General features: G+C 37.3%; 3 protein-coding genes across 5 annotated transcripts; 2 read left to right on the top strand and 1 right to left on the bottom strand.

Annotated features, from left to right (window-relative positions):
- Nucleotides 1-20,602: 20,602 nt before the first annotated feature.
- LOC121244657 (5'-3' exonuclease) lies at nucleotides 20,603-45,182 on the bottom strand. Of its 3 annotated transcripts, none has more exons than XR_005936468.1 (7): nucleotides 44,644-45,182; nucleotides 43,301-43,471; nucleotides 32,874-33,108; nucleotides 28,097-28,319; nucleotides 27,773-27,928; nucleotides 21,008-21,169; nucleotides 20,603-20,874 (listed from the first exon to the last, which is right to left on the bottom strand). XR_005936468.1 is itself a non-coding variant. In XM_041142821.1 (6 exons), exons 1-5 carry the CDS (start codon nucleotides 45,016-45,018, stop codon nucleotides 27,799-27,801), a joined length of 1,134 nt encoding a protein of 377 aa, XP_040998755.1. In that variant the 5' UTR covers nucleotides 45,019-45,182; the 3' UTR covers nucleotides 20,603-20,874; nucleotides 27,773-27,798. The 3 variants fall into 3 exon arrangements, 1 of the variants encoding a protein (XP_040998755.1); XR_005936469.1 differs by having other exon boundaries at nucleotides 21,008-21,078; XM_041142821.1 differs by lacking the exon at nucleotides 21,008-21,169.
- Nucleotides 45,183-48,054: 2,872 nt separating this feature from the next.
- Nucleotides 48,055-59,582, top strand: LOC121244083 (dihydrolipoyllysine-residue acetyltransferase component 5 of pyruvate dehydrogenase complex, chloroplastic). The gene is made up of 6 exons (XM_041142125.1): nucleotides 48,055-49,106; nucleotides 49,836-50,027; nucleotides 50,129-50,216; nucleotides 58,888-58,958; nucleotides 59,113-59,196; nucleotides 59,281-59,582. The coding sequence occupies exons 1-6, from the start codon at nucleotides 48,225-48,227 to the stop codon at nucleotides 59,383-59,385; spliced, it is 1,422 nt and encodes a 473-aa protein (XP_040998059.1). The 5' UTR covers nucleotides 48,055-48,224; the 3' UTR covers nucleotides 59,386-59,582.
- Nucleotides 59,583-67,902: 8,320 nt separating this feature from the next.
- On the top strand, nucleotides 67,903-68,469 carry LOC121244204. The gene has a single exon (XM_041142226.1). It carries the CDS (start codon nucleotides 67,903-67,905, stop codon nucleotides 68,467-68,469), a length of 567 nt encoding a protein of 188 aa, XP_040998160.1.
- Nucleotides 68,470-72,089: the final 3,620 nt, after the last annotated feature.

Here is a 72,089-nt window from a genome sequence, read left to right as displayed (position 1 = left end):
CGGATTGCAACCTTGAAACCAGAGCATCAATGGCTGGTTAGGAAGAACTAGTCACAAGTATATCATCGACATAAATGAGTATGAATATTTCAACTTGGCTGGTGCAAAAAATAAACAACGGCTCAAGCGAGAGAACCTTGCATGCGAGCCTTGTTTGAGCCCATAGAGAGCTTTATGTAACTTACAGACATAATGAGGAAATTGCGGATGAACAAACCTTGGGATTGAGCCATGTACACTAACTCATGAAGATCACCATGCAAAAATGCCTTCTGGACATCAATCTGTCGAACAGACCATTCACGAGTAACTGCAAAAGAAAGAAGAATTTGGATTGTTTGTGGCTTGATGACAGGTTATACGTTTCAGTGAAGTCAAGGCTAGGTTCTTAATGATATCCCTTTGCCACAAGTATACCCTTAAGGCGTTCAATGGTTCCATCTGCATGCCGTTTGAGCTGAAAAACCCATTTAGACCCAACAAAATTCATGGATGGAACAGGAGGCATGAGTGACCATGCGCGATTCTGTAAAAGGGCGTCAAACTCTGTATTCATAGCTTGCCACCATGCAGGGTCCTTGGTAGCTACCGTGGAGGAAGTGTGTTCAATAGTGGAGGGAGCTACAAGAGTAGCCATGGTACCAGGAGGGTATGGGATGGTGCCATCTGTGTACTTTTAAGGCTTGGTGATATTAGCCCAAAGTCGAGTGCACATTACGTGACGGGAAATGGGCAGAGGAGTATACACTTGTAGTGTAGATGCAAGAGGCATAACGAGCTCATGAGGAAGTTGGTGAACTGGATTTTCTAGAGTTGCAAAGGTCAAGTCTTGATTTTGTGAGGAAGGCGGTGACGTGGCTACAATGGATGGGCTGGGCACATGGGTTGGAGCTGCTGGAACGTATACCTGCAAAAAAGAAGGAAGTAAAGTTGTTTTTGGAGGATTGTAAGATATGGTCGGTGAGCTGGATAGATCATCACAAAAAGGAAATCTGTCTTCATCAAATTGAACGTCTCTGGAGATAACGATGCGTCCAATGGGGCAATGCAAGCATTTATAACCCTTATGAGAAGAAGTATAACCCTTGGACTGATAATCCTTCTTGTGTTTATTATTGGGTCTCAAATTTGGCCCAACCAAAAATTTTGAAAAATTTGTAATTGGGCCTTGTATGGAAATGATATTGAATGGGTGATTGATTTTTAAGGATGAGAGAAGGGAGATGGTTTATGAGAAAACATGCAGTTTGGAAAGCATCAACCCAATAAGAGTTAGGAACGCCTACATGAGCCACGAGAGAGCCCAATTTCGACCAAGTGTCGATGTTTTCTTTCAAATGATCCATTTTGTTCGTGGGTGTAAGGACATGTTAGCCAATGTGCAATACCAACGGAATGGAGATAGGTGGTATTCTCCTCCCCAATCAATTTGGAGCATTTTGATTTGAGACCTAAATTTTCATTCAACAAGAACTTGAAATTTATAGAAAACATGATCAACATCAGATTTTCAAACTAGAGGATGGAACCAAGTAATATCGAAAACCTTGAACTGAATTCATAAAAAAAAAAAAATTACATAATATCGAAAACCTTTAACTGAAGGAACAGGGGAAGGACCCAAAACATTTGAGAAAATTAAATCTAGAACATTAGATAAACGAGATGGCAAAAGATAAAATGGCAACTTATGACTTTTGGCTTGTTGACAAGAGTCACAAATAGAAGGCACCTTATTTGTAGATGTTGGAAGTTGATAGAAGAACAAGACGTGCTTGACCAAAGGGAGGGAGGGATGACCAAGTCTACAATGACAGGTGTCAAGCAATGCTCGTTCTCCAAGAATGGCAGTCTTTGAGGGTGAAGAGGAACGTGGTGAAAAATGGTAAAGATCATCCTTAATCGACCCGTGGAGGAGGATGTTTCTCGTATTGAGATCCTTGACACCAAAAAAAAAAAAATCATGATGAAACTCAAAAAATACAGTATCATCCCGAGTGAATTTACTGACAAAAAGTAAATTCTTTTGAATAGAGGGAACATACAGAAGTTGCTTTAAAAAGAGAGATTTAGAAGGAGAGTTAAATTTAGAGACACCAATATGTAGGATAGGTAAACCCATTGCCCACTCGAATTTGATCAGAATCGATATAATCATCGGCACGAAGGCTCAAACTATTAAGATCAGATGTAAGATGATGGATAGTAGCCGTGTCAAGATACCAAGTTTGCTCAAGAGGAGACTGGGTAGGTAGAAAAGCTTGATAATTATTTGATTGCTTTCCTTGGAATGCATGATCAAAGCGATGATAGCATTTTAAAGCAGTGTGTCCAAAATGGTGGCACACTTGATAGGTGGGTCATGATCCATTGGAGGAAGAGAAGTGACCTCGGCCACGCCCTTTTCCACATGAGCAGAAGTTTTGCTTAGGAAAATTGCGAATGGAAGAGCCCAATTGGTCTGGACCTTGGGTAGAGTGTATGAGTTTTTCCTTTTGACATTGTGTTGACAAAAGCTGCAGTGATATCAAGAGTGTTGTTTTGTTGTTCCAAGCGGAGTTCATATGTCAGGAGATGACCATACACTTGTTGAAGTGACATAGGATCAAGTCGAGTGGTAAGGGATGTGATGAGTGGATCGTATTTAGGATTGAGACCCGCAAGGATGTAACTAACTAATTCAGTGTCAGTTAAGGGCTGACCAATGGCAGAAAGGGTATCACTAAAGGACTTCATTTGTTTGAAATTGAGCAATTGAGAGGCTGCCTTTTTTGGTAGAGGCAAGATTGAGTCTAAGGTGCATGATTTTTGCATTGGATTGGATAGAAAATGATTGTTCCAAGGATTGCCACACTTCATGAGAGGTGTGGAGACCAACTACTTAAGCAAGAACCTCTTTTGAGAGAGAGGAGTTGATTGTAGAAAGCAAAAGTTGATCCTACTGATACCAGTGAATATATTCTGGGTTTGGGATAGGGGCTGAGTTGGAGGTATCGAAAGAACTGAAAATGAGTGTGTAGGGGTGGCATTTTGGAACCATCAATGAAACCAAGGAGATGTTGTCCTTTGAGATATGGGAGGAATTGAGCCCGCCACAACAAGTAATTATCAGGTGTGAGCTTTAGTGTAATGAGATGATTGATGTTTCTTAAGTGGAATGGTAGATAAAATCAGAGTGGTTGGCATGGTTTGAGTACTAGAAGAGGATGAAGTGGCCATCAAGGAAAAAAAAGGACTTTTGTTGTGGGGCTCTCTAATATCATTGAAAGGTATTATAAAAGAATTTTTTTCATTGATTTTTCATAGTGTACATGGTAGTATATATATACACAAAAGGAAATAAAAGTAAATCCCATAATATGTGGGATGTTTGACTTTGTACAATATAGAAAGGAAAGAATACAAAAGCTGTCAACATTTATGGAGGCCATTTCCGAGCTATCACATTACAGCTTGTGGAAGTCTTGCTGTAATGTCTGTTGGAGTAATCAGTCTTGCCGTGATGTGTGATACAGTGATCTAAAGGAGATACGTTAACACCTACTAACGAGCACTCTTAGCGGAATAAGCAAATGCAAATGTGAATTAGCAACTGTGAATTTGACAACTGTGAATCTGGGTCTTTAGAGCTAATAGTGAGCACTCTCGATAGAATGGGCAAATGCAAAAAAAAAAAAAAAAAAAAGACAAATAGCTAATAGAAGATAAAAACAAGCTAACAGTGAGTTTTTGCTACAGTATATGCAAAATCAAAGTCATATTTGCTTTAAACTATAGATGAAGCAAATTTTTTATTTTTTATTCCTTTTGGGAAGACTCTTTCTCTTCTCTCGATATTTTCTCACAAAGCTGCCATCAGTGTCTTTCCCTCTAAATTTTTTCAGTCTTTGCTTCTTCTTTTTTCGTCCAGTCTCTTTCTCTCTTCTCTCATATTTTCTCACAAAACTGCTTCTTATTTCTCGAGAGAACATCATCGATTCACCACTGCGCTACCAACAATGGCTTCGCCAAGTCATAGTGATGCCACCTTACCACCCTCAATTTCTCTCTCTCTCTCTCTCTCTCTCTCTCTCTCTCTCTCTTTCTGATCTTGCATGCTCTCTTCCTCTCCCAATTCAAGCAGGTATTTCTTCTTCCTCAACACAAGCATTTCTCTCCCACATCTTATCTCTCTCCCAAAATTTTTGTGCTTTAACTCTCCCTCATTTTGTTGATTAATTTATCAGTTTTTATATGGAGGGAAGTTTGGGACTGAGGATTTTGGAGCTTACCATCTGTGAAGATCATTTTAAGATCTATGGGGGGTTTTCCAAGGTTTGTGTTTGCATCTGTGTTCCTTGTTTGGTGTTACAAAATTTAGGGCTTACGAATTGGTTGAGTTCAGTCGGATTTAGGTTTTTTTTTTTCTAATTTTTGGGGTTGATTTAGTTCTATGTGTGTGTTGATTTGCACATCGTACGGGTGGCACAGAGTTGTAGGAAGTGCAATCACTACAATTAGGAATTTATTGAAATTGGGATATTAATTTTTTCCCCGTTATGGTTGGTGCCAAACTGAAATATATTAGCAGGATCTTTTCTATGCAATATTTATGCTCTGTTTTTGTTTAGAGCAGTGTGGAGTTGTTTCTTGCAGTTAGGTTTTCTCTTGCCTAGCGTAGGTGTATTAAATATATTTCATATTACTTTGACATTCATTTTTTATTAAATATCTTGCCTAGCATAGGCTTTCTTAGAGTTTTTTAGAGCAGTGTGGAGTTGTTTTCATTGTCAGATACTCTAGCATTCATTTTTTATTAAATATCTCACATATGACTGTTGTGATCGCTATGTGAATGAGTTTCATGCCAGATAAGGGGAATGAGATTGAGACGATTTAACCCAAAAGCTTGTTGTATCAAGGTTTTGAGCTGAGATGGTATCCAATTGTTGTAGCAAGTCTGAGACTCCAGCAAAAACTCTTAAGCTTTCAGCCCTCACACTTTGAATTTTAAGCTGTCAACCCTCACACTTTGAATCTTAAGCTTCAGCCCTCAAACTTGCTACTTGTCCTTTGGCAGCATCCTAGAATCTCATTGACATGCTTTTGTACTTCTTGATTATATTAGATGTGGGTAGCACATACAATATTAGATATGATATATTGGATTGAACCTAGACTGTGACCAGTTATACTTTATGATTATTTTTTGAGGAGGGGAGATGTTATTCCATTTGATGACCATTAGCAAAGTATATACTTCTTTTATAATGAGTCATGAAATTCCTTTCATGTATGGCTTAAGAGTCTATCCTTGATCTCCTTTACCAGCTAAGGATGTTTAGTATTGTAAGCCAATTTTGTTAATTATATTAACAAAGGGTTCAAGCTCTCTCTTTGTGATATATTTTGTCATGAGGTGATTAATTACAAGTTTTGTGGTTTTATTTTCTAGCCAACCATACAAGCTTTTTTATGGACAAAAGATTATATATATGTGGCTATAAACAAATTAATAGTTAGAAAACTATTAAAGTCTCTCTCATTTAGTTTATCTTGAAAGTAAAAGAGATTGATTTTTTTTTTTTAATCTTATTAAAGGCTGCATACTTTCTGCGACAAACTCTATACCATGTTTGATTAGCTGACATAATTTGCATATGTTGTTGAAGGGGTTCTCCTCACTTCATGGCTTCATGATGAAATCTGGTAATTTTGTATACATGTTGAGGATGATTAAGTTGCTTCATTCTCATACTTTTTGCTATTGGCACCATTTATGGATGACAGTGGTTTTACAGGTACTACTCAAAACACTCAAACTGGTTGGCCGACATTGTTGAACTTCTTTGATAACTATGTTTTATGCTATTGTTATGTGTTGTTGGAAGTGCAGATTTATGCAGATGTTTTTTGTAACTTAGTATGTAGATGTAAAATTTATATGGATGTAACTTAGTAATTTACGTGGATGTGATTTTGTTGTGCTGATGTTGTTGTAATTTTGTAACTTAGTATGTGGATGTAACTTCTTGTCGGAAGTGCAAATTTATATGGATGTTGTGCGTAACTTGTGACGCCCCGACTCCCACGTACAAAAAAAAGAGAATTGTGATGTCAGGATGATGACAATACGGGTCACGCATCCCAACGAAATGTGCTCAAGTGTGTGCGACATGCAAAAGTGAACAATAAAAATCGCAGCGGATAATATAAATAAGTCATCTAAATACCAGAAGTTTAAATACAAATATTCAAAACAAATTACCTTTAAAGAGTTATACAGTCATCCCAAATATATTACAAAGGCAATATATAAATTGATAAAAACGAAACTCGATAAACAGGAGCAATCCCAGATCACTCCACCAACGGAGCCAAGCTAAGGCTAGTCATCCTCATCTGCATCAAAATCTGTGATACCATAAAATGATACCACAGATAAGTATAAACCAAACAACTCTCGAGATAAAAACATATTAATATAACCAACATGCATTCATACGACAAAATCCACTTAGCCATAAAACACCATTTTTTCCCAAAAATCATTATTTCCAACACACGCCAAAATCTCATTTTGGCTCAAAAACATAGTCTGTCATTTTTCCAGAAAATGATTCACACAAAACAAATCATTTATCAGACATTGTAAGTGGGAATCGCAGGCTGGATTCTACCACCGTCCCTGCTTACCACCATCCCTACCGCGTGCACCGTAGGCGGGAATCACAAGCGGGACACAACCACAATCCATGCTTACCACCATCTCTACCGCGTGCACCGTAGACGGGAATCACAGGCGAGACTCTACCACCATCCCTACAATTCCTTTCCACACAATGAATATTTATCACACACAATGAATACTTATCAGAGCACTGTAGGCGGGAATCACAGGAGGGACTATACCACCATCCCTATCGCGTGCACCGTAGGCGGGAATCACAGGCGGGACACAACCACCATCCTTGCTTACCACCATCCCTACCGCGTGCACCGTAGGCGGGAATCGCAGGCGGGACTCTACCACCATCCCTGCTTACCACCATCCCTACAGTCTCATTTCCTTTTTTCTCAAACCAATCAATCTAGTCGTTTCAAATACACTCAAAATCATTTTACATGAAAATCCAATTTTCAAATAAACACATGAACATGTATGCAATCATGTGAAAACCCAATTTTCATTTACAAACATGAACATGCATGCAAATATGCCATATACATGAAACAACACCACAACAACCAACAATGCAAACCAATCATATACTAACTCCGTCTATAATTCATCCGACCCCTGAACTCCTCGGACTCAGTCCGGCATGTCCAACCAGATCACAATAATGTGTTAGTGCAAAAATACATTTAAATCATGAAAGTTCTTTGGAAAAATACTTACAGCGCTATATTATAATTTTTGAAGGATCATAGAGGTGCAAGAGACAGCAACACAACAACAGAACAGTGCCAAATGCACTGTGGCCGTGGGTCTCAAAAACTCACTTTTGAAAGGAGACAAACCAAGACCCGAAATTGATAAGGTAGGGCTTAGAGAGGTCGGTGAAGCTAATGGTGGTGGTGGTTTGCCGTGGGTGGCGGCGCAAAGGGTGGTTGAAGACCAAAAATATCCAAATCGGAAATGGGGTTGGATGTGCTTCATCAGTGACGGATCGGAGCTGGGGTTGGGTCCATTGGGTTGCTAGGAGGTCAAGGATGAAGTGGTGAAGAGATGGTGGCCGGTGGTGGCGCGATGGTGGCTCGCGAACGAAGAGAACGCCGTGGCCTTGGACGGTTCGTGGAGGCTAACAGCGGCGCGATAGTAGCTGAGACTGGAGGGAGGTGGTCGCCGGCCGGTGGGGAGCGAATGGGCTGGGCAGTGAGGGCCACGGCGGCACGGCAGCGGTGGGCTGGGAGAGGGACAAAAACGCACGGGGAGAGAGAGGGAGAGTGGTGTCGGGCGGAAGAAGGCAGAGAAAGAAAGAAAAAAGAAAGAAAGGAAAAGAAGAAAAAGGAAAGAGAAAAATAGAAGGAAAGAAATGAGATACAGTCCTCACATCTTGGGTCACAGAAAATGATCCAACGAAAATGATTTTAAAACAACAAGTTAAATAAAATAATTTAAACGTAATAATACGATGAAAATAAAATAATTAAATCCCACAATTAATTAATTTAAAATAAAGAACAATTTAAATGTATCACAATAATAAATATTAAGAAAACATATCAAATTTAATTTTTGCAAATTTTAAAAATCATAAAATAAACCCACTAAAAATCCACCAATTTTAAAATAAGAGAATAAATTTTTGAATAAATAAAAATAATCCTTTAGTAAAAATACACTAAAATACGGGGTGTTACAACTTAGTATGTTGTTGTAATGGTAGACTTCTTTGGACTACTTTTTATAACTTAGTATGATGCAGATTAATGTCATACCGATTGTTGTTGTGTCTATTTGTTTGGGCTATCTTTTTGTAACTTAGAATTTTACATGATTTAAACATTTGTGGTTATTAGCATAAATGACCATTGAAAATATAGTTTTTAAATAATAATTTAATTAGAATGTGAATTTTTTTTTTTTTTGACAAGATAGAATGTGATTATTAAGTAACATATATTAAGTAGAAATATAAAAGATGAAAAAATTAAATTAAATAAAAAAATTTTAAAAAATAATAAATTAATAATATTTTATTATTATAAAGAGAGTAAATAGATAATTCAATATTGAAATTGGATGTGAATGAAATAACTAAAGGCAAACTGAAGTGACATTAGCCAAAAACTGAGTTTGGCTTTGGCTATTCCAATTAAAGGGCTCTTAGGAGTCCTTATCTAAGAAGAGTCTTGCTACTCATCATCCTCACATATCACACACCACATTTTTTTTTTATTCTTCTTGAACTTATTGAATTATTCTACTCATTATCCATATATCACATATTTGGTAAGAGAAAAAAATAAAAAAAAATTAAAAAACTATGGTATGTGGTGTGTGAGGATGATGAATAACATTTTTCATCCGAGAAAAAGAAGATAAGGGTGTGTTCATTATTTCGAGAGTCTAGGAGTTGAATTAATGGTACTGTGCTCGATTTCAAGTTGCTGGTTACATTAGGTTATGGAATGACTAGTTTGTCCTTAGTGTGTCATGTTTCTTATCGATAAATGTTAATCATAAATATTTTCATTCGCAATTATACACGGTAATATATCACATTTTAATATCTTATTTATCAACCACATAGATTAATACCTACATTAAATATAAAACATCACTCTATGTGATTGGGGATGATAAGGATCAAGATAAGCAATAGTATTACTTTTTTTTGTTTCCTATTTTTGCATTTCAGTTTTCAATTTTAGATTAATGTCTCCTGAGATCTTACAAAAATAAATTTATAAAACGATGTAATTTGATACAATGTGTTGGATCTACTTTACAATAAAATGTATTTTACAATCAGACGTACCATATCAAGATATGTCAGTTTACAACTTTGCTTGTGTAAGATCTTTATATAGACAAGCATTTCTCATTTTTCATTTATAGATCAAGTTTTATTCCAACTTCTTTCACAAACATATAAAACTCTTAGAAATATCTCACTTAAAAACTCTTTTGCTTCTCCAATAAAAATAACATAAAAAATACATAACTTAAAAAAAGAAAAAAATAATAAGGCATTCCATATTTATTCAAGTACGCCGAGTCAAATGTTAAGGCATTCTTAGAATACTTGTATGCTGCCCTACTTCGTGCGATAAATCTAAAATATATTAATCAATTAGTTTTCTTCATCTAAATCCATTACCGAATAGAAACCATCATTCATCTTCCGCATTCAATCAAATTAACTTTGTAGTGCCTCAGCCAATGTTTTAAATTCTATTTTGATAATCATTCCAGTTTAAGTATTAGAACGAAATATTTCAGTATTAATGCATTTCGGTGTACCGTTTAGGGATTAATTATATATTATACATAAATATGTATATGTATATATAAACAAACAACCAATAGAATAAATACATATACATGTAACTGTGTATCATGTCTATATATATATATATATATATATATATATATATATATATATAGAAGAATTGAAGATCTATAAAATGAGCTGAGACACAAACCTAAAGAAAAAAATAATAAAAGAATAGATAAATTATTAAAAATAATGATATTTAAAAAAAATGTGGGACATACAAAAAAACTAAAATTATATGAATAAATTTTATATTCTAGAAATAATTAAATACCATCTAAATTTAAAATTTACAAAAATGTCATTCACGCACAAAAAAACTAAAAACAATACAAAACGGAATAGGGCCCAGAATGCCAATTCTGCCTGGAATTTGACCGAAATGGCCGTAAACGGACCGGAACGGCCAGAACTTGGAACAAAATGGAACGAGGAGATATAGTGTACCGGATACTACACTGGAACAAAAAATTCTGGTCGGAACGGGATGAAATTTAAAACTATGGCCTCAGCTCCCCCTTTACCAAGCCATAGGTGTTTGTTCTTGTCAATAAAATATCTGCAGTCTTTCTCCATAGATAGAAGATTTTCATACCAAGCCATGTTCAACCATCGGAACATTAAAATTCTTGTTCATACGTATTTCAACCATGTCATTAGCTTCTAGCTTTTCCCCAACAATTTCATCCACCTCTCTGCATCATCTAAGAAATCTTGATTTTCATATATTTAAAGGATAATTATGGGTAAGTTTAGTTGTTGTGACACATCATTTTAGGACTAAGTAAAACTTTAAAAATCCAACTTCGAATCCAGCTCCACTCCGACTCCGCTCTAACTCCGACAAAATGGAGTCAAAGTCGTATTTCTTTTTAATTTTTCAGGCAGAGTTGAAGATGTCGTTAGAACGACTTTAACTCCGACTTGATCCGACTATGACTTTATCCTCCGACTCCAACTCCGACTTTGCTCTCTGACTCTGACTCTGAATCCAACTTCGATATTGTACATATGTTATAAAAATATGTATTTACCTATATATTTAGCATATATACTAGTATAGTTATATAGTTATATAACTAAAGCTTATATAGTTAAATTCAATAATATATTAGTATGAGCTAATTATTATAAAAAAAATATATTTATATTATAATATAAATAGACTAATGATAGTTTAGTATATGTAAACATCGTAGTATTATTACCAGATATAATGAAGTATATGACTAAGTTAGACACTAGTATTTAGATAAGTCTAGTATAATAAGTTAATAATACATATACTAATTTACCAAAGTATAATAACATGTAATTAGACACTAGAAAGTCTAGTATATAATTAAGTTAGAAATAAGTTAGACATTAGTATAATAACATGTAATTAGACACTATACTATAATAATATGTAATTAGACACTAAAATCAATATTTAATACTATAGTATGAACATGTAATTAGATACTATAGTATAAATCTAATATAAAAGTAAATTAGATTTTAGTATAGAAGTAAATTAGCATTGAATGATTTAGTTTTAGTTTTTATTTTTCTTTTTGAAAATTTGATATTTGAAATCCCACAAAAAGTTCTTTTTTAAATGAGCAAACTATAAAGCTAAAAAAAGAAAACCAAAACTGAAAGTCCAAATCCGACTCCGCTCCGACAAGTTGGAGTTGGAGTCAAATTGGAATCTACACTAATCGGAGTCAAAGTCGGAGTTCAGATTTGAACTCTGACTAAGTCGGTGCTCACCCCTACATTATTTCCCATCAATCAGCCTAGCATTAATCTTGGCCTTTAAATCCATTTTGATGTTGGATGTGGCCTAGAAACATTACTCCCACTACTCCTAGTTTTACCTAAATGAGCACAAGCAAGTGTGATGTTTTGTGCACTTTTATCCACATCACGTTTACATCTTTGATGTAAACATAAAATCCATTCTACTTACCATAATGTTTATAGTAAACATATAATTCATCCACGATAGCAAAGGTTGTTAAGAATTTGAGTTTTCGATAATATTGGCATTTTAAACCTTCTCAGCCACATCACTATCCCAACCATCCACCTCTAACTCAACTTCAACATTAGTATCATCCTTTTCATTATTATCCTCAATTGCAAGTTCATTGATATGATGTGCATCCTAGCTCAAATTAACCCTTTTACTTTTAGCAACATCATGCAAAAGTTGGGCATTAATATATTATTTTTAATCCTATACAATTTGGTAAGTAAAAAATAAAGGAGTGCATGAATTATTTATAAGTACTTATTATTCATGAATTTTATGTAAGGTGGTTGATGGTAGGGACAAATGAAGGAATCGGGTGAGGTTAAGATGCCATGTAATTGTATTGGCAATGTTGTATTTTGGATAGAAGTATTTAAGGATAAATGGGTTATATGGTTTATATTATGTGTGGTTTCTGCATGTGTCATAATTTGGAGATATGTATGTGTTATTAGGAGGCATATGGATTGAATAAATGTATTCATAAAAGTTGGATAATTTTGAAGTTAAGGTTACAATTTCAAATATATGTATTGGTTTATTGTATGTTGAGTAAATAAATGAATTGTATTGTGTTGCGTATGGATAAAGCTTGACAAGCCATGTTTATGTATTAGTTTGTTGTATATTGAGGTTAAGTGGTAGATGGATTGAGTATATATATATATGTATTGATCGTCTAATGTTGGACAAATTTTGTGAAGTAATGTAGGAGTTGTCTTTATGCATAAAGGCTCAATGTTTAAGTATCAAAGTTTGTTTAGAATTGTACATTTATAGTTGATTTTGCATTGTTATGTAATTAAGTGTAAAGAATTGAATGAAGGTCGGAAGAATGTGTGAAGTGTGGAAGTATTGGGCTAATTATGTATGTATGAAAAAAGGATTCTATGCATTGAAGTTGGATTGAAATGTTTAGTAGATTGGATTATAGAGTCATCGAATTGATGTATGGAAGCTTACTTTGATAAGTAAGAATGAAAAATAAAGTGTGATTAAATGATGTAAGTGAAGCGTGTCACCATGAAGTTAGATGTAGCAAGTTGTAAAGTGTGATCTCAATGGGTCATAATGTAACACCCCTTTCCTTAGGCTAGGGATGTCACATATTTTTGTAAATGAAGTCACAAGAGATTGTATAATTATTTATTTCATAAAAAGAATTATTAAATAAATCATGTCTTGAATAAAAACATAATCAAAGTTTCCAAGAAAGTTCAATTGGTAAAATTGTTGTCATAATATAAAATTAAACTAAGATGTCTAAGACTAAATTTCATCAGATTGCTTCATCAGGCCTACTTGTCAATCACACGGGTAGTCAAAAACATAAAATTAAATTAAAATGAATCAAAAAATAGTAAGAAATCTACCATAACATAAATATAGTAAACATTAAATTTTTCATAAAAATTTGTATGCTAGAAAGAATGAAAATTTTAACTATTAAAAAATTATGCATATGACATACATGCAAGATGAAAACACACCTTAACCTATTCAAAAAACTATTCAAAACTTTTGAAAATTCTTTTATCTTTTCTTAACTTATCTTGATGTGCCAATACACCTTAACTTCATGTGCAAGGTTATGCACCGGTTCCACATTTTGAGATTACAAGGGAAACTGCTAATTGTATCATAACATATTATGGTGGACCACATTTAGGTATGTGGCTTGCGCATCTATCCATAACTGCATTGGTACCATGAATCTTTATGGTGATCTTATTAATTTTACTCAATATCTTATACTCATCATATAAAGGATAACATTACATATATTATGCGACGTGAGATGCATGTATGCATAGTGACATTTAAAACTATAACACCCCCTTCTCGTAGGCTATGTGTGTCACGTACTTTTCATAAAATAAACCCGGCAAGAGATCTCATATTTCATAAATGAAATTAAAAATTTATTTTGTAAAAAAAGGTCTGATAAAATGTCTTCTAAAAACATTAAATGAATAAACTGAATAAATTCATGTCATAAAAGCAAATTTTATTTTAGAAAGTCTGAAACTAAAATTAACTGCTCCTTCTAATCCTAGCATGCCTGCTCATATTCATCATCCTCACCTGGGTGGTTAAAAACATGAAAACAAACTAAAATGAGTCGAAGACTCAACAAGAAATCCATCACAAGGTAAACATATTAAACATAAGATTTTCATAAAAGTTTTCATGCTGAGAGTTTAAATTCATAAATGTTCATACTGATGCTTATGCTATGCACGACTGATTTAACTGAATTAACTAACTGACCTGACTGATTTATCTGATTTAACTGATTTATCTGACTGGCCAACACACTTAACCCTATGTGCCAGGTTGTGCACCGACTCCACGTCCCGCGGCCACAAGGGGAGCCGCTGATAGTATTCTAGCATATTATGGTAGACCACGCTTGAGCCCGTGGCTTGCACATCCACCCTGAAACTGAACTGCATTGGTACTATGCATCTGAATGGCCATCTGATTAATTGATCTGATTTTATCTTGCACTTGAACTTAAGATAGCTTACGTGTCTTATACACATGAGATGCATGACATAATACATACATAATTATAATTTCTGAATTTGAACATGATGCAGAATGATATGATCGTATGTTATGCTGGATGACATGTTTGCATATGACATGAGTGGTTCATAAATAATGGCTGTCAATGAACTAGCTTGAATAATATTTATATATAAGCTGAACTGTGATAATCCTACTTTATGATCAAATTACTTACCTAGATGTGCTTCTTCTTGAATATCACTTCGTAACTCGACACCTATACGGAATAATAACTATCACTAAATCTATTTGGGAAACAATATTTACTAATATCCTATTAAATTAAATTCACAATCTAAAAGATAGTCAAATAAATTTTTTGTTTAACACCATAATCAATAAATCTTAGTATTTAAATTACTTAAATACTAATAACATATTATAATTTAGTAGAATACTTGAGCTATTTTAAAATAAATCATAAAAATCGCAATTCTTAAAATAAATTTATTTTCCCATACTTAACATAATTATTTAATCTTATAAGAAATCTAACAATTATAATTTACATATTCTTAACATATTTCTTAATTTTTCTATTTAAAGTATAACATAAAAAATCTTGAAAATCTAATTAAATAGTCAATTGGAATATTACTTAACATAATAGGCTCAATAGTATAAAAATATACTTTAATTCCTTTAAATGCTTTCTATAATAATTTAAGTCCAATTTGCTCATATTTATTTAAGTAAAATATCACCTTTAGAATATTAAGCCCAATAAAATTATTAAAACAGTTGTTGAAATAATATAAGATCAAGTTTAATTCAAAATACAAGTCCATTTAAAGATCATTAAAATTTGTAAGAATTGCAATATGGCCCATAATAATATTATTACATGAGTCCATCTAAATAAGCCCATCACACGCACATAAGGGCCTAGGGCCCAAGGGCCCATCAAGAACTAAGGATTCCTCTAGAAGAACAACACACAGGGCCAAAAACAGAGAGCTTGTGAGAGAGGGAGAAGTTCCGTGATGGACTCATCGAGAGAGGAGGTTGCACGGTAGGGTGGCTCAGCGGCTGGGAGTCACGGTGGTGCAGCTGGAGGGTCTTTGGGGTGGCACGACACCAAGAGAGAGAGAGAGAGTATTAGAGAGAGAAACTATTAGACTGAAAACAAGAGAGAGAGAGAGAGAGAGAGAGAGAGAGAGAGAGCTGGCGACAAAGCTTACCGAGAGGGGCTGCAAGGCACGGTGGCTGGCAGAATGACTGGAAGTGGACGGAAACGCGGCTGGGTGGTCCTCTGGGCAGGGAGGTGCGACGCCGAGAGAGAGAAAGCGAGAGTTAGAGAGGGAGAATTATGTTATACTGAAAACAACCGAAGACAACCGAGAGGGAGAGGAGGCTGGCGGGGGTCATGGGCTTATCGGAAGGGAGTGGGTGCGACGAAAAAAGATGGCCGGAAAACTCTGTGTCGTTGGAGAGGTAGTTCGGTGCCTCTTGAGGTGGCTACCATGGAGAAGAGGTGACGGCTCTGTTTCGGACGAGGAAAACAGAGGATCACCAAAAATGGTTCCGTGAAGAGGGTGGGTCTAAGGGTTACTGTGTTTAGGGGGCTTATGGCCTTGCATGGTGGTTGAGAGTGGGGGAAGGCTCACGATGTGGAGGAGTTCAGCAGTGGGGTGGCTCACGGCTTCGAGTTTTCTCTTCTCGTATAAGGGGTAAGCGAAATTTATAAATGTAGAAGATGGAGAAAAATAAAATAAAATAAAACCTAGAGGAGTAGAGACGTGCATGTGCATGAGAGTGGAGAAATTGCTCATCAACAGATTCGGTTTCCACTAGAATGTTAACAACTAATACTAAGAGACGTACGAGTTTGGAGGTTTATAATGTTTATTTCAGAGGCTAAAATCAAGAGATGAGATTCGGTGGAGATAAGAGGAACTAAGAATTGAATTCAAACTAAAATTCATAAAATCTGATAAAATCTAGTAATAGTTATTAGAATTAAAAAAATAACATAAAACTCTAGTAATTTCAAACAAGGAAAATTATAATAGAAATTATTAAAATAATCAATATAAAATCTTATAAGACTATAATAATAATAATAATAATAGAAAAATTTAACTAGGAGATTTACTTATATACTCTAAATCCATGACTAGTATGTTACAAAAACCCCCTCCCCATAGGCTAAGGATGTCACAATTTTTCATAAAATAGCAAGGCAAAATGTTTCATAAATTAATTAAATAAACATTTATTTTATAAAAAGAATTATTGAATAAAACATATATAGATCTCCAATAATCTCAAATCAAAGACTTCAAATCTTCAATAACTGAATAAAATGTCTATCATAAAAATAAATTGATCTAAGAAGTCTAAAACTAAAAAATTCTACAACAATCACCACCACATCTCAAAAATCATCCTTAGGTCGTCCTAATCTCCCAACATCATCAAAGTGTTTGAGATATTGCATGTCCTCATCACCCAATAAGTCAAAGACCTTTCTATACTGTTAGGTCATCTTCAACATAAAAAATATTGAGTTCTATCTTGTAGGAACATCAAAACACAACCCTTTTTTGCATTCAATACCCGCAACCCTCACAACAACTTTGAATTTATCAAGCCTAGCCAATGAAGATCTCACAAACTTCACCACACTTCTAACTCTTGCAACTGAATGATTCACATCTTTCAAACCATCGGTCACAATAAGATTTAGGATATGTGCAGTACATCTCACATGTAAATACTCACCATCCATGATTGACTTATTGTCTTCTCTAAGCTTATTCTTAAGATACTCCAAAGTGTTATCGTTAAAAAAAGTATTGTCAACCATTATTGTCACAACACACTCCAACCCACACTCCTTTATTACGACTTCTAAGGCCTTTCCAATGGTCTCACCTTTGTGTTTGAAAATTAAGCAAAACTTAAAAATCAACAATCACAATCTACAAAATGGGCCGTCAAGGACATACAGTTTAAATTTTGGACCAATGTCCATGTATCAGTGGTGAGGCAAACTCTTTGACCCCTCAATTGATTTCTCAACAATTATCTATGTATACCATATAATTTAATAATATTCTTCCCCACTGTATGATAAGAATGAAGGTTAAACCTAGGTTCTTAGTACTTAGAATATGTTTGGAACCATTTACCCTCCACAAACCAAATGGGCAACTCGTCTATTATGACCAAACGAGCTAGGTGTCCATACACTCCTCCGAATCATATTTTGTATACCCTTTTAACGTTTTCCCCCACTACTCACATCCGCTATTTTTTTAAACCTAATCTCTAATTTAGATTGACTCTTTTCTTGTAAAGAATGTCTAATTTGACTCTTTTTGCATTGTTCTTTTAAATAGACCTTTAGGCTTCAATTGAGATGTACTACATCTTTTGTAATAACATCCGTACACCTTACTACAATGGTTACACTAAACTTGGAGGTCATTGGGGTTACCATTCTCTAATTTGATGAAGTGAGTTCACACAACTAAAACTTATTTCTTCTTTTGTGGGCCCATGAGTGCAGGGGTAAGAGTAGAGGAGCTACCACTAATGTAGTATTTAGACTTAACTCATTATCCATGGAGTTGACTCACAAGTACCTGACATGATGCACAAGTCACATAACAATTAAAATCATATAATCATAAGCATCACAATTGATTGGCGTGTCAAACTGAAACCCCAAAATTATTTGGAGTTTTAGTTTAAACAAATTGATATTTCAAAATTGAAAACCCAAAACAGATTGAAACCCCAAAATTACTAGGGGTTCTAAAATTAAAACCCTAAATCATATTAGGTTAGGGGTTTCAATATGAGCCCCTACCTACTAAGATGAGATGGGTTGATATGAAAGTTGAAAGTTGAATAAAATATTGTTAGAATATTTTTTTTTAATATTATTTTTGTTTTGAGATTTGAAAAAATTGAATTGTTTATTTTATTTTGTGTGGAAATTTAAAAAAATTGTAATGATTAGATGAAATAAGTTGAGTTGAAAAGAATTGTGAAAACAAACGAAGCCTCCTAACATATATTAGGGTTTCCTACACTAATTCGACACCCTAAAATCATCTAAGGGTTTAATCCGAACTCCTAAGCTAATTTAGAATTTCATATTGAAGTCTTAAATAAACATACACAAATCACAATCCAATCTCCACAGCACATAAAATACAATCTCATCCTCTAAATCTATTGATCAATCCCATCCTCCATAGTCCAATCCATTGAAAAACTTAAAAAAAATAAAATCTATAGGGGGTTTCAGGATACTTATAGAGGTTGAGAGCAAACGCAAAAATTCGAGAGGTGCTCAAAGACAAGTAAGTTGTGGACGGCAATGGCTAAGAATTGAGAGCAAACAGGCGATGACGTGAGAGTGCAAGAGAGAGGAGGATTGAGAGATTAGAGAGTGAGATAGGGTAGAGTGTTGAATGGGTCTTGACGTAAGGGGAGGGGGAAGTTTAGGAATATTATTGAAATGACGCCATTTAGTATTAGTATAATATATATATATATATAAATATATATATATATGCGGGCCAAATGGGGGAAAATATGGGCAAGTTTGGGCCCAATCTGCCCCCCACCCCCGCTAGGTGCACATTTGCTGGCAGATACCCCGCCGCCCACATCTGATGGATGGAGCTCCCACCTCAGCCAGGTGGAGACCGGACGGTTGAGGGCAGGAAAACGGGGTGCGAGGCCTCGCCGCCCACCCCTAAAATCCATAACAACCAAATGACTTAATAAAATATTATGGTACCAATGAATGAGCTAATTATAATGCCAGGACATGGCTTAAGGAAAATGTGACAAAAACCTATATCCATTTTATATAATTTGTAAACTTATGAATTTATAATTTTATTTTAATGAATACCACTGCAAATTCTTTTTTAATTTTTTAAAACATATTTGAATTTATTTATAAATTCTTTTATACCTTGGTGCACATTTAAGTCGGATAAATAGAGAATTCAGCAGAGCTTTTCAAACAGTTTAAAAATCTGAAAGCTTCTTGCATATATATGAGAGCCAAAAGATTTTCTATGTGGTTGTAAAACGATGAACTTTAGAGAGAGAGTGTCGCCGGCTTTTAACACTACCCCTCAGCGCTGTCTCCTCTCATTGAGTAGTCATATCAACTTGCTAATTCGGTCATATCTTGATCATCTTCATTTTTCCTTTTTGTGACTCTTGATCTTCTATCTTTCTCTATATTGTCGCTTTCTTCAATAATGGTTGCATTCGCATACTCGGGGTTCGGCCTTCGTTGTCTACTTGATTTTCTACTTCGTGGTGAAGATCCACTCTCCACTATCTCTGTCTCGTGCTCTATTTACTCTTGTTTGCCATGGCCTGCTACTCTTTCTCAAATTTTAGAAGAATCTGGTTCTTGCTCACTTTCACCAAGGGTACATGTCTCAGTGTTCCTCCAGAGCTTTAGAACCTAATTGTCCATTGTCTTTCGGCTCCCCTGATTTATCCCTGATAATTTTAGAAGCCTACAATGTGACTAAGGTAACTACCAAGATCATGCTTCACCAAACACTTCATTTCTAGAAACATAACAATAACAAGTGGTTGGGTCACAACATCTCCACCATTTTCTTTTCTCATCGTATCCCAAAATCAAAAATGCATCAGGCCCGTTTGGATAGTGAGATGAATTGAGATGGTTTGTGAATAGTAGTAAGATTATTAGTTAAAATTAGATGAAATGAAAAGTTTCATCTCACCTCTGTATCCAAACCGGCCTATCTTCTTTTCAGATTTACTCTGAAGATGATCAGGTACCAAAGACTTTGTAGTGACCTACTGTAGGCTAAAGCTCCATAGTTTTTTTGGTAAGGTCAGAGAAATCTTAACCTTGCTGTGATAGTCTGTTATTCATGTAGGCCGTTGTCCTCATGCATTCTGCCGAAAACCGCTAACCGCCATGCAAAGTGAAATGGGTAAGGAAACACTGGCCAAAGTGAAGCTATTGGCATCCTGATCATAAGAAACTGGAAAAGAAAATCAGAGGAAGCAACATATGGAGCTATTGTCCACCCATACATATTTGGAAAAAGTTCCAAGTTTAATATATACATTGAATACTGCATCTGCAGGTATTACTGCATTAACATATTCATGAAATTCACAGTTCTTGATTTCCAACAGTCTAGAATTGTCAGAAATTGGAGGAGTCACTCAGCCTATCTAAGTTCTTTTCTTTCTTCCAAAAGTAAAGAGTGACCACACTTGCAAACCACCATGCCCAGCAGCTTCTTCCTTCCCCTTTGTATATTAAGAATCCTGTGAAGAAAATAAAATATATCAACACATAAGAAACCAATTGCTTACCACTTGGAGGTGGGGCCCAGATGGGGGGAGAGAGAGAGAGAGAGAGAGAGAGAGAGAGAGCATTAGTAAACAAGTGTAGCCACACCTCACAGCGGAATCTCCATGTGGGACATCAAATTTCATTAACACGTTTCACCTCTTCAGTTTGAACTACTCCTGCTAGAACATGGCAGTGAACTTTAAATTGCCAGTTACAGGTCCCTCAAGCTCTTGGTTATCGATAATTTTTCATCTGGATACCATCAGACTGAATGACAAAATAGTTACTCTACATAAGTTTTATAATACTACTAATCATGCAACACCCCCCCCCCCCCCCCTCTCTCTCTCTCTCTCTCTCGGTGTCTTCTTTCCTATATTCTAAATGAAATTTTCAACATAACATAAGAAACCATGACTTGCTTGTTGATGTGTAAAGTTCTCAATTTACGTGACTATCTAAGCCAATTGATCAAATAAACAGATATGAAATTGCTTTCACAACGTAGACATAACCTAATAGTAACCATCAAACAAATGGTGTAATGTTAAATTCCAGTTAGATACAAACCATCAAATAAGACAAGTCCCAACTTGTAGACCCAAGTTCATAGCGATTACATGTATTTCCCAATGCGCTTTGTGGGACAGGTATATAGTCGTACAAGTCATAGGGAGTATACTTTAGTAAGATTGAACAGTGTTAGGTATCTTGTAAACAAAACAAGATACCATCAACATTAAATATCAGAGAAATAATAAATTCGAATAATTCTCAAAAGAAAACTAAGTGTTCAACTTTTTTTTGTATTTTTATTTACGCCCTTTTAAGTAAATAAAGTAGGACACTCACGGTGAAACATGTACAGCAACACATGATTATCAACAAGACGCAGACAAAAATTGTTAATTCGAAAGTGCTACATACCATCACTTCTTTCCATTTCATATAATATAGGCAACAGTGCCTTGTTATTCCAGCCAACTCACAATAAATTTTAAGAGATGAATTACATTACTCAAAAATATTTATACTAGACTAAGATTACTATATTTCATAGATAATATTTGAGCAGAAACAATAAAGATCTTTTAGTTAAACTTTTTTTTTTTTATATAGGTAAATTTCTTGACAGTTAAACTTGGCTCCTTTTTTAAAGATCTTTTACTATATTTCATAAATTTCTTGTAATATGTTCTTGAAGTTTATGGATCAGGTCTCTTTTTTGTGAAAAGTTTTTTTTTTTTTTTTTTTTTTTTTCAAAAGCTAATGCTCAAGGTTTTAATGAACATCCTGGAGGATAGAAATGTGTACATAAAAGGTGAGATATGAAAGCTGTGTGACTATGTTAACTTGTCATTTTCATGCATGACTTTTATCCATGTATTTTAGTGTTTTGGGCATTTGATTCGAGCAGATTAGCCTTAAAGTGCTGTATTCAACCCCATAAAATGGTTTGCACAGGAGCCATTTAGAGTTTCTTGCATGCTATTCAAAGAGATTTACAGAGTACAGGATGTTATGTATATAATTTAGGTCTTTCTATATTTAGGTCCTTCTATATTTAGATTGTATAGCAAGAATTAAGCTAACTATAAATAGACTTAACGTGTATAGATACTTAACGTGTCACAGAGAAATCAGTAGAAGAAATATCTAGCAAGTTGTAACTCTTTCCTATAAATAATGAAAGAAACCTAATGGAAGAGGTATTTAGATCAATATTGACATGGTATCAGAGCCACTCTGATTTCCGTCGCGTTGGTCTTAATCGCAGGGTGCGAATTTCTTTTGCTATTCTTGGGAGAATATTTTTTTTCTGATTCAGCAAGTTCTTTCTTGCTCTTAGTGGGTCTCGACGACTTCTGTGGAGTCAAACCTTGTGGTTTGAGTTTTTGGTGGCTGTCAGACTCAATCCTTCGGTGCGGGCCACTTCTCTCAGTGGTTTTTCGTGGTGGCTGTGCCTCTTTGTGGCTGTCGGCACTTGTTGGGAGTTACAAGTGTTGTTTCTGTGCCAGTCGGCACTTTCTGTGGTGGTTGACAGCATCTGTGGGTGGCTGTGAGGTGGTCGGCAGTTTCCGTGGGTAGCTAAGTGGCCGTCGGCTTCTTCTGTGTGGTGGTTTGCCGTGATCCGGTTCTGGGCAGTGCTTATCGGCAGTTTCTGGGTAGTTTCTGGTGGCTGACGACGTGCGAGTGTCTCCTTTGGTGAGTATCGAAAGTTTCTGGGTGAGTATTTACTTTCCTTCGGTTCCTTATTTCGTGACTTTGGGTTGGGAAATTTTCTAAGTGAAATTTTCTGCTTTCTATACGTGGGAATTTCAGTTGTTTGGGTGGGCCTTTTTTATTTTGGGAGTAGACTTATTACCGTGACTTTGGGGCCTTTATCAGTTTTGGCTTATTTTGGTCCTAATTTAAGTTAGGCTTGCCGCTTATTTGATTGACTACTTGAGCATATAAGTGCTTTTCATCATGTCTATTGAAAATACTATTGTTCGCTTTACTAGAAAGAATTTTTCTATGTGGGAATTTCAATTTAAGATATTTTTGAAAGGAAAAGAATTATCAAATCATATTGATAATTCTGTTAAAATTCCCACTGATGAAAAAGAATTTGCTCAATGGGAGGTCTAGGATGCCAAGGTAATCTCTTGGCTATTGCGGACGATTGAGTCTTACCTTGTGACCAATCTTCGATATTTTACTACGGCTCAGACTATGTGGGATTATCTTCACCGCATTTACCACCAAGATCATAGTGCTCGGAAGTTCCAATTAGAATTGGAAATTAGTAATTATAGTCAAGGCAATTTACCTATCGCACAATTTTATTCTGGTTTTATTAACATTTGGTGCGAGTATTCTGCCATTGTTCATGCTAAGGCTCCCACTACAGGACTCGCGGCTCTTCAAGCAGTTCACGCTGAGAGTCAACGCGATCAGTTTTTAATGAAGCTTCGACCTGAATTTGAGTCCGTTCGAGCTGGTTTGCTGAACCGTAGTCCGGTTCCTTCTTTGGATATTTGTTTGGGAGATTTGTTGCGTGAAGAACAGCGGTTATCCACTCAAATAGGTATGACTTCTGAGAATGTCTTTTCTGAGACTGTGAATGTAGCCTATGCAACACAAGGAAGAGGGAGGAACAAGTTGCAATGTTTCAGTTGCAAGGAATTTGGTCATATCGCTCGCAACTGTACTAAGAAAGTTTGCAACTACTGCAAGAAAGAGGGCCATCTCATCAAAGATTGTCGAGTACGGCCTCAGAATAGCCAATCCCAAGCTTTTCAGGCTGCTGTACAGACTTCTTCTTCATCTTCTGCGCCGCCTACTGTAAGCTCTGATTCATCTGTTCTCACACCAGCAATGGTCCAACAGATGATTGTATCTGCTTTTACAGCCTTAGGCCTGCAAGGTACAGGTACTAACTCAACTTCTTGGATTGTTGATTCGGACGCTTCTAATCATATGACTGGTAATACGACGGGTCTCCATAGTGTTCGTAAGTATAGAGGCACGCAAAATATTCAGATTGCTGATGGCATTACTCTTCCTATTACTGTTGTTGCTAATTTGGGCTCTTCATTTCGCAATGTTTTTGTCTCTCCTGGATTGTCTACCAATTTGATTTTTGTTGGACAATTGGTAGATGATAATTGTGATGTTCACTTTTCTCGTGGTGGTTGTCTTGTGCAGGATCAGGTGTCAGGGATGGTGATCGCGAAGGGGGCTAAAATAGGACATTTATTTCCCTTACAGTTTTCTATTCCTAATGTTGTTTCTCTTGCTTGTACGGCTACTGCCAATACTAATGAAGTCTGGCATAAGAAATTAGGTCATCCTAATTCTGTTGTCTTGACTCATCTTATGAAACATGGTGTTTTGGGCAATAAAAATTCCTTTTCTTCTTCTCCTGTATCTTTTGATTGTGCTACTTGTCGTCTTGGTAAGAGTAAAACTTTACCTTTTCCCATGCATGGTAGTCGTGCTTCTAACTGTTTTGAGATCGTGCATACTGACGTTTGGGGTGTGAGTCCTGTTATTTCTCATGGTCAGTATCATTATTTTGTGACGTTTAATGATGATTATAGTCGATTCACCTAGATATATTTTCTCTATTCTAAAGCTGACGTATTTTCTGTCTTTCAAAAATTTGTTGCGCTTGTTGAGACACAATTCAGTACTTGTATCAAAACTGTACGCTCCAACTCAGGGGGGGAGTACATGTCTCATTCTTTTCAAACTTTTCTTCAGCAAAAGGGGATTATTTCCCGGCGTTCTTGTCCTTATACTCCTCAACAAAATGGAGTCGCTGAGCGTAAGAATCTTCATCTCTTAGATGTCGTCCGTACTTTGTTAATTGACTCTTCTGTACCTTCTAAGTTCTGGGTAGAAGCTTTATCTACTGCTGTCTATTTGATCAATCGTTTGCCTACTGCTACTCTAGATTATAATTCTCCCTATTTTCGACTATTTGGCCTATCTCCTGAGTATCAATCCTTTCATACCTTTGGGTGTGTTTGTTTTGTTCATCTGCCACCTGTTGAGCGTCACAAGCTTGCTGCACAGTCTGTCACATGTGCCTTTATGGGATACAGTCCTACTCAGAAAGGATTTGTTTGTTATGATGCTCATGCAAATAAATCCCGAATCTCACGGAATGTGATTTTCTTTGAAAATCAATATTTGTTTTTGTCTCAGGTTATTTCTGATCCTCCTATTACTCTTCTTCCCGCTTTTGATAATGTCTTCTTCTATTAAGCGTTTTCAACCAGGTATGGTGTATCGTAGACGTCTTCCCCCTTCTTCAACGCCCCTTCCAGACACTGATCCATCATCTGATTCTGCGGTTCCTATACCTCGACACTCCACCCGGGTTACACATCCACCGGATAGGTATGATTTTCCTCACATCTCGCTTACTGCCACTCTCGACACAATTTCTGTTCCTCACTCTTACACCCAGGCATCCATCCAAGCGTGTTGGCAGCAGGCTATGCAAGAGGAAATCCAAGCTCTTCAAGACAATCACACTTGGGACCTTGTAATTTGTCCTTCTGATGTCAAACCTATTGGTTGTAAATGGGTGTACTCAGTCAAGTTTCGAGCTGATGGCTCACTAGATAGATATAAGGCCCGTCTCGTGATTTTTAGGAACCGACAGGAGTATGATATTGATTATGACGAGACATTTGCACCTGTTGCCAAAATGACTACTGTGCGGACTATCTCGGCACTTGCTGCTTCGCAAGGGTGGTCTCTTCGGCAGATGGATGTGAAGAATGTTTTTCTACATGGGGATTTGAAGGAAGAAATCTATATGTCCCCACCTCCCGGCATGTTTGCTACACCTTCCTCAGAGGTTTGTCAGCTACGTCGATCCTTGTATGGACTGAAACAGGCTCCACGTGCATGGTTTGACAAATTTCGCTCTAACCTGCTTGCTTTTCATTTTACTCAAAGTCAATTTGATTCCTCTCTTTTTCTTCGCAAGACTTCTGCAGGAATTGTATTGCTTTTCGTATATGTCGATGACATTGTGATTACTGGCTCAGATACTAAGTTAATTAAGCAATTACAACAGCATCTCAAGGCCTCCTTTCACATGAAAGATCTTGGTCCCCTGCAATACTTTCTTGGCCTTGAGGTGCAGCTTACTCCAACTGGTACGTTGTTACACCAGCACAAATACACACAAGACGTTATTTCATTGGGTGGTCTCCAATCGGGTAACTCTATTTTTACTCCATTGGAGGTAAATCTTAAGCTTCGTCAGGAAGAAGGAGAGCTTCTATTAGATCCATCCTTGTATCGGCAGCTTGTTGGGAGTTTGAACTACTTGACGATTACTCATCCTGACATTTCTTTTGCTGTGCAGCAAGCCAGTCAATTTATGCAGGCTCCCCGACATCTTCATTTAGCTGCTGCCCACCGCATTCTCCGATATCTAAAAGGCACCTCTACACGGGGGTTGTTCTTTCATAAAGAATCTTCCTTACAGTTGGTGGGGTATAGTGATGTTGATTGGGCCGGATGTGCGGATACTCGTCGCTCCATTACCGGCTGGTGCATGTTCTTAGGTAATGCACTCATTTCTTGGAAGAGTAAGAAGCAAGATAGAGTTTCCAAGTCCTCTACTGAGTCTGAGTATCGTGCTATGTCTTCCGCATGCTCTGAGATCACATGGCTTCGTGGGTTATTAGGTGAACTTGGTTTTCCTCAAATGCATCCCACTCCTCTTCATGCTGATAATACCAGTGCTATTCAGATCACCGCTAATCCTGTCTTCCATGAGCGTACGAAACATATTGAAGTCGATTGTCATTCCATACGTGAATCCTTTGACAAACATGTGATTACTCTCCCTCACATTTCCACTAAACGTCAAACTGCAGACATATTCACTAAAACTCTTTCTCGGCACCAACATCAGTTCTTGGTTGACAAATTGATGCTTTCTGATCCATCAGCATCAATTTGAGGGGGGATGTTATGTATATAATTTAGATCTTTTTATATTTAGGTCTTTCTATATTTAGATTGTATAGCAGAGAATTAAGCTAACTATAAATAGATTTAACGTGTATAGATACTTAACGTGTCACAGAGAAACCAATAGAAGAAATATCTAGCAAGTTGTAACTCTTTCCTATAAATAATGAAAGAAACCTAATGGAAGAGGTATTCAGACCAATATTGACACAGGAGACCCCCATGATAACTTTAGCAGCCATCCATTTTGATTCCTTAAAAGTTTTATAGCATAAACTTAATGCAAAAATGGGACCTCCACGAGACTCAAAATGATCCAAAAGCATTCAATTCAATCCCCAAAAGAAGTCTTAGCTCATCCTTTGAAAAGATGAAAGCGATTACCAGTTGGATCTTAACCATCTGAAAAATTAGATCCAGTTTGATGAGTGAGCTTCAGAGTTTCTTCCAAACAATTTGAAGAAATTAGATAGAATGGTCAAATCATTGTGTGTTTCTCTCTCAACTAACCACTCCTCCTTAAGTTGAATATCAATGTCCCTGCATAAAAGAGTGATTCAGGTAATGAGATACTAATGATGATTTAGGAGGAAGCAAAGGGAACAAAGGGACCATAATTGAAGCATTTTCTATTGTAAAGCCTCCAGGAAACAAAATTTCTCACAAGAAAAAGGCGAGGGAAAGATACAAAAAAACAAACCATGTTACCTCTTAAGGGCAAGAACCTCGTAATTCCTTCGCAGGTAATCAGCATACTTTGTAAGGGCTTCTTGTGCATACTGTTTACCCACAGTTCTCACTGCAGCAGCATTTAATAAATTTTCCAATGAACCATGCTTTTTTAAAAGCTTTAGGGCAGTCTTTCGACCAAATCCAGGAGCCATATGTTGGATCCCAGGAACTCCATCAACCTCATCACCCACAATGCATCCTAGCAGAAGTAGCTCTAGTTAGATGATAAAGAGAAGATAAAAACACATTTTACCAGCAGTTTCAAATAATCGCAAGTGTGATCGGTCTTATTCGATTATGCGAGTGGTATATTCGATCTCTATTCTTATTAGGTGCAATTCAAATAGCGAAGACAGTTTAGAAAGAGGAAAAAAAAGGTACGAATCTAATCTTCCTAATGTTTTTCCTTGTTTCTATAATACTTTACTTCAATACACACTAGAAGAATTCCAAACTCTAGGTTATTGTATCATACCCGAGTGCCTACAATTTGGAGTTTTTGAAATTAGGGTTCCTATTTTCTGGTATGTGTCATACTCGTACCTGAGTGCCCAAGTTTCCAGCATATAAGACTTTTAGGGTTTTTGCTATTTTTTGTCTTCTTGTAGTTGGGTGTATCCTTTATATACTTCATGTGTACTTGGATTGAGCCCCCTTGAGCTTTCAATAAAATCTTGCATAACATATCCATGTATACTTCTTTTGTACTTGGCCTTTGCCTATTTACTTGATCAATAAAATCTTATTTTACCTATCAAAAAATTTAAAAAAAAATAAATTGCATAACATAAAAAAAATAAATAAATAAATAAAAAATCAAACTTTTTAATTCCAGCTGCTCTTGGACTGTTTTAAGGTGTTAATCAATGTATTACCTATCAATGTATTTGTCATATATATATATATATATATATATATATATTATAAGTAACTGATTTGTCATATATATGGAAAGTAAAAGTCTTTCTGAACATTGGTATAGAAGTAGGAAAAAAACTGCCTAATATAGGAATCTGATTCATTCTCAAAATGTAGGACCATCAAAAATTTCTAAATCAAGGCTAACATGACCTACAACTAACTTAGGAAGTCACGGGTTGCCTCAATTGGAAACAGACAAAAGGAGCTTCCTAGAAGCACTACAAACCCAGTTTTTGTCAGCCTTAGGCTGTGTTTGGGTAGTGCACTACTACTCAATATTTTATCATTACTTTTTCTTATTTTTTACTACTATTCACTACTATTCAATATTTTATCATTACTTTTTCATCACTTTTCACAGATCATCTGATATCATCTCACTACCCAAACGTAGCCATAATGTAGCCCAAGAAAACCCAAACTGTTTCTATGGGACCCTAAATCCCATTACTTCAACTTAGCCATAATTCTCCCTTGATACTGCCCTCGTTCAGCTCCTAAAACTCAAAAAGCATTTCATAAAATAAATCCAATCTATTGGCCTCCCTTTGGTAATTTAGGTGAGTTTTCCTCAAGTTTTCTCAATTCTTTTCATCAAAATTCAAGTTTAGATATCTTTTTTTTTTTTTTATATATACAAGTAAAAATATATTAATATCAATAGGAGTAACCAAGTACACTGGGTGTATACAAGAGAGAGCACCTAGCCCATAATAGGGAGCCCGTAATAAACATCGCCCAAGAGGGAGAAATTAGAAACCTATCCAATATACACCAAGCCCTATTGGGACAAAACACACCTCCCCAAAGCAAAACAAGTCACTGTAACTACCCCAACCCCTTGTTTCCCACACAACGAATGCTCCACCCAAATGATCCTACGAGGACGGAGGAAGGCTTTATGCCCTCCCTCTAGTCCTCCCTTGACTAGTACTACCTCGCTTTGCGTCGTTGATTGTCCAAGTAAGACGCTTTAACTCCCTACTCTTCTTAAATCTTAATTTTCTTTCAAGTGAGTGACCTGCCTCAATTGCAGTGAGTAGTGCTATGAATTGGTCGTCAAATCCTCCACATGTAATCCCCACATACTGTTGTATCTCATTAACCTCGACAATACATCAAGTTCCTTCACCTCCGGTGACCCTTTCTGTGCAACTTTGAAGGACCCTACATCTCCCTCTGACCTCGGCGTTACACCATTTTCCTTCAACTTCGACATGTGATCCATAGTTTCTTTGGGGAGAACACTAACCAAAGGTGTACCACCGACTATCGGCCTTTCCTGTGTCACCCGTGGCGAAGGGCATTCCATTACAGATGTCTCTATGCCGATACCCGATGTAGAGCCCACTTTGAATGACCCGGTTTTCCTTTTGACCCGCCACACTCTCCTGGATCTAGTTATAGGGACTGGGCTGAAACTGATTTTCTACTTTCCTTTATCTGATTTTAAAGGATTCGGGCCTATCTTGGGCTTGTTTCTTACAACCATGTTGCCTCCAACTGAAAGCAAGTCTATTTTCGTAGACAAGAAAGCGATCGCTGCCTTCAACTCGACAAGCCAGGTTTCCATCTCCTTTAATGTATTGTGCATCTCTTTTTCAGCCATACTACCATACTTCTCTTTTCTAGAGGAATCGTACTCCTTTTGTTGGTTCTGAGCTTGCGTAATCTGCACACCACTTTCACAGTTCCCCTTCTTGGCCCTAATATCAAACTGAGTCACTGAAGCATGACTCGTCTTTAGAGCTGCCACATATGATCGCCTCACCACCGTGGTTGTGCTTGGGTCTTTTTGTTTCAACTCCAAGTTGATGTTCTCATGACCAGATGTCCTCTTCTGGCTTTCCTTCCTTGACCCATCAACATGAGTGGAGAAAAACATAGCAGTGGCTTTGCATAATTCAACAGCATACTTCTCCCAACCCAGTCCTTCATACCCTTCAGGAATGACTACATCACTCCGCAACCTCCTCCACCATATTCGGTAGCAGTTAGATACCTACCATGCACGTTGGAGCATCATTGAGCCACAAAGGCTCTGTTTCCTTCAAGCAAATGTTTTGTGAATTCTAAATTTCTCCCTGCCTGTAACACTGCTTCCACCATAGCCACCAGCCACCCTATACCACTACAACCCATAGCTACAAACCTCCAAATCCTTATGCTCGTCTCCACAATTTTTAATGAGGATCTCCATGCTTCTGGTAAAATCTCAAAAACCTTCGATTCCACCCAAAAGCGCACCAACTGACCCATATTAATATCAAACCTTCGATTTCAAATGCAGGGGCTTCCCAAGCTTCATTCCTCTCAAATTTTTATGCAAAATATACGAGCACAAGCCTTTGGTGCAGATTTGAGGCAGATCTAAAGAACAGTGGAAAACGAGAGGAACACGGCTGAAGAAGAAGGATCTGCGTGGTTTATCGGTAAAACGGAGCCCAACTGCAACTCGGTGGCCCAAGAGTGTCAGATCGGCGATTTCGGTGGCCCACAAAGTTTAGATATCTAATGACCCTCTAATGTATTTCTATATCTATCTTGAATGGTTTCTGTCATAAAAATCAGTGCAGGATCCAATCTCTAATACTACAATTCATAAAGAAATTAATACATAGCCACTGCATGGGAAATAAATTCAAGGTTTCTTCACTTTTGAATGAAATAATCCCTGAGTTCATTCTAGTAGTGAAAAAAGTACTCTAACCCTATGTTTTTCCCACTAACTTGACATCTCAATGGCACATCTTTCAAGTCCAAAAGGGTTCCTAGGGTCTGCACTCCATTGTGCAACCTACAAACTGAATTTAATGCAAGTCTTTTGAAGCAATCACCTAGAACTCTAAACTTCATATCTTTTTCCACCTCTACCCTAGTCGTCATTGTTTTTCATGCCAAAACTCGGGATCATAACACGTGGACACACGATTTTCCCCAAGTAAATGGCTAAAAGGCCCTAGGTATGAACTTGATTAGGCTTGTTTGTGGTTCATGAAGATTATCCTACAACAGATTGTAATTAGAAGAAATACTTTTTATCGTTTGTTTGAATTTCAATAAATGCTGTCCATAGTCAGCAAAGCTATTTCCTTGCAAGATTTGGTTTGAAAAAGCTGTTTAACGAGAATATTTATATGATACATGCATGATTCATTTAATTAAATGTGTAGGAGGTTCAGTTTCACTTGTTAGTTTCATAAAATTGTGTCTCGGCCCCTGCAGCAAAGTAATAGCCCATAAAGGCTGCTGTAGGGCTTTCCTAGGAAATCACAAGTAGTCCTTAAGACCATGGCTTTAGCCCTTGATGAGTCACCTTTTCAATGAAACTTCTAGGAAGCTACAATGAACCATCCAAAAGAGAATCCAACTTATTCTTTAACAGCAAAATGTAAATCTACTCATAGGTGAGTCTTTCTCTTTACCATTGACCTCATTGTTGGGAGCATATAAAAGAAATGCTCTGTGAGATATTGCTGCATGACCATTGTCCAAATAATCATCTTGCAGATGTTCTCACAATTGACTGCTATCTCCATTACCATCTCTAGACGATCCTTGGTGAACAGAAATAACAAATTTTCAAACAAAACCAGAGAACACCATAAGCAACATAACATCTTTCAAAAGAGGTAAAGCCACACTAAACAAGAATATATAAGCAAAGAATACTCTCGAGGATGACATACATCAATCTGCCTAAAATGGAATGATCAATTGTACAAATTTGTTGGGAGAAAACATTTCAATGTCTATAAAAATAACACCAAACAGAGGACTTCAGTAGATAATGGATAATATAATCTTCACATGAATTGCACCTGATACTTACTAAGGCTCAAATCACAGCGTGGCTCACAATCATACTGAGCAATGTAGTGCTTTATGGTGTAAAAGGACCATCGGTCTAACTCGTGTAAAGGCATAACAATTTGAACATCTTCTGAAATCAATTGCTTAAAGTCTTTATCAGGAGAAGCAATTACCACCCGATAGCCTTTTTGTAGAACTTGTCCAGCAAGTGTAGCTACAACATCATCTGCTTCATGGCCTTTAATTTTTATGACCTGCATGATTATGTTCATAACATTAAAAATACAAACAACATATATCCATAAAATTGTGTACATGAGCCTCGCCTATACATTTGTTTCTAATAAAATTTCTTCTTATAAAAAAAACATATATCCATAAAAAATTTGATATCTGTCTTTTTCCTAAGAAAGAAATCTAACAATATATGAGATAATATTCAAGCTTTTCTGGTCCACTTAAACACACAAATCCCACATTGGGAAAAGGAATAACTCACATAGGGTGCGTAAGTCATAAAGGTAGTAATAGATGCTAAACCCCAAATTGAGTACTTACTAGGTGAAACCGGGCTTTATAAGTGATTTTAGGGTTTGTTTGGATGTAAAATGCTGGGAAGTTTCTAATTAATAGTGAAGAAATTAAGAAGAGATGAAAGTTCTATAGGTTTTTGTGTAAATGTGGGTCCCACCTTTAAAATCTATATAAATAATAAATTTTATAATTTTTTATAATATTTATTATTTAAATTACTTATTAAAAAACTTTCTAAAAATTGGGGTCAGATCAAGCAGCCCTGATTTTTTATGTTCTTTTTTTTTTAATTTTAAATTAATTTTTATTTGTATTAAAATAATATATCTTAATGAAAAGATGAAATAAATTGAGATGAGTAGTTTTGTATGTTTGGGAAGAAATTAAGAAATTTTTTTTTAATGTAGTTGAATTCTACTCTACTGCAGATGACTTTCACCTGCATCCAAACATAGGCTTAATACCTGACAAACTCAACCCATTCTCCCATCCAAAATAACAATGCTAGGCACTGTTACTGTTCACATCCCTCTTCATTCAGCCCTTAAACAGGTGACTGATTTTCACTTTCTTTGGTTTATCTTGATGCCAAAACTTAATCTTTTGGTTCGTAGAAGCTCATATTGTTGAAAATATAAAAAGTTGATATGCTGTATCAACTCCTTTACATTTTTGCTATGTGCTGCCTCTTTCTGTTCCTGTTTTTCCTCCTCCAAAAGTTCCGAAGGTATGTCCATCAGGGTCCAGCTCAGAAGCAATGCTCTTTAAGGCTTACTTCTATTCTAATGTCGTACCATCATGTTTTCCTAATACACATCCCATCAACGTATCGGTCATTGATATATATAATAACTCAACTCAAACCCCCTATAATATCTATCCAAGCTTCCAGCACCATATTGGACAATGGAGTGCAGACCCTATAATATTATGACTAGGGTAGATGTGTCGGTCACTGATATATCCTAGTCGTCACATCTACCCTATAATATCTATCCTAGGTTTTGTGCCTATCTTGCTCCTTTATATCTTTCTAACTTATGGTACTTTACTACATGGGTACTGCAAGAAGGGGAAGATATCTGAAGCCAATAATATTCGCCATGAATGCTAGAATTTGCAGAAAGGAGTTGTGAGATTTGCTTGAATAGGAAGGAAAATGGTTCCTTCAAAAGTAATAGTAATCGAATCAAAGGTGTTTGAGGTGATAAGGGATGGTAGATATGTGCATCTTACTAAGAAGAGCTGGAGAGTTGAGAAAGGCATGAGCTTGGGGTTAGCCACGGCACTCTGGTTCACCAAGACTTTGGAGGACTATCTGAAGGTTGGAAGAAAGGAGTTCTATACGTACATTGGGAAGGAGATAGGAGTTTCATGATGCAGCGGTGTTCTAACTCCTGAAGCTATTACATGGCGCTGGTGGAGTATGGAGGTGGTGGTCGACAAAACTTCATTTTCATACCAGAGGATAAGGACAGCAAGGGATGGAGGAAGTTGGCGGAGGTAATGTGGGAGGCTGGAAAAGAAGGTGGACCTACTCGTCTGCCACCACCAGTGACAACGGTGGTTTTGAACCAACCTCATACTCGTTCATACAGGGAGGTCCTCCAACAACTGCAGGTATCGAAGCAGTCCCGTGACCATGTCAGGTTGGGTGCAAGGTTTGACACATTGGCCAACCTAAGAGGAGTTGTAGGTCAAAAAAAGCAGGTAGTGCTGCCGGTTCAGTAGGTCTACAGAGACCTGATGGTGATGGCAGGTGTGATGTCGGCCTGCAAGAGAAAATGGTGCATCATGCTCTGACGGATATGAAGAAACAGATGGGTGAATTGCAAGAAAAAATAGACTAGCTTATACGGTGCGTTGAGGAGAATAAAGGGGAGGAATTGGGCCTGGGCCTGGGCTGTGGATTGATTAAAGAAAACATAATGGGTAGACACAAACGGGAAGGCAAATACCAGTGGGCCACATCCTGTATACTTAAACAAAGGGAAGGCAAGAATAGGCTCGGGCCCAAGTGTTGGGCCTCAACCCATGGGACGGTTTAAGACCAAACAACAGGAGGGCCCTGTTTGGAGGAGACAGAAGCCGAGTGACGCAGGCCCATTGTCTAGTGGGTTCCAGCCACCGTCACCAGTGATGACTTGGGTGGTCTTGCCACATGTAGTGGAACCACCAGCGGTGAAGGAGAGGGAGGATCCTGTAGAATTATAGAGAGATTTATGTTTAAGGATCTGTTAGCAATATTAGGGGCTAATATCTAGGAGATCTACAGCTAACAGATCAGTTTTTCTTATCCCATGATTTTAGGAGATTTGGTAGTCTGTTACCAAATCTGTAGATATAAGTTTCCTGTTTTATAGCTTTCAGTTTTAGGTAGTTCTGATTTCCTTTCTAGATTAGCTGTAAATATCCCTAAAATAGATGAGCATTATCATCTATATAAAGAGGGGCCTATAACCTTATTTTCGATATAGTGGAATCTTACTCTTTCCTTCTACAAACAAGATGGTATCAGAGCCATCTCTGAACCCTAATTCCCTCATATGACCAAATACGGGAAACGTGATTCAAGAGCTACCGTTTCCTAAATCACCTCCAATTAGGAAGCCATGGCTTCCAACAATGATAGTAATCTCATGCCCATTACAGGACACAAACTGAATGGGAACAACTATCTCCAATGGTCCCATTCCGTAATGACGTTCATATGCGGAAAGGGCAAAGATGATTATCTCACCGAAGATGCTGCCAAACCAAACAAGACGGATGAAAAGTTCAAAGTCTGGAATGCCGAGAATAATATGGTCATGTCATGGCTCATTAATTCCATGACAAATGACATTGGAGAAAACTTTCTTCTCTATGGAACAGCAAAGGAGATTTGGGATGCTGCCAAGGAAATATATTCTAACAATGAGAATACATCAGAATTATTCGAGGTGGAAAGTGTTCTTCATGACTTCCGCCAAGGAGAATTTACAGTGACTCAATACTTCAACACTCTCAATCGGTATTGGCAGCAACTAGACTTATTCGAGGAGCACAATTGGAGCTGTCCGAATGATGGAATCAGGTATAGACAAATAATTGAACGGAAAAGAATATACAAATTTTTGATTGGATTAAATAAGAACCTTGATGCAGTACGAGGAAGAATTTTAGGATCCAAACCACTACCAAATATCCGAGAAGCTTTTTCAGAAGTTCGGAGAGAGGAAAGTCGAAAGAAGATCATGATGGGATCTCAAGATTCTGTGACAAATCCTGAGAGTTCAGCACTTGTGGTGAGAGGGAATCCATCCAACAACAACAACGATCACAGACCAAAGAAAGGGCGTCTTGGTCACACCAAGGACAATTGCTGGAAGATTCATGGCAAACCAGCAGATTGGAGGCCTTCCCGGTTTGCCAATGATAAAGAAGGACGAGGCAACCTTGCTTCCATGGATGAACAACCTCCACCCGAACCAACTCCCTTCAGCAAGGAACAGATAGAGATCTTGCAAAAAATGTTCAGTCAATCCTTGCCTGCACCAGCTCCCACTGTAGTTGGTACCGGATCCCCCCAGATTTGAGACACAAACTACATGCAACAAGGTTTGTAAACTTAGGAGATCTCTATATGGGCTCAAGCAATCTCCAAGAGATTGGTTTGAAAGATTCACAAAGGTAGTGAAGAAGCATGGCTACTCTCAATGTCAGACGGACCATACACTATTTGTTAAACACTCTTCTGCAGGAAAACTTGCTGTCCTCATAGTGTATGTGGATGACATAATCCTAACAGGAGACTATGAAGAGGAAATCTGCACCATCAAAAGTTTACTAGCTGCAGAATTTGAAATCAAAGACCTTGGGAATCTTAAATATTTCCTAGGTATGGAGATTGCAAGGTCAAGAAAGGGAATCTCTGTCTCACAGAGAAAATATGTCCTAGATCTCTTAAAAGAGACTGGAATGCTCGGGTGTAAGCCGGTAGATACTCCTATGGATCCAACTATCAAACTAGGAGCTAAGGAAAATTGTGCACCCGTGGACAAAGGAAGATACCAAAGATTAGTAGGTAAACTAATATACCTATCTCACACACGACCAGACATTGGATTTGCTGTTAGCATGGTAAGTCAGTTCATGAACAATCCAAATGAAGAACACATGGAAGCTGTGTATAGAAACCTGAGATACCTGAAACTAACACCAGGTAGAGGATTATTTTTTGAGAAGAACCAAAGAAGAGATATTGAAGTGTTCAGCGATGCAGATTGGGCAGGATCAGTACAAGACCGAAGATCAACTTCAGGATATTGCACTTTTGTGTAGGGAAATTTGGTCACTTGGAGAAGTAAGAAGCAGTCAGTGGTGTCAAGAAGCAGTGCAGAAGCTGAATTCCGGGCAATGGCACACGGTATTTGTGAGGGAATTTGGTTAAAAAGGGTGCTAAAGGAATTAAAAATTTCAGATGAAGAACCTATGAAAATATTCTGTGATAATCAATCAGCAATCAACATTGCCAAAAATCCAATTCACCATGATAGAAAACATGTGGAAATTGATCGACATTTTATAAAGGAGAAGATAGAGGAAGGAATAATCAAGATGTTGTACGTGCCTACATGTCTTCAGACAGTAGACATCCTTACCAAGGCTCTATCGAGAAAGGTGTTTGATGATCTGAGTTCCAAGCTGGGGTTAATTAATATTTACCGCCTAGCTTGAGGGGGAGTGTAGAATTATAGAGAGATTTATGTTTAAGGATCTGTTAGCAATATTAGGGGCTAATATCTAGGAGATCTACAGCTAACAGATCAGTTTTTCTTATCCCATGATTTTAGGAGATTTGGTAGTCTGTTACCAAATCTGTAGATAAAAGTTTCCTTTTTTATAGCTTTCAGTTTTAGGTAGTTCTGATTTCCTTTCTAGATTAGCTGTAAATATCCCTAAAATAGATGAGCATTATCATCTATATAAAGAGGGGCCTGTAACCTTATTTTCGATATAGTGGAATCTTACTCTTTCCTTCCACAAACAAGAGATCCGATGGTAGAGTCGTCGACAGAGAGGATAATCCCGACACCAAACATGATTTTTCAACACCCCTCGCCGTCGGCCGTCAGTTTCTAGGCCTGGTGTCCACAGACGGGACCGACGGGAAGTTCTGTTATAGGGGGGTGGCGCTTCCAACGGCATCCCTTCCGGTGGGTATGTTTGCAACAGATCTGTCGGTAGCATAAAGGAAAAGGAACTGGAGCTTGCACTAGGTGGGGGTATCTGGGGCATCGATGGGAATGCAAACCTTATGTGTGAACCTCCAGACCTTATGCATGAATCTTCTGAGTGGGAATGCAGGTCCTTTTTTGCTGAGGAGGCGACAGGGCTATTGTTGTCATCACCGTGGGCATCAAGGGAAGGGGCTGAGATGGACGGGGAGCCTATGTCGCCGCAGGCTTTACCTCTATGCCAGCACATTGTTTCGGACTAGGTCATGGAAAAGGTGAAAGAAATCCAGAGCTGTGTGGGAATTGAATGTGATGGCTTTGAAGAACAATTTATGGATTTGTTAACTGCCATTGAAGAAGGAAATATTCAGATCAAGAAATCGTCGAAAAAACAGCGTTGACTTGGTCTATTAATTATGAGGGCAGTTCAAGTAGAGAAAGGTCAAAAGGGAAGGGGTTGGCATTGTCTATATGAAGCCTAAGATTATTTCCTGGAACGTCCGAGGGCTTAATTTTTTCATAAGCGCCTGCGGATAAAAAATTTGCTTCGAGAGTAGAAGGCGGATATTGTGTGTTTGCAGGAAACCAAGATGGAAAATATTCCAAGGGACAGTATTAGAAGTTTGTGGAGTTGTCCGTATGTTGACTAGGTCTTTCTTGCTTCAATTGGGGCGTCTGAGGGAGTACTAGTTATGTGGGATAGGAGAGTGGTGGACAAAATGGAGGAGTATATCGGAAAATACACAATGGCTTGTTCTTTTCAAAATGCGGAGGATTGTTTTAGATGGGCTTTTGTTGGAAGATATGGGCCAACCGTGGACAGCAGTAGACAGTTTTTATGGGAAGAGCTAGTTCGGTTGCATAGCTGGTGGGACATTCCTTGGATTATAGGATGGGACTTTAATGTTGTCAGATTCCCAAGTGAGAGATCGGGAGATAGCAGGTTGCGGCTAACAATGTTGAGTTTGTCGGATTGTATTTTTGAGTTGGGATTGGTGGACATTCCTCTTATGGGTGGCACACTTACATGGTCCAATAACCAAACGTGGTCTAGATTGGACAGATTTTTAGTCTCCCTGAAGTGGGAAATACATTACCCAGAAGTATGACAAAAAAGATTGCCTCGCCTATGTTCTAACCATTTCCCTATTTTGTTGGATTGCGAGGGTATACAAGGAGGGAGGAGATACTTTAAGTTTGAAAATATGTGGTTAAAAATATAAGGCTTTGTGGAACAGGTAAGGCAATGGTGGTCCTCCTATCAAATCCAAGGTACCCCTAGTTTCATTCTTGCAGGTAAATTAAAAGCTTTAAAAAAAATTAAAACTTTGGAATGCGAAGTCCTTTGGAGATGTAAGCAACCGCAAGAAGTCACTATTGGAGGAGCTCCATCAACTAGAAAGGTTGCAAGAGGAGCGGGGCCTTTCATTGGAGGAATTTGCTCGACGGACAGAACTAATTTCAGAGCTAGACAAGGTTACCCTATTGGAGGAGATCTCTTGGCAGCAAAAATCTCGAGCGTTGTGGCTGAAAGAAAGAGACCGTAGCATGAAATTTTTTCATAGAATGGAAAATTCTCACAGGAGAACTAATGTCATTGAGATGATGAATATTGGCAGTGTTGTTTCCACGAATATCCCTAAGATCCAAGAACATGTCACTAGTTATTTTGAGCAATTGCTTACCAAGCCTATGGAGTGGAGGCCAAAGATTGACGGGCTAGCTTTTGAGTCCATTGAGCAGCAGAATGCTACTTGGCTAGAGAGGCCATTTGAGGAGGCCAAGGTCCATGAAGTAGTGAGAAAGATGGTAAAAGACAAGCACCAGGTCCAGATGGATTTTCTATGGGCTTCTTCCAATCTTGTTCGGAAGTGGTGAAGGAGGACTTAATGAAGGTATTTCATGAATTTTTTTCGGTTGGAAAATCTGAAAAAAGCCTCAATGCCACTTTTATTGCACTTATTCCCAAAAAGGTGGGGGCATCGGAGGTTCGGGATTACCGGCCAATTAGCCTTGTGAATCGGGTGTATAAGATTATTTCAAAGGTGCTTGCAAATAGATTAGGAGGAGTGTTGGGGCGGATCATTACAAAACCTCAAAATGCCTTTGTACAGGAAAGACATATCTTGGACTCAGTACTCATTGCTAATGAATGCTTAGACAATAAATTAAAATCTAGCAATTTGGGTCTCTTGTGTAAGTTGGACATGGAGAAAACTTATGATCATGTCAATTGGAATTTCTTGTTGTATTTGCTCGGGAGATGTGGTTTTGGGGGAGAGATAGTGCACATGGATTAGCTGATGCATATCAACGGCACGGTTTTCAGTTTTAGTGAATGGTTGCCTAGTGGGTTTTTTTAACAACTCTCGAGGTCTAAGACAAGGAGACCTCTTATCCCCACTTCTCTTTGTCATAGTGATGGAGGCATGTAGCAAAATGATTTCAGCGCTGGTTAACAAGGGGTTTTTGGCGGGATTTTCGGTTGGTAATATACATCGAGGTACTTTTCACATCTATCATTTGTTGTTTGCAGATGACATCCTTATTTTCTGCGGGGCAAATCTAAACCAGATCCAAGCATTAAGGGCACTCATACTTTGCTTTGAGGCGGTATCGGGATTGTTAGTGAATTTATCCAAGTCAGAGTTGGTTCCAATTGGCAACATTTGTAATATCCGGATGTTGGCTGACATCCTTGGTTGTAAGGTCTCCTCTCTCCCTATGAACTATCTTGGCCTTCCCTTGGGGCCGCTTCCAGGGCTAAAACTATTTGGAATGCAGTAATTGAGAAAATAGAACGAAAATTAGCATGATGGAAGAGATTGTATCTCTCGAAGGGTGGAATGATTACTCTAATCAAAAGTACTCTTTCTAATCTACTTACATACTTCGTATCATTGTTTCCAATTCCGACAAGTGTGGCGACACGTATTGAGAAAATGCAGCGTGATTTCTTTTGGAGTGGACTTGGGGATGAATTCAATTCCACTTGGTCAAGGGGGATAAGAGATGCTCCCCAATCTCATATGGCGGTTTGGGAATTAAAAATATGAGGGTGTTTAACAGGGCCTTACTTGGGAAATGGTTATGGTGATATAATACAGAACAAGAAGTTTTATGGAAGTTGGTAATAGACTATAAATATGGAGGTATGTTTTTTTTTTGGGGGGGGGGGGGGGGGGGGGGGGGGGGGGGGGGGGGGGTGTTTATGGTGTGGTTATGTGGAAGCACATCAGACGAGGGTGGGAAGTATTTGTCCGTCATACCAGAATCGTGATTGGAGATGGCACAAGAATTAAATTCTGGCACGATATATGGTGTGGAGATAGTGCTCTCAAACACTCATTCCCTACAATGTTCACACTCGTGCGTTAGAAAGAAGCTTTAGTGGCGGACCTAATGGAAATGGATGGTGATGTATTTTAGTGGAATGTGAACTTCATTAGGGTGAACTTCTTCCAACTCTTATACTCCAAGAGTCCGAGCACACAACGAGTTGATGCGTTATGGAGGAAACCGGCCAGCAAATGTATATGTTCAGTTCATTCATTCTATAAGGCCCTCACACAAACGCAGAATAATCACTTCCCATGGAGAAGAATTTGGAGAAACAAGGCCCCTTCTCGGGTGGCATTCTTTGCATGGACAGCATCTCTAGGAAAGATCTTGACAATGAATAATCTACGGAGACGGGGGGTGATAGTAGTTAAATGGTGCTGCATGTGTAAACAAAGAGGTGAGACAGTGGACCATCTTCTACTACACTGTGAGATTGCTAGAGCGTTATGGATCGATGCATTCAGAAGGGTAGAATTAGCCTGGGATATGCTTGCAACAATGGTCGAACTTCTAGCATGTTGGTCAAGTATGGCCGGTGTTCCACAAATCTCAGTTGTGTGGAAGATAATTCCTATTTGTATTCTTTGGTGCATTTGGCAAGAACACAATGACCGGGCCTTTTGTTAGAACTTTGTTTCTCTAGGCCAATGCTGTAGATTTTAATGGCCTAGATTTTCATGATTTTCTTGCCTCCCTCCCTTCTTCTTAGATAGGCTTAACTCTTGTATACCCCCTGTGTACCTGGGCTAAACCTATTCTCATTAATATAATATAATCGTTTACCTGTCAAAAAAATTAATCTCCCAAGAACCATTTTAAATTCCTTTATTTGCTGAGGGACCTCCAGCAAGGAAGAAACCAATTTTCTTTAAACCATCACACAGCTGCCACCACCTTTTATAATCTATAGCATTTACCAAGGCTTCCTATGCCAATAAGATTCAAGAACTATATGCAGTCAGAATCATTGTAAGATTTGAGTGCCATATTTTGTGGTCTTTCTTGCACTTGTAAATGATCCTCACTCCAATTACTAATTTCAAAAGATGGTTTCAATTAGGAGTTTCACAAACTACAAATTTTCAAGTTTATTTAGCTATCTGCAAACGGGGTCTATCTAAAACCTGTACAGACAACAAAGACAGCAGATGTTATCAATTAGAAATTGTTTAGAAGAACATTCCTTTTGAAGTTATTGAAGCATAATAGGCGAACATTCCTTACAAAAAGTTACTTCAGATATATTAGACTATCTTTTTTTTTTTTTTTATAAGTAGATATATTAGACTATCAAGCATATTCATAAAATTTACAAAGCATGAAAAAATAGTCATAAAGAAGATTCACCCACTGGAACATTGCATTTTCCAAGTACATCAGCGATGATTCCATGCGACCTTCCAACATGGCCCCTTGAAAATCTTTGTGAAGCTGGAAATTGTCTTACGAATTTCTTCCTGTGTGCTTTATATGAAGGCAATAGCTGTCTGCGATGCTCACTGCCCCCTTCCCCATCGAGAACCTGAACCACATATTTTATCAAGTATAAACATAAATAAGCCTACAGTCTTTTCTATCTTTTGGGTCAGAATTCATCTTCATTTCTGAGAACAACCACAGTATCCTAACATCTAACTTTAGAGTGACAGACAAGATCAAGAATATTTTTTATAGGTATTTCTTAATGACAAGGTCAAGAACATAGAAGAGAAAGAATTCGAATTCTAAATCTTGTACATAATACAAACATAACAATATTCCACAAATACATCAGGCAACAGTTAAGTGCTGACAATCAGGATACCAGCTTCAATACCAACATATCTACTGTGAGATACACTCAACTGTCACGACCTACAAAAGAAAACAGGGAAACAAAACTTGACATTGACAATTCAGCAGCATCACTATTATCTAACACTTAGTGAGTGAATGAACTAGAACCCTATATACATATGCTAGCACATATTTGATTCCAATAAGTGACAGGCACTATAAAGCAAATCCATTGTCCTTGATAGGATAAGATAAGTTCTTTATAGCTCATCCTTATTTAATGAATCTGATAAAAGCATCCGAATTCTTGATAGGGAATTAGGATGCGTTTATCAGTTTCATTAAATAAGGATATTCTTATTCTCTTTACTTGTAGTCTTATGTTCTTGGTCTCCTACATGATATAGATGAAGGAGCTGCCAACTTTTCACTTCAAAAACAGAAGGAATTACAGGTTTGCAAAAAGTGACACACGGGATGCAGTGGAAATAGTAAGGATCCTGAAATAATGAGAAACAGACTCGAATCTTGAGCTCTATTTTAATCACAATTATACAGTTAACTGTGATCATAATTGGAAGATCATTGAAGTAAAATTTGACATGATCTAAGATGTTACTTCCTTTTTCAGCAATTAAAATACAGTTAATATTGGCGCCACCTAGAGGCAGATGAACATTTGCAAAATAAGATTAATACCTTCGTTGTGCCATCAAAAAATTGAAGCACACAACTAAAATGTTCCAGCAGAAATGCATTCTGTCTATGTGCGTATGTAGGTGTGCACGCTGCGAACATATGTACCACGGTCCAAGTACAAAGTATATGTAAATTGCCATCTGTATCTGTGTATGAGTGTGTGCACGGTAGAGGAGATACAAATAATAACAGGCTTAGACATTAAAGAGAAGAGCTTACGGCAATGACAGGGTCGCTAAGGCTGACTTGAGAGAAGAAAAGAGAGACCCAACGACCAAAAGAACGTAAGTTAGGCGTGCTTCCCGCATAGCAGAGAGGATTAACGTCCAAGAAGAACACCCTCTTCTTGCCTGTCTTCTTCGCTTCGCTTTCGGGTACTAATTGCCCATCAGCTGCTTGATTAAACGACCCAGAAACGGAAGCAGGAGGAGTGATAGCACCATGCGTCGCTGCTTCCGTTTTCCTCGTTTTCGCAATTGTTGCTGCTGCTGTTTTGAATTTGAGAGTCCTATACGAGAAATAAACTGGTGGTGGTGGGCTGGGAGGGAGAGGAGGATGGATGTGAACATGGGTAATCATCGCAATCTGCACCATCTTCCAACGGCACGCCCACCTGATGTCTTTATAGTTTATGCAGCACCTCCTCAATTGGGAGCTGGAAGCCTGGAACCTCGTAGGGGTGGACACAGGCCTAGGATGGGAGGAACTCGGCCTAGCCCAGCCCGAGTTGCCGCAGCCTGCAGGCCCATCTTCTATATTCCAACAAATAGGAAATTTTTTAAAACAAAATTGTGGAATGTTTATTGGGTTAAATACTAAAAGAACAGTCATTGTAATTTTTCGGAGTTTAGTATACCTTAATTTTGAATTTTGATTTTTTTTTTTAATAACTGTGGGTGTCCGAGCCAGCTTGCGCACACTTCGACTAATCTCATAGAGCTCTGAAGTTAATGACCAAATAAACCTCTAGTGGCCTTAAGGAGACTCGAACTGGTGACCATTGAGGAGCAAACCTGAGGCCAAACCAGATTTTGAACTTTTCTCTCTCTATATTTTCGATTTTGATTAAATTAAGCCCATTCTATCGTTAATATCATGTTAAAATGTTACTATTTCAAGTGTTCGGGAACTATATTTTTTTTTCTAAATAAAAAGAGAAAGCGGGAGTGACCAGCGTAACAACTCTCATTGGACGTGACCATAGCAGAAGCCCCTCTCCACTGTGGAATATTCGGTTTGAGCCATAAAATATCAATTTGGAAAATGTATTAATTTAAAAGAAGTATTACAGCTACAAAATTTTTTTATTAAAATAAATTTACAAACTGACGTAATTTCATGTGATCAGTTAAATATACTCTAACACCAATGACAAAGTATCTCATATTGTTGGTGTGATTGGATCGTGCCACTTGAAAACTGCTTAGGTTGCATCTAGGTGACAACCTAGGTATTATTGGCTCGACCAAGGCAATTAGGTTTTTTTCTATCTTTTTAATGATTTTTTTCTTTCTAATTTTTAATTTCTTATATGAATACATGGCACTTGATAATTGATGTGACTTGAAATTTCAACCAGTTATGAATTCAACATTTAGTTCCTCTCCCTTTAAGAATGTCAAGGGATCCAATCTTCATATCTTCATTTTACTTTGAACGCTAAAATGGTTTAAATGATTTGTTCAATGTAAAAAATGAAAAAACCAATAAGTATTCTCAAAATATGAATAATGCAATATTCTCATCTTATCACAAAAATGTATATAATTAAAATTTGTTATGTACACATTAATTTTTAAAGACATAATATTTTATGATAACGCGACTATCACTTGTTAAGAGGATCATCTATGATCTATAGTTAAACACCCTAAAATTATATCTATTATTACCTTTCTTCATCGTGCCATATCATTTCATGTAATTCTCAAACCATAAGTGGGCACATGCCCTTTTTAGTATTTACATCTATCATGCCTTAAGTCATCATAAACTAAAACTCTTCAATTTCGCAACAAATGATTAATTTCATACTTAAACATACTGTAGGGGATTTTTCCCACTAAGCCCAAGAAGCCCACAAATGGAAGGAAGCAAGACCAAAAGCCCGGCCCAAAGTAATTAGTCCCTAACCCAGCCTATGGAAAAGCTCCCTTGTACACAACCTGCAGGAGTGATGGTGCTGCAAAGGATGAGACTTGTCTATCTGAGGCCCCCTTAAGTAGTGTCCAGTCATCGAGTGTCTGCCCGCACAACATGCGTGATATACAGGGAGTCCTTGATCTACTAACAGAAAGAGAATAAACGGACCAGAAGGAAGATAGACTAAGAGAAGGAAGTCGAATAACCACACCGCATTAATGGCTCCACCACCCGGACAACATGCCACATTAATGATGCCGTCACAGAGTCATGCCTCACTTAAACACTCTAACACAATGATCAATATGGGGGACACAGACGTCATGGTAGCAGGTAGTATCTACTCATCAGGTTTATAGTATAAATAGCAAATTACAGGTATGAGAATATATATCTAATTCCTAAACTCTCTTACTTATTTGCTATCCTCCAATAATATTTACTAATTTTGACATCGGAGGTTACTCGGCCCCTAAGCCACCCACTCAAAACTATAGTCTTTTCTACATTGTGTAGGGCCCATTTTTTAAGACCCGAGTTGTCAGAACTTAACCTAAATGTATACAAAATACGACATTAACACATACCATTCGGCCTACAACACATATACCTTCTATGGGTTCTAATAATGTAATTTAAACAAGTCATTTCATGTATAATAAACTATCCATTTAATTAAAATGCCATCACAATTAATAGTTCGAAATTTATGCATGCTGAAGTATTCATTCATTACATTGCACTTCTTTTAACTTGTCGAATCATTTCTTTTTATTTTTAAATTAGAAAAATATTTTAGCCATAAAATTTTTTTATAAAAATAAATTCACAAACTGAATTTAATGTAATACGTCAGATTGTAAAATTACTTTTATTTATTATAAGATAGATTTGATGTATCACACCAAATTACATTAATTTATAAATTTAATTTTATAAAATCTCTTTATAACTGTAGCACTTCGTTACAGATGAGCATGTACCCGTTTTCACCTCATACCAGGCATCAAGTCATCATTAAAAAAAATCTCAATTAAAGAAATCGCTGCATACATAATAAACTATCCAATCTAAATAAAACTTATTCACAATTAAAAACTCATAATTCATGCATGACACAAAGTATTATTGTCAAAAGTTGCTTTGTTTTTATGCGTTGACAGAAATAGTAGTGATAATTATTTTTAAATTTTATCAAAATAATATTTTTAATTATGAAAAATTATATTTATAATCATAAAATAACAACTGCCACATTTTTAATGAAATTTACATAAAAAAAATAATTTTTAATAATAAATTATATTTATTTTAAAAAATACACGTTATTTACACAAATCATGACCGAATATGACATTTTGCGGATTACCGAATATGACATTAATCCTTTGTTATAATTAGATAATTTAATATACTAATCTAAGTCATGAAGTGCTGACCGAAAAAGGTTTGGTTCAACCAAACCGAACCAAACACATCGTCATAATAAACATAAACCGGTAACAGATGGTTGAAACATCCGCCCTCTTTCGATGCATTCGAGAAATCGAAACCCAACCCACGATAAGATCACTCGCACACTCTTCCTCTCCCCTGCATTTCTCTTCCTCTCTTCTCCTTTGCAAAACCGAAGAGCACAGTTTTGAGCGAGTACCCAAATGGCTCATCTTCTCAACACTTCATTCATCCCCTCCTCCTCGACCCTTCGCCGGGTGAGTCCCAGTCTCCAGGTTCCGGGTCACCAGCGCAGCAGAGTCCCGGCCCGGATTGATGCAAAGATCCGGGAGATCTTCATGCCGGCGCTGAGCTCAACCATGACTGAGGGGAAGATCGTCTCTTGGGTCAGGTCCGAGGGCGACAAGCTCTCCAAAGGGGAGAGCGTTGTCGTGGTGGAGTCCGACAAGGCCGACATGGACGTCGAGACCTTCTACGATGGTTACTTGGCTGCCATTATGGTGGAGGAAGGCGGCGTCGCCCCTGTGGGCTCTGCCATCGCCCTTCTTGCCGAGTCCGAGGCCGAGATCGCCGAGGCCAAGTCCAAAGCAGCGTCCAATTCGTCGTCTTCTTCTTCCTCTTCTTCGACGGCAGCAACCGCTGTTGCGGAGCCGGATAAAGTTTCAGAGAATCCGGTTCCGACAGCGGCTGTCAAGGTGGCTCCTGTTGTGTCGATGCCGGTGGCGTCCACGCACCCGGCGTCGGAGGGAGGTAAGAGGATCGTTGCGTCACCATACGCAAAGAAGCTTGCAAAGGAGCTGAAGGTGGAGTTGGGGAGAGTGGTGGGGAGCGGGCCTATGGGGAGAATTGTTGCCAAGGATGTTGAAGCTGCTGCTGCTGCTGCCACTGCGGATGTGGCGTCTGTAGGTCCCGTGTCGGCTGAAGTGGGGAAGAGTGCGGCAGCGGCGATTGAGTTGGGTTCTGTGGTGCCTTTCACGACAATGCAGGCTGCGGTGAGTAGGAACATGGTTGAGAGTCTGTCCGTGCCAACTTTCAGAGTCGGGTACACCATTACAACGGGTGCACTTGATTCTCTCTATAAGAAGGTAATGCTTTCGGTCATGAAATGATGAATCTCGTAGTGTTTTCTGCATGGTTCTTAGGTGTTTATAAGGCCAAGATGTATTTTTTAGGAATGATGAATCTTTCTTTGTTGTCTAATGCTCTTTACGCTTGTAAGTAAACTACTAAAAGAATGCAATATTTTGCTTTAAACTGGTGACAGACGTATTAATTTTTACCTAGATTTGGTTTGGATGCATAGAAAGTTAACTTTTTCTAGCTATCAAAACAAATATTAACTTTTTCTCTTTTATATTTCATTCAGCTACTGCTCAAGAAATCTTAAATCTGATATTTGCACGAAGATAGTGTGAATAGATGTGGTGGGAAGTTAGTATGATGATCTCTTGTTTGTTTCATTTGAATTTGACCACTAAGTTTGTATTTTTTTTTTAATCTTTGTAATTAGTATTTTCAGAGTTTGTCATTTTGCTTGACACATATCGTCTTGATCTGTGAGAAGATGATGTCATTTGCAAGAAGTTTAGATTAGGATGGTTGACATGAAAATATGATTGTGTTTTCATTTACATTAGCCACCCCTTGAGACCGTGCTTGATAATCTTCTGAGTGGTTTCAATTTGCTCTGAGACAGTTAACTCCATCATTAATTTCAATGATACATAAGAAGTGCGCTATAGTATAATTAGTTACTTTTTTTACTGTTACCTTCTCTCTAACGATTAATTAGTTGTGCAAATTATGTTCACTAGATCAAGTCTAAGGGAGTAACCATGACGGCATTGCTTGCAAAGGCAACGGCGCTTGCTTTGGTTAAACATCCTGTTGTCAATTCTAGTTGTAGGGATGGTAAAAGCTTTACGTATAACAGCAGCATCAACATTGCAGTTGCTGTAGCTATAGATGGTGGGCTAATTACGCCAGTGCTTCAGGATGCTGATAAGGTTCTTTTTAATCTACTTTTGGCTGTGATGTGGCTTTTTCCTGGATATAAATAGTTATCTAATAAATATAATAGTAAACGGTTTACGTTGATGTATTTCAGGTGGACATATATTCATTGTCAAGAAAGTGGAAGGAATTAGTTGATAAGGCCAGGGCCAAGCAGCTACAGCCTCATGAATACAATTCAGGTATGGTTTTACATGCTTTCATGCCTACTTATCCATACAAGATGTCTCTGTTTGAAGAAGTATTTATTTTTTCTTTCTAATTTTAAATTTTAAATCTTTATAATCATTGACATTCCATTGCATGGATATGCTTCTTCTGAGTCATATGCATCATTCGATCTTCTCATAGTAGAAGACCTCCACATGTACAAGGTTTTGGTCTGGTACAATAAAATTTCAAAATATTATATTCAGGGAGGATTTGGATGAAATCCAGACAAGATTTTTCTTTGATTCTTTACCTTTGATGAAATTGGAATAGTTCCTTTCATTCTTGGACAACTACATTTGGAATAAATCATATTTTATGGTGACTAGAAAAAACAAGGTGGACATGTCGGAGTGACAAACAAAATGTGTTAATGAAGGATTAAGTATATGATGTTGCAGAGGAAGGAGAAAGGCTTATGAAATTTTTATTTTTATGCTTCATGCAATGCTAAAATAGTGAATAAATTAACATTCTTGACATTGTTTGGCTGAGAAGAGGCTTCAAGTTCTATTTTATAATTATAATTCTTGATGAAAGCCTGACTTTGAAAGTCTGGTAGTTCAAGATGAGTGCAATATAGAGCATTTAATTTTCATTATTTACATTGATTTAAAACTTGAGGATTACTTGTTTCCCGGAAATTTAAGTTTGACATATTAGGGAAAAACAATTTTGTGCCTGGACACGCAATTTGGGCATGGAAGAAAACACGGGGGAGAAGGGAAATGGGTTTTTTCTTCATATGTGGTCTGGGTTCAGGCATAGGTCCACGTGAACTGTCCATCTGAATTCTGGCTGGGCTTGGACTGTATCAAACAGCTCGGGTAATCCTGCCATTTTTGTTCATTAGGAATGATAAATTGGTGGTCCATTGAAGTGTCCCTCCACATGGTGTTGTTTCTACCTCATTTTGCTATTTTATGCTACTTCGCACTTTCTAAGTTGTGCTGGGTTTGCTTTACTTTGTTCCAATGGCTACCAACTAAGTGCAAGGTGCTATCTGCAATAGCAATTGCAAATAACAAGTATTGCTTGCTGCCATAAGTACCAAGACAGGCCTTTAACGGTAGGCTGTATGATGAAGTGAAAGTTGCGGGTATTTTTTCCTTTTGTTTTCATTGTGGGTGGGATGATTTGGTTTTTGAGGGGAGGGGGGGGGGGTGAAGTGGGCGTTGTGAGAAAGTGTTTAATCGTAGTGATTCTAGTGACCCCTTTCAGTTGTATTTTCATCTCACTTTTCCACATTGCCCTTGTATATAGCCCGATTTTGATGGACTTCCTGATTACTATCTCCTCTGCTTTTGCATGATTTGGGTTCTCTGACTACTATCTTCACTGTGAGAATATATGCAAATGCAAGAGAAACAAGGGTGAATATACTTTTGTGTCTTCATTCTATTTTTCCAGACAGATAGGGGACACGGAAGGACAAACTACAATAGACTCCTCACTATGAAATCACATTATGGACAAGCACTTTCTAGGAAAACAAACTCACTCCAAGACTCCCCATTCAAGCTTGAACAGCTTGGAGCACAAGCAAAAAGACATGCTTTGTAAAATAAAACATTAAAAAGTAAAAACACTAAAATCAACATAAACTAGCTGAAATTATCCTAAAGAGCCAATACCCACTACAAATTCATTTAAAAATGCTGATTCTGGTCAAATCTTGCCCAAAAATGTTATTGCTGGTTGAATATTGTGACAAAAACACCAAAGACTTGGCCAGATCTCACTGCAAAACACCATGGTATGGTTTGACTTTGTTTTGATCAGTCTTGATTTCGGATCTGGGCTTTGTGATATAAGCCCAAACCAACTAAAATCAAAACAAATTTCAGCCCAACTGGACCCAACTAGATTAATGCCGAAGGTGCCCTACTAATAACTAATTATCTGACCCCAAATCCAAGTAAACATGGAATATCCTTATCCAGGATTAGCAAACATGGGTCTTCTTTGTCTTGGAGGCGCTGGCAACCATGGTTCCTGGCAGTGAACCGCCATAGAACCAGTTGGAATCGCCAATTGCCCCACCAAACATCAAAGACTCCTCCAGAGACCATAGAAACTACCATTAAACTCCATACGGCCATTGGAGACCATGAAAATGATAAACACCACAAATATTGCTGGATACCACATAAATCAATGAGAAAAGCAACAGAAGGAATAAAAAAACACCACAGAACACCAAACTAAACTTCCTCAATATTTTTATGTTCTAGACTTTTTCTGGGTACCAAGAGTAGTTTGTTTAAATCTTCATCAAGGCACTGCTTGTGTGATCTAAAAGCCCACATAGGCAGTGCTGGCAGTAAGTAGTCCTACCACAAATGATCTAAAAGCTTAACCAAGGAGACCAAAAATGATAAGACAAGGAGGCTAAACAAGAATTTCAATTAGAATCTTGCTCCAATATCATGTTGGTTATGCAAGCGCAAGATGAATTAGGGCTCTGAATATCCTTACTTGGTTCCTTTGTTCTATTCTTCCTAATATAAATTACAGACACATGAGGACAAACTTAGAAACCTCATTATGGACAAGGATCTTCCAGCATGAGGACAAGTGTCTGGCACCTTTCTTCCTAACATAGATAAATTTGCTAAATCCTTGGATCGATGGGCCGTAGGACTCATAATGTTTATTGTTTATACCATTGATTGGATTTTTCACACCCCATTACCAGATTCCTAGCATCTTTTCTTTTTGCCACTATGAGGAAGGCAGCACAGACTGTTTGGGGAGCTTGAAATGTTGATATGTAGGCAATAAAGCAGTTTTGCCAGCTTGCAGGTTGCAGTGATTACTTTGAGGTGTTACTTTTATTTTGACAGTCTATGCTGCAACTTGGGTCACTAATTAGCCACTTGCAATACTGATCCTGATTAGCACCTTGCTAACTTGAGATTTGTTTCTTAATAAAAAGCTATGTAGGATTCATGATACAGTGAGGTTATCCTGTAGTTTGTTTCAATTTATCTCTGATAAGAAAATACAGGTGTTATCTCTTACTTATAAAAAAAAAAGAAAATACAGGTGGATATTTTCTCTCTCCTAGAAATTCTCTCTCCGTACACAAGCACACTTTTTTCTTCTCGTTGCCTCCTGTAACGTTTTCTTCATCATCAATGTTACTTTAATTGGTTCTGAAGTTTTGATGATTATGATGGGTCGTTCTATAGAAGTGGTGATTGAATCCAAATGCTTTATTTTGTCAAAACTTGGTGATGGTGGTTTGTGAGTCACTGAGAGAAGCTGGAAAACAGAGCATACAGTGATGCTGGGGCACTCTTCAACCTAGTGGCTTGGGAAGGTATTAGAGGAGAGCCTAAGCAGGGGGAGAAGGAGGTGTATTCGGCAATGCGAGATGGTTTCAGTAGCATTATTGCTCAACGCTGTGCAAATAGGAGAAGGAGATATCTTGAAATTTCAGAGTATAACCAGGGGGGAGGATGAATGTTTTATGTATTCCTGAAGGAGAGAATGGATGGGGTTGGAGGAAGATGAGGTAGGTGCTGTTAGAGCAAGGGAAGGAGGTCACTAAAGTGGGTGGTTTGACTGGTGGAGGTTATTGGAGTCATGGGAAAGGGGCACTGAGGCAGCATGCTCGGTCGTATAAGGAGGCCCTGTCTGCATTGATGTCGAAAGTAAACTTGCGTGATGGTGGCGCGAGAGTCGCTAACAGAGGGCAAGGGCAGTGGCGTCGGGAAGGCACGTCGAATCCAAATGGTGCGTCGAGCCACTCCCATGGTAGGGTCTTTGCGGCATGTTAGGAGGCGTGGGAAGTCAGAAGGAGGTTGTTGGAAATGCAGTGGCAGTTGTGTTCTCTGCAGAGGGACATGGCTGCAATAGTGGCATTTGTTGGTTCAATTAAGGCAAAGGAAGACACGGGGGATTTAAAAGGGAAGGTACACGTCACGGGTCATGGGCCTAGCAAAGCCCAGAATGAGGCCCGTCAAAAAATTATAAGGGGCAAGGGATGGGCTGTGTGCTGAAAGAGGGGTGGGCAGTCTCGACCCAATAAACAGAACTCAAATGGGGTTGGGTTGTCTAGGCCCAATATGTAGAACTCAAATGGGGCTGGGCCGTCTCAGCCTAGGGCCCAAAGTTGCAGGAAAGGGCATGGGGAAACCCAGCCTGTTACGCCTATCGAGAGCCCTAGCCTATGATTCCCACTCGAGCTACACAGCCTTGGCTTTGTGCCGGACAGCCAGCCGACGGTAGCACATACGACACTGACGGAGGTAGAGGATGTCGCCGATAAGGTGTCGCTGGTGTTCTGTGCGCAACAAGCTTTGGTGGGTTTCGATTCTCGGTTTTCTCCGCCTAAGGTGGTGCAGAACTTGCCAATGAAGGGTGGTGGGGTGTTCTTGGCTCCGGCGGACCTGTCTGTGAAACATTTTGAGGAGTTTGAGTTGGTTGAGGAAGAGGAGGACTTGGATGACCTGATGCACTCAGTGGAGGATGAACTTTTCATCCCTGAGGCTTGCGGTTTGGAAGAGCTTTCGGTGGGGAGAGGGTTTCAAAACTTAAATAACAAGATGGAGAATCTTATACCATTGAACTACTATTTCCCAGATCAAGCCTCAGATTGGGGTAATACATAAAGCAAAAGAAATTCAACATGTGGTGGGGATTGAATGTGATGGGTATGAGGAGCAGTTCATAGCTTTGTTAACTGCTATGGAAGCTGGACATCGCCAAAAAAAGAAGGGGGACTTGAAGAAAAGTCAGGAACTAAAAAGATTGATGTGGTCGATGAACTCGGAGGGTTGTTCTAGTAGGAATAGGGCAAAAGGGAAGGGGCTGACTATTTCCCAATGAAACCCAAGATTGTATCTTGGAATGTCCAGGGTCTAAACGAGGTAGAGAAGCGTCTTCAGATTCAGCATTTAATTCGTGAGTGGAAAGCGGACATTGTTTGCTTACAGGAGATGAAGCTGAAGATGATCAGTAGGAAGACTGTGCAGAGTTTATGGAGCAGTATTTATGTAAATTGGGTATACTTGGCCTCTTCAGGGGCATCAGGAGGAATTGTGGTGATGTGGGATAGGCGAGTGGTGGAGAAAGTGGAGGAATACATAGGAAGATATATGATAGCATGTTCATTTAAATGTGTATCAGATGGTTTTTGGTGGGCATTTGCAGATGTGTATGGGCCTAATCAAGATGTCGACAGAAGATTGTTGTGGGATGAGCTTGTAGGGGTACATAGCTGGTGGGAGCTCCCTTGATGTATTGGGGGGGATTTCAATGTGGTTCGTTTCGAAAGTGAGTGTTTTGGAAGTAGAAGATTGAGGCTAGCAAGTTTGGAGTTCTCAGAGTGTATTTTTTTACTTGAATTTGATCAACCTTCCACTTGCAAGGGGTGTAGCCACATGGTCGAATAATCAGACCTGGTCCCGCTTGGATCGTTTCTTAATTTCACCTGAGTTGGAAAGCCATTTTCTGAACATCTGGCAAACGCATTTGGTACTCCTAGCCTCGGATCATTGGCCTATTTTGCTTGATTGTGGAGGTATTCGTAGCAGTAGAAGGTATTTTAAGTTCGAGAACATGTGGTTGAAGTCTGAAGGTTTTGTGGAAAGGGTCAAAGAATGGTGGATTTCGTATCATTTCGAGGGTACCCCTAGTTTCATTTTTGCAAATAAACTAAAAGCCTTAAAAAGAGACTTAAAAGAGTGGAATCAGGCAATATAGAGGAAAACAAAAATACTAAGTGGAGGGAAATACAGGATTTAGAAAGACTGCAAGAAGGGAGATCACTTATTGAGGAGGAGCAAGCACAGAAAACTTTGCTGGTTGCAGATCTTGAGAGGATAATCCTACAAGAAGAAATGTCATGGCACTAGAAATCAGGAGCTCTTTGGTTAAATGAAGGGGATCGGAGTATGAAGTTTTTCCATAAAATTGCAAACTCTCATAGAAGAAATAATACCGTTGAGGTGCTGAAAATTGAGGGGGTCGAGCGCAGAGAAGAAGAGGTAATACAAGATCATGTGGTTGATTTCTTTGGAAAGCTACTCACTGACCAGGTGGGGTGGAGGCCTACTTTGAATGGATTGGTTTTTGACACTATTGAGCAGGGGGATGTTGCTAGGATGGAGAGGGCTTTCGAAGAGGAAGAGGTTTATGATGTAGTAAGGAAAATGGCAAGAGATAAGGCCCCCGGCCTTGATGGGTTCTCTATGGGTTTTTTTAAGAATGTTGGGAGGTGATTAAAGAGGATCTTCTAAAGGTGTTTCAGGAGTTTTTCTCGGTAGGAAAATTTGAGAAAAGCCTCAACACCACTTTTCTTGCTTTAATCCCTAAAATGGTAGGGGCCATTGAGATTATAGATTTTCAGCCTATTAGCCTAGTGAATGGTACATACAAGATTATTGCAAAAGTGCTTGCTAATCGCTTAAGTGGGATCTTGGGGAAGATTGTTACTAAGCCTCAAAATGCCTTTGTGAAGGGTAGACAGATCCTTGATGCGGCTCTAATTGCTAATGAATGTCTGGACAATAGATTGAAGGCTGGCAGCTCAAGGCTTATGTGTAATTTAGATATGGAAAGTGCGTATAATCATGTTAATTGTGATTTTCTTCTATATCTACTGGGTAGGTGTGGGTTTGGAGAAAGGTGGAGGTCTTGGATCAGCTGGTGTATATCCACGGTAAGATTTTCTGTGTTAATTAACGGCAGCCCAGAGGGTTTCTTGAGCTCTCGTGGTTTGAGACAAAGGGATCCGTTATCTCCTTTACTTTTGTTATTGTTATGGAGGCACTAAGCAGGATGATCTCGGCTTTAGTGACTAATGGTTTTATTAGTGGTTTCCAGATTGGATCGCCGAGTAGGGGTATTACTACTATTTCGCGTTTGCTGTTTGCAGACGATACGCTTATTATGTGCGAAGCCGATCAAGATCAGTTGAGGGCTGTGAAGGCGCTGCTACTTTGTTTTGAAGCAGTGTCTGGTTTAAAAGTGAATTATGATAAATCTGAGTTGGTGCCAATTGGAGAAGTTTAGAATATAAGGGAGTTGGCTGGCACACTGGGTTGTAAGATAGCGTCTCTCCCTATGAGTTACTTGGGATTACTGTTGGGTATAGCCTTGAGGGTGCGCTCTATTTGGGATATGGTGATTGAAAAAGTAGAGAGGAGACTGGCAGGTTGAAGAGAATGTATTTGTTAAAAGGGGGCCGGATTACGCTAATTAAAAGTGCACTTTCTAATCTACCCACTTACTTCTTATCCTTATTCCCTATACTGGCAAGTGTGGCGGGTCGACTTGAGAAGCTAGAGAGAGATTTTCTGTGGGGGTGCTTAGGAGAAGAGTTTAAATTCCATCTAGTTAAGTGGGAGATGGTGTGCCGTCCTATCTCTAATGGCGGTTTGGGTATTAGAAATTTGAGGTTGTTCAATCGGGCGTTACTTGGCAAATGGTTGTGGCAATATATCAAGGAACCAGAAGCCTTATGGAAGACTGTGATCGAGAACAAATATGGTGATTTAGGGGAGGGTTGGTATACTAAAAAAGTTAGAGGGGCCTCTGGAATGGGGCTATGGAAACACATTAGAAGAGGGTGGGAGGTCTTCCATCAACACACTAGACTGCAATTGGGTATAGGTTCCAAGATCAGATTTTGGAAGGATGTATGGTGTACCAACAGTGCTCTACAAGACTTGTTTCTTACACTTTTCTTGATTGCAAATGCTAAAGATGCCATGGTGGCGGAGGTTATAGAAGTCGCAGGAAGGAACATTCACTGGAATATCAACTTCAACCTGGCGGCATAGAATTGGGAGATGTGGAGTTTTGTAGATTTTTATAGTCTCTTGTATTCTTGTCGTCCAAATATCCAGCATGAAGATGATCTGTGGTGGAGACCAGCAAAGAAAGGGGTGTTCACTGTTCGTTCCTTCTACAAGGTACTCACACAAGTTCCTGAGATACAGTTTCCCTGGAGAAAGCTTTGGCGCAATAAGGTTCCTCCCAAAGCTTCTTTCTTTGTGTGGACAATGTCTTTAGGAAAGATTCTCACTACGGATAATCTGAGAAAGAGGAAGATAATTATTGCAGACTGGTGTTGCATGTGTAAAAGAGGGTGAGTCAGTGAATCATTTACTTTTACATTGCAAGGTAACCAGGACTATATGGGATGAGGTGTTTAATAGAATGGACATAGCGTGGGTTATGCCGAAAACCGTGTTAGATGTTTTGGCTTGCTAGACCTCAATTCGAGCTGTGCGACAGATCAAAGCAGTTTGGAAGATGATTCCTATCTGTATTATGTGGTGTTTGTGGCAGGAGCGCAATGAGAGGATTTTTGAAGACAAAGAGAGATCTATGCCGGAGCTAAAAATGTTATTTTTTAGGACTCTTTATACTTGAGCCATTGTTGTGGACTTTAATGGCATGGATTTTCATGACTTCTTAGTTTTTAATGCTCTTACATAAATAGGGCATATTCTGACTTTGTAATTGACAGTTGATTGGATTAATAGATACTTATTTTACTTATCAAAAAAATTTTTATCTCTGATATTTCTAAGGAAACATTGGTTTCTCGCTCCCCGATCAAACAGGTTAACCCATACTTGCTATTTTCTGATGCTTTCCTATTGTGTTCATTTTCTATTTATGCAGGTACTTTCACTCTTTCTAACCTCGGGATGTTTGGAGTTGATCGGTTTGATGCCATTCTACCTCCCGGAACGGTATGTTTTGTTTTAACTATGCTTAGGACTCTGTGAGAGAGTGACGATTTATGTGGATTAGTTGTGTCAATTGAATAAATCCCAAATGCTTATTTCTTTTCTTTCCTAGATTCCCTAAATAATCATTACTGCGCTCTGGATTTAATTGCTGCAGGGAGCAATCATGGCTGTTGGAGCATCTCAGCCCACGGTTGTTGCTAGCAAGGATGGTAGGATTGGCATGAAGAACCAGATGCAGGTAACAAACTGAAATTCACATTTGTCAATTACCAGTGCTGGAATGTCTGCAAATTCTTATGCTGGCACCATGCAAAATATACAGGTAAATGTTACAGCTGATCATCGTGTCATCTATGGTGCTGATTTGGCTTCGTTCTTACAAACCTTGGCAAAGATTATTGAGGACCCCAAAGATCTCACGTTCTAGTTGCACGTTCATTGTCAAATGTCCTTCCTAGTGTCCGAGGTATTTCCCTCCTAGTATGCACCAAAGGGCTTGAGGTTGGATAGGCTAATGGGAGGATTTAGAAGCCATTTCCCCTGTTCAAAAACAGGAACAGAATTTTGAGGAGCAAAATTCATTTGAGTTCTAGGTTCTTCAATTCAACTAATCTGAAATTTTCACCTATCAAAAAAAAAAAAAAAAAAAAAAAAAAAACTAATCTGAAATTTTCGGACAACTTGGATTTTTTAACTTTGATATCATAAATGCTGGTGGTTCACAAGTTTGCTGAAGCATGTATCTCTTGTGAGTGTAATGCTCCTGGAGTTGAATGGATAGATTGCATAAAATCTGCTTAAGAGAGAGGATGTCAATTTGTTCCTTCAATTTTGCTATATTTGCTATCCCAGGCTAGAAATGGTGTTGTTATTCCTGGAAACCTGGCATGTTATTTTCTTCTAAAAAATATTTCATTTCTGTTGTGAATTTCCACTTTGCCAAACTTGATTATTGGAAAGTAACCATGTCATTCTAAGGAACGGACATGAAGTTTCGTGTAGGGAAACTTTTGAGGGTGTGGTGCACGGGACCGGGGTTTGAGAGAGAAGCACCCATTGTGGATTTGCAATGCAGGAATGTAGCCTCTTCCTCCAATGTTTGTGAAGCCTCTAAGGGCTGGTTTGGTTACACAAAATCAAACCATCTCATTTTATTTTATACAATCATTACAATTTTTTTAAACTCGCATACAAAATATAATAAATAATTCAATTTTTTCAAATTTCAAAACAAAAATAATATTAAAATATTATTTTATTCAATTTTCAACAAAACAAATCATCCATCTTAATTATGTAAGAGCATTGGTTTTAGGAATGTAATTGAGCCAAGCTGAGTGGGTCTTTGCTTGTCGAGTTTGACTCAATTCAAAATATTCGAGCCTGAGTCCGAGCTCAAGATTTTTTTTTTTATTTTTTGTTCGAAATCGACTTGATAAGCTAAACTTCTAACTTGAGTTTAAGCTCGAGCTCTTTCTACAAACGAGTTCGAGTCGAGCCGAGTTGAGCTCGGGCTTGAATTGTTTATTTTTTAATTTTTTGAATAAGATTTAATAATTAATAAATTAAACAAAGAAAAAATAAAATATCTAATATTGAATTTATACAACTTACAAGTAGAACTTTTATTAAATTATAAAATTTTAAAAAATTTAGAAATAATTAATATCTAACTTTTGATATTTATCCAAAATAATAATATATTATATGCCTACATATATTATTAATACATACATTTAATATGATAACATATATCTATTTCATATATGGTTCCTACTAGAGCTGAGCACCGACAGTTTCGGAGTCGGAGGGCCCAACCTCCGACTCCGACTCCGACTCCGACTTTGTCGGAGGTCGAATCCGACCTCCGACTCCGACTCCGACATGTAGAGAATCCGACTCCGATCCGACTCCGACTTGTCAGATCGGAGTCGGATCGGAGTCGGATTTTTTGACTTTTTTTTTAAATTTTTTTTGAACTTCATATTTGACCCACTTTAAAAAAAAAATTGTGGTCTTTCAAATTTCAATTTTCTCAAAATTACAATCCAAACTTATTAAACTTTTGATTATAATAAAAAATACAACTAAATAAAACAAGTAACATACTAACATACATTCAAAAAATAAAAATAAAGTCATATTTTTACATGTACTCCCATCGTCCATGATTTCATATCCACATCCAACTAATCACTACAATAAACAAAGGCACCGCATACGAAATGAAGATTAAAAAAAAAGCACCGTATAGTTACTATAGTATACTATTATAATTACTATGAATCTATTTTTAATTATATTATATATATGATATATATTATTATATATGAATATTAAAAAAAAAAGGCACCGTATATGAAATGAAGATTCAAAATATAGTATTACTATTTTATATATAATATAGTATTAATATATTATACTATTAGTCTATTACTATATCTTATAGTATAATTACTAATACTATAGTATCATACTATTAGTATGTTAGTGATTTAATATTATATATATTAAATCTCTAATCTCTTATACTTGATATATATATTAATATATATAAATATTAGTAATACACTAATAGTATTAGTATATTAATATTAGTATTAGTTATACTAGTAGTGACATTAGTTATACTAATAGTTATATTAGTATTAGTTATTATTAATACTATATATTATACTAATAGTGATATTAATACTATATATAGTTATAATGATTAGTATAACTACATTAGTTTTAGTTATAGTGATTTAACATAACTATATTAGTATAAGTTATAGTGAATCAGTGATTTAGTGTAGGTATAATACTATAAGTTATAACTATAATCTATAATAGTATTAGTATAAATATTAGTATTAGTTAAAGTGGATTACTAATAGTATTAGTATTAGACCATAAATCTAATTAATATACTAATGTATATTAGTATTACTAATATATTTATCAAAAGGAATATGTTGAGAATTTATTAAGTCAAAAAATATAATTAATACAAGATATTGTTATATAAAATTTATATGAATAATACTTTAGTTATTATTCATTAGTATTATATGTTATTCTAAATTTATAGATTTGTGTTTATCCATTAGTATTACATGTTGATGTTATTATGCATCTTAGTGTTTATAGTATATTATATATACATTAGTATTACATGTTATTATATTTATACATTAGTAATTTAGTGTTACAACTTACATGTAACATGGTAGTAATATTATAAATTTGTAATAGTGTGATATTTACATATAGTCATATACTAAACTATTATTATTTATTAGTCAATTTAGTCTATATATTATAGTATAAATATATTATTTAACTAATATATTATTGAGTTTAACTAACTATATAAGATATAGTTGTATAAAATTTAAATGATTAATATATAGAAAAACACATATTTTTTTATAAAATATGTATAAAATCGGAGGCGGAGTCGGAGGACCAAGTCGGAGGCGGAGGCGGATTGTCGGAGGCGGATCGGAGCGGAGTCGGAGTCGGTTCTTCAATGACTCCGACTCCGACTCCGACTCCGACTCCGACTTCCAATAGGGAAAAAACTCCGACTCCGACTCCGACTTGTCGGAGTCGGAGCGGACTCGGAGCGGAGCCGGAACGGAGTCGGATTGTCAGATTTTTGCTCAGCCCTAGTTCCTACATACTAGTATATGAAATTATTAAATTTTATCGACTAATTATTATACAAATTATAAAATATACTTATGAAGTATATTCACTATATAGACATAAGTAATTAGATTACATACTATATATTTAATTATAAAAGTGGTATGCTTATATTATTAGCTAATATATATATATATGTATATATACATATATGTATATATATATTTATCAATATATGAATGAGTTTTAATCGAGTCGAGCTAACGAGTCGACTCGAACATAAACGAGCAGGCCTTAATGAGCCTTAGCCGAGTCGAGTCAAGTTTTGTTGGGTATTTGTCATTTACAAATTGAGCGGATATCTATTTTCACAAACGAGTGTTTTTTTTTATGAGTTGAATTCGATTCGAGTTTAATCGAACGAGCTATCAAACAGATTGGTTCATTTACAGCCCTAATTGATTTAGCCAAATGCATTTTCATATTCAAATTTAGCTAATATCATCCACATTTGGCCCACATTGAATTAGTCAAACTATTTTATCTAAAATATGAGCTACAGTAATTCTACAATTTTTTTCAAATATGAAATATATTGTAGCAAGTCTAAATGTATTTTTTTATTATATTTTGAGATTATCATCCACATTCTTTTCGTTCTTTTGAAATATGTACTGTAGCAATTCTATCATCCACATTCTTTTCATGCGATTTTCTCATATGTTATTTTGCTATATTTTGAGATTATTATATTATAGATTGTTAGATTGTGAAAATGAAAATGAATATGATTATTGGAGGTTATTGAAGATTATGAAAATAAAATAAAAAAAGTAATTAAAAAATATAAATTAATTAAAGAAATATAAATAATAAAAAATAATAATATTTTATTATTATAGAGAATGTGATGACTAATCCAATATAGATGTTAAGTGTTAAGTGATTAGTTAAAAGTTAAAAAATTACATATTCTTCAAATTTTGAATATTGGAATTACCAATCTAATGCCAATGCTTTGACGAAAACCTAACTCTTGTTGAAGGCTGCTAAGTCATCAACAGAGAAATTAGATAAGGATATGTCACCTTTTATTTTTCTTTCAGATTATGTTTGAGTATAATTAAAAACAGGTAATAAGAGAGATATAGTCCGTCAAATGAGTCCACAATATTGTCCAAAGAACACGATAGCCTATAAGTGGGTTCATGCACAAAATTGCTAATTTGCTATGGAAAAAAGAAGAAGAAAAAAAGAGTACTTGCTAGAGCTAGAACCATATAAAGGGCATCTTATAATATAACAATAAATTATTAGGAAGCCTTTTCATTGACACACAAAATATATCTTGATATGGAAGTCTGTTACATCAATGAAATATTGATACTTTTAACTTTTTTTTATACATATAATTAGGGTTCACTTAGACATTTAAAATATTTCAGAATTATGTAAATAATAGTGAAATAATTTGAATTAAGATATTTTATTAGGTTTTAAGAAATGAGAGAGAAAAAATTGAATAAAAATTTATAAAGTTATAAAATTATTTGAATATAATTTTTTAATATTTTTTTATTTATTTTGAAGTTTCAAAATGTTTCATTGATTATTATGTTTTGTTTTAAAGTCGTGTTACATCCACCGAGGGTGTAGCCCAAAGATGGGTCTTGATAAGGTTAAATGTTTTTTTTTTTCCATACATTTTTTTTATATCTTTAAACATTTTAAAAAAATTACAATATCATTAAAAATACTTACTTAATTACTAAGTAAAATAAAAAAAGAAGAGGTCTAGATAGAAATGCTCATGACCCAAAATTCTTTATGTTTATAAAATCAGTTCCTCTTCTGGCCAGTGTCTCCTATTTAGTGATCTTATTAGAGACCAATAGCAAGCTGCCACGTAAGCCTTTCTCCATTCCCACTTTGAGGACACATAGCAGGGGATCATGTTCAGTTCCTCCTTCCCGCTCGACTCTCTCTCTCATGCAGGTCGATCTTTCATGGGAAATGCCTCCCGAAAACTCTCGAAGCTCTCTCTCTCCTTCGATCTCTTACCAAATTGAAATCTCCCTAATCTCTCTCTCTCTCTCTCCCCTTCGATCTCTTACCAAACTGAAATCACTCGAAGCTCTCTCTCTCTCCTTCGATCTCTCACGGATCCAGAAATCGCTCAATTCTCTTGATCTCTCAGTTAGCTGTCCACCTTCTTCATAACCAACATAACCAGATGGAGCCCCAACGAGTAGTGAAACTGCATGCTTCTCCATGTACTCACTCATATTGATTCTGACAAGAGCATTTTCTGTGTTAAAGAGATAACTGGTTAAGGCTTTTGCAAGCTTTGTTTTCCCCACACCAGTAGGCCCATGAGCATGAAACTTGCTATGGGTCTAAATCTGGTTTGTGGGAACACGAAAAGGTTCTCATGACACTTGGTTTCAGTCTAAATCTGGCCACATGTATCCCCTTTACAAAAAAGTCATATTTGTTTGGATAAACTTCATCCATTCCCTTCAAATGCAAATATCCAAATGTACAGAAGAATCATGCCTTGACTGAAAGTTGGATATTGGGATAGGTTGAAATTAGGAGTAATTTCTTTTCAATTTTAATGGTTGTGATTGATATCTCGTATTGCCATTACTATTATTATTATTTTGAATTTTGGGTCTTTCCTTTTGTGTGGGGCTTACAGAAAATACAAGCGAAATTTGAAGTGAGAGTAATTGGGATCAAAGATAGAATATGGAAAGGGAGAGAGAGAGGGGTATGTAGCGTTGTGAGGTATATTGTGGATACGTGATTACATTTCACAGTTGTTAAGATTGCAGGAGTTAGTCGGGGGAAGAAGAAATGAGAGAGAGAGAGAGAGAGAGAGAGAGAGAGAGAGAGAGAGAGGTGGGGGGTATGCACAGAACAAGGGAGAAGAAAACTAACAAAGGAGAGAGAAAGAGAAAAAAAGGGGATCGAGAGACAGACAAAGAGAGAGTGAGAGAACTTATTCTCTATTTATGAGGTCTCAATTTCAACCATGATCTCTCCCACATGGCAAGCTGTCATTGATCGCCGATTTACACCGATTATAAGAGACGCCAATTATAAAGTTTTCTCTTATAAAATTGTAGTAGTTTTTATCTTTGGATGATGATTAGATGAAAATATTAAAAATTAAAAATTAAAAAATATTATGTTTAAGTGATATATGGGAATAAAATTATGAAAAATTTTGAAAATCTTGTGTCATCTCTGTCCAAACGTCTCATTAATCTCATGGTAAGTGATATACTATATACTTTCCTCTTGGGTCGAAAATTTGGAAATAGTCAAGGGAGTAAAGAACGAGTAGTCTACCAAAGTAACATGGCCCCATCGAGTAGTCTAGTCAAGTTACCCTTTGCAAGGAATTGACTGTCCTTCTGATCAGGGGTTCGCCAGGCCCATAATTAATAGCATTTGCTCTATTATACCATGCCATCCAAGACAACTTTGGTCTACAGCTAGACCCACCCTTGATTTCACACCTCTTTTTAATTTATTTTATCTTAATTAATTATTATAATTTTTTTAAATTTTTATATAAAATAAAATAAATAATTTAATTTTTTTAAAATTTTAAAATAAAAATAATATTAAAAAAATATATTTTAATAATATTTTATTTAATTTTTAATTTTAATCTCAACTAATCACGTTTAAAAAAAAAAAAAAAAGAGACGTTAGAGTGTTGAAGGGGTAATACAATCGATTTCATCCCAATATTTGTCAATGATATAGCGGAAAAATGTTAGCAAAAGGGAAAAGGGTCTCTTTCTCGGTTTCTCCTATCAATCCGGCGGTAGATGAGATGTCGTCTTCTTCCCTTCATGGGTTTTGGCTGTTTCTACACATTTCAATATTTCAGTATCCACCCACTTCTTGCCGTATCACCAATATCAAAATTGACCTATCATAATAAGCAACCAATTCAAGTCAGTTGCTTCTTTCTTTCACATTTTTAACCAGAACTAAACAAAAATTAAAAATAAAATTAAAAAAAAAATAATTTACTATGCATCAGTCACTATTCACTCTCATACTCCACACTTATAACTTTTTCATAAGGTGTGAAGGTGTTTTCATAGGTTATGTATGTATTTTTATAAGAAGTGGAGTGATGAATAGTGACTGATGAGAATAATTTTTTTTTAAAAAAAATAGCTACATCTAGACTGATAAGTCATTTTCCAAATCAAAGTTTGAAGAAGAAAAAAAACAACTTTGCGTAACATTTAGAAATAATTTCATGGCTAATAAGTTAATAACTTAATGTTTCATCATCCACATGCATGGAATTTTGCAGCCCTTCTACCAAGTTGGATTGAACTCATCTTTCTTAGTATTGAAGATATCTTTTCTTTTTGAGACGTCAATCTGTAAGTAGGTGGTAAATGATATTTATCATCATTATTCTAGACATTTGTTCTGGTCAACACATTTAAGAAGAGAATAACCAAGATGTTTACACATACATCTTATTATTAATTTCATTTTTCAATATTAGAGTATTGATATAATTATAAGACTTTTAATCATATACTCCTTACATGATATAATTTGATTTGAAATATAAATTTTAAAATTTGAATCTTACAGATTAAATCTTATTATTTAAATGATGTAGATAATGTGTTTTATACACTGACTTAAAAATAGAATAATTCATATATATATATATATATATATATATATATATATATATGGAAAATGCTAGTGGAGTTCCTCAAACTTACCGCTCATGCTTTTTAATTTTTTTAATTTTTAATTTTTTACTTAATACTTAAAGAAGTAATTATTTGTGAAATTATATATATTTTTATTTTTTTCTTAATGAGTAAGAATATTAAAAAAATATTTGAAAAAAAAGAATAATAAATTTATAACTAGTGATATGCCCAAGGGTAAACGTTGGGCGGCCCTCTAGCACCCTCCTCTATATATATATATAAAATACACAAACACATTATTGGGTGAGGAAAATATGTGATTTTTTTTTTTTGAAAAATAGAATTATCATTTTATTAGATTTATGAGCTAGTTGGGAGAGGGGCCAAATCTGCCTTGAAAATATGCATATAATGGTCCCCTCCAAGTTTCCAACCTATATTTTTCTTCAAATAAATTGACAATAAAATTCGAATGGTAACTTGTGGCAGCAGTTGACCTAAAACTTCCGAAACAACAACTAGGCCTCCAACTCCCAAGACCCTATTATTCATCATTCCCATCTCTCCTCTAACATTGATACAAAGAGCTGATTAATCAAGCCATGGCCACAGATCAAGATTTCAGCTTCCCCATAATCGGAGACAACTTCCCATGTAGCATTGATTCTCCACCTTTGTGGCATCTCTCTCCAGCAGCCTCTGCAAATTCCTGCCATGAGGAAGAGGAAGAGGCAAATTCCTGCCATGAGGAAGAGGAAGAGGAAGAGGAAGAGGAAGATTGTTTTGCTCCAAAACCAATACAGAATTCTCAAAGAAGAAGCTTTTCATACGTAAAGGGTGGCGGAAAATTGATGAATGGTGAGAAGGAAGATGATGATGAAGAGGAAAAGATGGACATGTTGTGGGAAGATTTCAATGAAGAGCTCATGTGTAGAATTACTTCATGTAGTTCAAGATCTAATGCATATGCGTCTTCTTCGAGAGATAATAATAATATGGTGGAATTGGGATGTGTTAAGGCAATGGCAGCAACGCCCAAAAATCCAGGCACTGCGCTTTCGACCAGGAAGCCAGGCATGTTGGTGATGATGAAGGTCTTGAAGAAGCTTTTCTTGCTCCAAAATTCTCATCGGAAACTCAAAAGAAGAGGACCACATAGTCATCAATGACTCAAAAATTAGCTACACTTTTGAAGAATTCTTCTTTTGTTTATGATATTTCGTGGATATTTGGATTAGTGATTTGTAAGTAATCATTTTTATTTTTCATGAATATAAAAAGGTAAAAGCAACATTAGTTTTGGGTGAGTTTTGGGATGCCATCTAGGAAAGGGATCTTGGCCCAGTTGAAATAGTGACTCGTTTGGGAAGTTCTTCTGAATTGGTGTTAGGAGGGGCGCCCACGTGACCTCATCCTCAACTCATTGTATTTAAGCCATTCGTTACTTTGCCATTTACATCGCAGATTGAAGGCTAGCCGTGTGGGGTGGGCTATATATAGCCCCTTAATTGGTTTTTTGGATCCATTTGAAACACAAAGTTCCCTCTTTTTGTTCTATCTTGAAATAGTATTTAGGTTGTGAATTTGTTGAGTGTTATTCTAGTTTACACTACGTATTACACTTCACTACTAAGAGGAGACGCTTGAGATTTGCTAAACTGGATAAATTTGTGGTGCAACTTAGTAAGATGTGCTTGAGGGGTATTTTTCGTTGTGCTTTCTTATAATTGGGTTTGTGAGTGACATAAGCAATAAGCTGAAATCAAGTAGTTTATTGGGTTTTGGCTATTTATTATTGGAGCTAGTTATTAGAAGTTTGGTTGAGGTCTTTTGAGCTTACAAACAAAACAAAGACGGTAATATATTGGGAGACTATTGGATTTGCTGAGTTTTTCAAGAAAGGAAAGGCCATTTTTGGAGTCAGGATTGTAGGGTGTAGGATTGTGCAACAAGACTCTTCCTCTAGCTTGTTTGTGCATCCCGCTCAGCCCGCATGAGAACAGTCCCCTCGATTTATCGAGCAGGATGGGATGGGGTGTGGTGGGGGGTAGGATATCCACCTGCTTGCCCTCTCCATCTATAAATTAAAAAAAAAAAAATCATAATTTGTAACCAAACTCTACTTCTCTTCGTCCCGCCATATCTCACCTCTCTTTGTTTTTTTTCTTCTTCTTCTTGCAGTCTTTCCTTTCCTCTCTTCTTCTTCTTCATCCCATTTTCTTCTTATTCTTCTATTGTCTTCTTCTGACTTATGCTGCGCATAGTTTGCAGATTATGGGATGGATTTTGTTCTTCAAATACATGCTTCCCTGAACACCACTGCCCACCATTTGCTAATCGCCCCTACTTCTCTTGTTGTCTACTTCAAAACAATCTCATCCCTGCAATTTTTGTATTGTGCATGAGCCATACCTCTGGTGTCAACACGTGTGGCCGCCATTCTCCGCCATGCACCACTAAACGTAGGGCTATACAGAAATTGATAGAATCGGCTATCGCCGACGTGAATCAACCGCTTGAGTCTGGAATAGGCCGAAATCAGCAAAGAATCGATCGGCTAGCGGTAGGAAATTAATGAAACCGACATCGGTCGGTTCTGTCCCAGTTTTAACTAGGTTCAAACCATCGAACCAGTTGATATAATATATATATTTTATATATATCTTAGGTAAAACGACGTCATTTCACTCATACCGTTTAGAAAAAAAATTAAAATGAAACAATGTCGTTTGGTTTAATACACTAAATGACGTAATTTGGATTAAGGGTTTAATACCCCCTCCCCTCCCTCTTCTTCTTCGATGCTCATTTCTCTCACTCACTCTCTCTCTCTCTCTCTCATCACAACCTCTATTTTCTCAGTACTCTCTCTCATCGCACCACTGATAGGACACTAATGAACCGATTAGAATCACGCTGAAACAGTGCATGTTGATTTTCTCCCCCTTAACCGAACCGTATTTGTAGGTTTTCACCCCTAACTAAACGTGTGGCTGTCACTCACATCCCTAAATTCCACTAACCCACTATGTGCCAACCGTCCCTACTTCTCTCACTGTCTATTTCAAAACCATCTCATCCCTGTAATGTTTGTGTAGTGCGTGAGCCACACCCTTGACGTCAACACGTGTGACTATCACTCACTGCCATCTTCTCTCTCAAAAATTGACCTCTACTCTCTCTAGCCACCCCCTTATCCATTTAACAACATATCCAACAATACAAAAAAAACCCTAGCCGAAAGCTCTCTCCCCCTTTTCTCTCCAAAGACTCGCCAACCTCAGCGCGCCGGGGGGTGAAGCTTTAGCTTTTCCCTCCCTCCTCCCATTTGGTTAGACCAGAGATTGTGCAACCTTTTATTTTCTAGTTTTTTTTGTTTGTTTTTCCTTCCAAAGTATGGCGAATCGCCGATCTGCTATTTTCGGAAGCCCAGTGTCTACCACACTCCCCTCTGCAGGATTTCCAGGTTGCTGATCCTTCGGACGACCGAAGGCTTTCGTCGAACGGAGCGGCGCATGAGTGACACACGCGGGTCATAGAAGCACATGAGATCCACGCGCCACCATACAGGAAGCTTCTACTGCTACACGCGAGACGTTTTTGGGACCAAGGACCTTGGTTTCTTCATACTCGACTGGCCACCACACTCCTAGCGTGGCGTGTGTCTCTCATGTGCCAACACAGTCTCTTTATTTATTGTATTTTGCTTTCCTTCAAGTTGAAAATTCGGATCTACAAGTGTGATCCTCATTTTCACATCTATCTTATGTTTGTTGTTATTTCCTTTTGTTTAGATAAAAAATAAAAAAGAAATAGTCTCTTAGACATTTTGTCCATAGAGTGAAAGTCCTTTCCTCCTCTAGAGGTGGGATTTGAAATCTCTGCTTTAAGCAGAGTGTGATCTCTCAGACGGTTTGTCTGCAGAGAGTTATAGAAGTTATGTAACACCCCGCATTTTAGTGTATTTTTACTAAAGGATTATTTTTATTTATTTAAATTTTATTCTCGTATTTTAAAATTGGTTGGATTTTTAATGCGTTTATTTCTATGATTTTAATTGGTGGAAATTAATTTTTATGTGCTTTCTTAATATTTATTTATTGTTGTGCATTTAAATTGTTTTTCATATTTAATTAATTACCGTGGGATTTAATTATTTCAATTTGACTTTACCATTACGTTTAAATTATTTTATTTAACTTGTGGTTTTAAAATCGTTTCCGTTGGATCATTTTCGTGACCCAAGTTATGAGGATTGGACCTCATTTCTTTTCCCTCTATTTTTCTTTTCCTTTTCTTTTTCTTTTCTTCTTTTCTTTTTTTTTCTTTTCTTTTCTTTTTCTCCTGCTGGCTTTCCTTCTCGCGCGCGAGTTCTTCTCTCTCTCTCTCTCTCTCTCGCCGTGCGTTGGTCTCCTCCCCAGCCCGCCGCCGTGCGCCGGCGGTGGTCGACACCGCCCGGCTCCTTCGCTCCCCCTGTCGCCGGCGACCAACCCCCATCAATTCCAGCTTCCCTCGAGCCGCCGTGAGCCTCTACGCACGGCTGGAAGCCGCGGCACTCTTTTCGCCGCTGCGCCGCCGTCGCACCACCATTGGCCACCATTTTCCTACCACATCATCCTCGACCTCTTAGCAACTCATTGGACCCAACCCCAGCTCCGATCCGTCACCGGTGAAGCCCCACCAAGCCCATTTCCGATTTGCACATTTTTGGCCTAAAACCACCTCTTGCGCCGCCACCCACGGCAAACCACCACCACCACTAGCTTCACCGACCTCCCTAGGCCCTACC

Source organism: Juglans microcarpa x Juglans regia, chromosome 8S (genome assembly GCF_004785595.1).
Source record: "Juglans microcarpa x Juglans regia isolate MS1-56 chromosome 8S, Jm3101_v1.0, whole genome shotgun sequence".
NCBI lineage: Eukaryota > Viridiplantae > Streptophyta > Magnoliopsida > Fagales > Juglandaceae > Juglans > Juglans microcarpa x Juglans regia.
Note: the sequence above shows the minus strand (reverse complement) of the source record. Positions and strands in the feature narration are given on the sequence as shown.

Coding starts and splice junctions, on each gene's coding strand:
- LOC121244657 (XM_041142821.1), bottom strand. CDS start 45,018: ATGGTGCAGATTGCGATGATTACCCATGTTCACATCCATCCTCCTCTC. Junction 28,320..32,873: donor ACGCTGTGATTTGAGCCTTA/GTAAGTATCAGG, acceptor TACTTCTGCTAG/GATGCATTGTGGGTGATGAG. Junction 27,929..28,096: donor GAGGTTCTTGCCCTTAAGAG/GTAACATGGTTT, acceptor TCTTTTATGCAG/GGACATTGATATTCAACTTA.
- LOC121244083 (XM_041142125.1), top strand. CDS start 48,225: ATGGCTCATCTTCTCAACACTTCATTCATCCCCTCCTCCTCGACCCTT. Junction 50,028..50,128: donor TGCTTCAGGATGCTGATAAG/GTTCTTTTTAAT, acceptor GATGTATTTCAG/GTGGACATATATTCATTGTC. Junction 58,959..59,112: donor CCATTCTACCTCCCGGAACG/GTATGTTTTGTT, acceptor TAATTGCTGCAG/GGAGCAATCATGGCTGTTGG.
- LOC121244204 (XM_041142226.1), top strand. CDS start 67,903: ATGGCCACAGATCAAGATTTCAGCTTCCCCATAATCGGAGACAACTTC.